The sequence below is a fragment of the Megascapheus bottae genome, chromosome 13 (assembly GCF_031878675.1).
Source record: "Megascapheus bottae isolate mThoBot1 chromosome 13, mThoBot2.hap1, whole genome shotgun sequence".
NCBI classification, from domain to species: Eukaryota; Metazoa; Chordata; class Mammalia; order Rodentia; family Geomyidae; genus Megascapheus; species Megascapheus bottae.
In genome coordinates this window covers 25453658-25525746 of record NC_143521.1, presented here as the reverse complement: position 1 = coordinate 25525746, position 72089 = coordinate 25453658, and positions in this window count along the sequence as shown.

The following is a 72089-nucleotide window of genomic DNA, read 5'->3' as shown; positions in this document are numbered from 1 at the left end:
CTCATATTTTATAAATATTTCTAAAAATAAGCATTTTGCTTCAATTCCCTTTTGTTTTCTCATCACCTGACTCTGTTGACACTCACAATACATTTTGTAGTTTTGTATCTTTAAGAGCTTTAGTTTTCATAACAAACCTTAAATTGATATTGTATTGGAAATAGTTACATTGTGCAAATAAAACCAAACAATATTCATGTTATAGGAAAACTCATGCCGTATATAAAAATATTGAGACAGCAATTAACTACATTGCTGAAAATATTACTGAAAATATTGTTGATTTCCCCTCTTCAACTGTTGTACTCAATGTACAAAATCCTACAGACAATTGTACACATGATGAGTTGTCAAAGCTTTCCATTACCTAAATGCAGCTTTAAATAGTCCTTATACGTTTTTCATTCTAGAATATTAAGGGAAGAGCTTGGGAAAGAAAGAAAAGGGTGCTTCCAAGGATCTAATTTGAACATCGTCACTCAGATTGTATAACTTTTAAAGGAGAATGTTATGCTCTTTGATCTAAGGTAAAAGTTACAAGAAATTTATTTAGCCCCCAAACCAGAGGAATTTACATTTAAATTAGCTAACTTTGTCTCAATTTCCCCAAGAGAGCAAAAATTCACATTGTAGTCCAGATGGAATATAGCCTTTTAACCATTCTACTGACTTTTCTGAAGGTTAAAATAGACAAAGTAATTCTAATTCCAAAATGAAATATTTTGACTTCAAACATGTGTGATAAATGGATGTATCATTAATCCTTTGAGAGTATGCAGTCTTTGGGGTTGGAACTCACAGTAGAGTGGCCAGGACAATCTCCAGTAGATTAATGTTATCCTGCCATTCCAGAGACTATTTTTCATTATTTGAATTTCAAGTTTTCATAATGGCCTATGTTTGGAATGACATTCTGAGTCAAAAATAGAGGTAATAACCATTTAAAGCTGATCCCAAGCCACATTTGAGAGCAGATTTTCTTTACCAGCTTGAGTAATTAATGGTATTTTGTGAAAAAGCTATCGATAATCAGTACATGTTCATTTATAAGACTCCATGTTTACATATCCTGACTATCACCTTTGCTTATGAAACTACAAAAGGAAGGTAGATTTTTATCCCTTCATTTGGCTTCTGTAAATGCATTTGAAATAGATGGGTATTCTGGAATTTTTTAAATCATATTTTACACCCCATTTTCCAGTATTAAATCTAATTCAAGATGTACCTTTTAGAAATATAGTCTTTTACTTATAAAACTAACAACTAATTGAGCTATTCCTCTCTTATAAGAAGAAACACTTTTAAAGTATAGTAATTGTAGCTTTTGTTTAGGATTCTAATATATTTACACCTGCTTTATTCTTACCATATAAACCTACCAGATTTTAAACTATTTGGTTTTTTCCCATTGTACAATCTTTTCATCCCTTTAAAAAATGCTCTGTACAATCACATGTAAAATCACGAGCTACAAATATCAATAAAAATATCAGTAAACAATAACTGATGTAGTTACGCTTATTACATGGGATTACCAAAACTTTGGTTTTGGGATAGTGTTGCACACTACAGGATAAAAACAAAACCTGAAATCCTGACACATTTTCTATGGCCAGTATCCTTAGCCTGCCACTCCTTCTTTCTTATGCTGACAATAAAATGTAAGGCTTTGATATTTTTTGTGGGTTTTTAGTATGTCTAGAGAACTGATGCCATCTGAAGTGTCTACAATCTATTTGAGCTTTATGAGAAGACAGAAAGCTAAATAGCGAATTTACTGCTCTGCCAGATGTTGTGGCTCACACCTGTAATCTTAGCTGCTCAGGAAGCAGAGATTTGGGAGTATCAAGTTTCAAGTTCAGATAAGGCGAAAATGTTAACAATACTACATTTTAACAAACAAATTAGGTATGGTGTTTTTTGCCTGTAAACTTGCTATGTAAATGTATAGGTAGAGGATTATGGTCCAAGATTGGCAAATTCCCAAGACCCTATCTGAAAGATAACCATTTATTAGAAGCCTTTACAGAGATTTATGTTGTTACATGCCATTGTTCTTTGAAACAGAACTTGCAATATATATTAGTGAATGTTTTAGATCACAGGATATATACTATATAATCACAATCCTGTGGTATCATGGATTTTGATTGTTTTTTAAATTGTGATATATCAACTAAATGATTAGCTGAAAAGAAATTAACTAACCTGTTTTCATTAAAAATGTATTTCAAGAAGAAACTGAATAAGGGTCACAATGATTATACAAAACACATATTACAGGGCAGTGAAACATATATACATATATATGTGTGTGTGTGTGTGTCATACACATACATGTATTCACATAGACAACTTTCATATACTCAAATATTCAAATATACACACATATTGTGTGTGTGTGTGTATATATATATATCGTAGTTCTGAAAACAATCTACAAATTTTGGAAGAAAGAAAGATTCAAAAAAGAGGAGAGGAGAGAAAGACAAACTTTATATCTGTCTATCTAAGTACCTACTTATGCATTGAGAAAGTCATCAGGCAAACCTGATTTTGTAATTCTGACTTCCTTACTTATCAGTTTGATACCTTTGAGTAGCTATCTGAACTTTCCTATTACTAAAGTTTTCATCTCTATATATCACAATACAGTTTTAGTGATATAAAATGTGCAGATAAAAACCTCATCCCCCAAATTATTTAAAAATGGACTCAGAATTAATTGTAGGTAGCCCCTGTCATGTTGATACTATTAGTTCTCCCACCAATAACACTTATTTGGGATTAGTAATATCCTTTTAGAAGGGATAGTGGTGCTTGAATCCAGAGATTTTGTTTCTTGCTACTTTTTGGGCCATGCTTCTAAACCCGTTTTTCTCCAGGTTATTTTTTTTGTATAAGGTCTTTTAAACCACTCTGACTAGTCTCTCACTCTACCCTGTATCTAGAATGGCAGGAATTAGCCACCAGAGCCTGACTGATTCTGACTCAAATTATTTAAGTTTTTGCTCTGGTGTATATTACTAGACCACTTCACCATCAAAATATGAACATAATGTATATTTCTTAGTATTTAGGTAAATAATTTTTCAGAACTCAATTTTATGCAACAGTGTTACCAACTGTATTTCCTTAACTTTATTTAGCAGTTATATGTAAGGGTAAGAAGAAAGTTTCTATGTTTAATTTTATTTGGAAGATGTGAAACTAAATAAGTTTTGTTTGCCAAAAAATTTTAGAGAAAGCACTGCAAAACCCTAAGAGTTCTGTGTATTGTGCAGTTTCCTAACATTTGGACCTTAACATGGGAACACAGCCTATGAGACTATCAGTTTGTGACATCCGCAAAAAAGAAGAAAAATAGTTTTGTAATCTCTGAGTATTTGTTTTCTTTAGTATTTTATAACAATGAAATGCTTGAGGTAGGATTCTACTGAGATGAATTGGCTCTTATAACTGAGGAAAACATGTGATAAAAGTATCTACACTTCAGATCTTTTCCTAATCTTTTAATGGAGAAAAACTTGACCAAATGCTTAGGTAAGAACTCTGTCCTTGCAATAGAACCTCTTTTCATAGTATAATTTTCTGTCTTCTAATTTCAAGTGTTCATTTGTTTGCAGCAACTAGAAATGAAAGCCATGTATAGAAGACATCTATATTTATCATTTGAAAAATGCAGAGGAGTTCCACGAGAATCTTGTTAAAATGCAGACTTTGATAGAGGTTAGTCTGTAAGCAGTTCTGGGGTTTTGCCTTGCAAGCCATAGGTGGCAGCTCCATAAGCAGAAAGGCACTTTGCTTCACCCTGTGTTTTTATCCAGCTTGTTTCTTCTTCACAAGTAGTTATTTTCTGTATTAGGCAACATGTTGCAGGGAAAGAGAAACAGACTTTTTGAATATTGTTCAAATACTGTTTATCAAAAGGTAGATCTGCTAATGTTTTTAGAAATACTAAGTTTGTTTGTAAAGTTGGTGATGATGATAAGCTAAAGACATTGCTCCAGAATGTTAGACTAAAAAGTCATATTGAGAAGTAGAAGACTATAAAAATACATATATACACATCTTATATGTACACATAAAACATGTGTGTATATATGTATGTAATTGTATTTATAGTTGCTCTTCTAATTTAAGATCCTTTATTTGTGGATCTAGCCAACAAAAGAGAAAGTATTTGACAAATAATAATCTGTACAGAACATGGCCAAACCTGTCGCTATTTCCTAAAAAATAAGTATAAAACTTGTGACTGTAGCTTAACATTGTACTAGGCACAAAAATACATCCTAGAAATGATGTAAATTGCATTGTAGGCTGTGCAGAGACTATATGCAAATATCTTATATAAAGGATTTAGACATCTGAGAAATTTTATATCTGTGGAAGGTCCCTGAAACAATTCCTCACATACACTTGGGAAAGATTGTTTATTATATTGCATCTATGTGTAAAACTCACATACTCATGTACACTATAATTGTTTTTAATGGCAAAAAGTTTAGTTAAGTGATATTTCCCTCATTAATATTCATCTAAGATCCCCTGGTGTTAGTAGAAATATTAAAGCCTCTTTGTGCAAAAGATCAATCTGACTTGCAATTGATCTGATAGTTTTCTACTTTGATGCAAAGTGGACAAACCCACATTTGTTTTTTTTTTTTGTAATTGTATTTATTTTAGGGGTGATGTAAAGTGGAATTAGAGTTACATTCATCAGGTAGTGGGTACATTACTTCTTGAACATTGATGACCCTTCCCATGTTTTTCTCCCAGTTTCCCTCCTCTCGCCTCATCTGACAATAGTTTTTCTTTAAGGGAATACAAAAATTTTAAAAAGTAATAGAATAAAGTGCTTGAGGCAGAAGCTAAATGGGAGTCAGCCTTTGCAATTCCTGTATTCAGTGAATGGAGAAAGAAGGCAGGTGATCTCTTCTCCTACCAGTAGGAGACAGAATTGAGAATGGCCCCTTGTTTTCTTTTCTTTTTTTTAGATTTTTTTTATTGTAATTAATAGAAGGGTTGCATTATATTCGCCAGATAGAGGTGCATTACTTAACAAACATTGATACTCTTTCTCATGACATGGTCCCCATTTCCCTCCCTCGTCCCACCCCCCCACCCCCCTCCCCCGCTCATCTTGATTTCCCCCTTCCCTATCCAATTTCAAATAACCATATAAAATATATCAGATAACAAGGTGAAATATTGTAACAATACGAGATACCAAGGAGATAACCAAAAGAGATGAGAGATAAATAGTGTATTAAGGACAAAAATCACTCATTATATGGCTTTTGTTTCCTTATCCTGGAGATCCTTACACTTAGTGTCATACTATTTGGCCTTATGTCTCTAGATTTTGTTGTATTGCAAATCTCTGCTAGAAGAGACAAATGAGGGAAACCATTGAGCCTAAGTACCTTTGAGTCTGGCTTACTTCACTTAATATGATTTTTTCTAAGGCTTTCCATTTCGTTACAAATGGGGCAATATCATTCTTTCTTACAGTAGCATAGAATTCTATTGTGTATAAATATCACATCTTGTTGATCCATTCATCAACTGAGGGACATCTGGGTTTGTTCCATATCTTTGCTAAGGTAAATAGTGCTGCAATGAACATTGCTGGGCTAGTAGATTTAGTCTGTCCATGTTTCTGGACGATTGGGTAAATTACAAGTAGTAGAATTGCTGGGTCATAGCGGGGTTCTATGTTTAGTCTTTTGAGGAACTGCCATACTGCTTTCCATAGTGGTTGAATGAGTTTGCCTTCCCACCAACAGTGTAGCAGTGATCGCTCCTGGCCACATCCCCTCCAGCATCTGTTGTTACTAAATTTCTTAATCATGGCCATTTTAACTGGAGTGAGGTGGAATCGTAGAGTTGTTTTGATTTGCATTTCTTTTATGACCAGAGATGTCGAGCATTCTTCATGTGTCTATAGACCATTCTTATTTCTTCTTCAGAGAAGACTTTCTTTAAGTCTTTGGCCCATCTTTTAATGGGATGGTTAAAACCCACATTTGTAACAAGAACAAAAAGTGAACAATCAAAGAAACCCAAGAAAATAGTGCCATTTGGTATTGTATAAATACATTTAAAATTTTAATTGTAATTATACATTTCATTGCAATATTATGTTGCTGAGATATTTGTTTCCAGAGTCTTCTCTGTGTAAAATGTCTGATAAGACACAAATCTTTTCCCTGTCTCTCCTCTGAGGGACTTCATTCAGAACTGATAATAACAGAAGAATTTAACAACAATGTTTATCTATTTTTTTCAGGCTTTATTAGAAATTAGGAAAATGGTGTACAAAAATGAAGTAAAAGCACTTCTCTATATTGATAATTAATACTTAGCTATATCAAAGCCAAAACACATTATGACTTTAAAATATTAAGAACAATGTAGTAGTGATCCCTCCTGGCCACATCCCCTCCAGCATCTGTTGTTATTAAATTTCTTGATCCTGGCCATTCTAACTGGAGTGACCTGGAATCTTACACTGTTGGTGGGAGGGCAAACTCACTCAACCACTATGGAAAGCAGTATGGCAGTTCCTCAAAAGACTACACATAGAGCTCCCCTATGACCAGCAATTCCACTACTAGGCATTTACCCAATTGTCCAGAAACAAGGACATACTAAATCCACTAGCACAACAATATTCATTTCAGCACTATTTACCATAGCAAAGATATGGAACCAACCCAGATGTCCCTCACTTGATGAGTGGATCAACAAATGTGGTATTTGTACACAATGGAATTCTATGCTGCTGTCAGAAAGAATGAGATCGCCCCATTTGTAAGGAAATGGGAAGACTTAGAAAAAAATCATATTAATTGAAGTAAGCCAGACTCAAAGGAACATAGGCTCAATGGTTTCCCTCGTTTGTCATAATCAGTAGAAACCTTAGGCTCTCCTAGCAGAGATTTGCAATAGACCAAAACCTAGATATATAGGGCCATATAGTATAATGCTAAATGAAAGGACCTCTAGGATATAGGAACAAAAGCCATATAATGAGTGATTGTTGTCCTTAATGTACTTACTATGTTATCTCTCATCTCTTTAGCTGTCCCTTGGTTATCTCATATTGTTGCAGTATCTCACTTTGTTATCTGATATATTGGATATATTTGTATTTGGTTATTAGAAATTGGATAGGGAAGGAGGGAAAACAAGATGAGAGGTGGGGGTGGGGGGAGGGAAATGGGGACCAAGACATGAGAAAGGGTATCAATGTATGTGAAGTAATGCACCTTCTATCTGGCAAATATAATATAACCCTTCTATTAATTACAATAAAAAATATATGGAAAAAATTAGGAACAATTAAATTTTAAATTCTTAGAAAAATATGCTATTCACTACAAAAAATACTTAAGTGAACCTCCATATATTAATTATAATTTTGGCTAGGAAATTTTTACTAAAACTATATTTTTATTTTACATACTGGCATTCCTGATATAATTTTATGCAATGTTTAATTGGACCATGTCAACATCAACATTTTCTATCATTTGTTCAATGATTTCCTTCTAAATGGTTCCCTGTGTAGCTTTCCAAGATATTGGTAGAACTTCTAGCTCAGTGCTCCGGTCCTCTATTCAATCATCCTACCCACTGAGTAATCAAACTCCTGGCCACTCTCTCTCACATGGCATCTGATATCTATCCAATTGCTTCACAGAACACAATTTCTCTTTATTTTCAATTTTATCTATCAGTTTCTCTCTTTCTTCATTTTGTGTTTAATCTTAGTCTTATTCCTTTCCCCCTTTTGTGTCTGTTCCACACAAATCATTTTTATGTTATGCCCCATTCCTTCGCTTCAGATACTCTTTTCATCGATCTCTTTTCTTTCTCTTGTACTGGAACCAACTTATCTTTAGCCCCCATTGTTTTTCCTAGACCATTTTCATCTGACTCCCTGGATTTCTCATTAGTCTAAGCTATTTGTCTGTTTTGTGGTGAGTGTAAATTCACAAAATTGCAACCTTAAAACAGTCTTGCAATCATCTCGGTAATGTCAATGAATTCTGTTTTGATCAGCATATTTTCTACTACATTGTTTTTCTTATTTCATTCTTGTTATGATTTGGGTATGAAGTGCTGTTTCAAATAGTCATGTGTTGAAGGCTTGCCTTCCCACCCCTAGAGCTGGTGAATGTAATCCATGAGGTAATTAGATCATGAAATCTCTAACTTAATCAATGGTTTCATCTACTGATTAATTTTATGGCATTAATGAAACATGATGGTATATTGGAAATAAGGCCTAGTAGGCAAAGGTTACTTATCTTGTCCCAAAATTCCTCCCTACTTCTGGCCACTTTGAGGAATCAGGACAGCTCCGGCCACATGATTTTCTGCCTTACCTCAAGCCTCAAGTAAGGGGATGCAGTTGTCACCTCTGAAATTGTAAGTTAAATAAACCTTTCTCTTAAACCATCTCTCCTAGGGACTTGTCATAGCAATGAAAAAAACTTAAATTAATGAGAAAAATTTAACTCACATTGCTGAGTCCTTTATTATGCTACCTTGTGAATCATTTTCTTCTTTCTACCACAGAGCACTTTTGGGAGATTTTGGTGCTTTTTCCCATATTTTGCCAATCCTGAGGCATGAACTCAAGGTGTGAGCATTTCTTTGGGCTAGTTCTCTACCACTTCAGTACAGCACCACTTCTGGATTTTCTATGTGATACTGAGGAATCGAACCTGGGTCTTCCTGCCATTCTAAACAAGCGCGCTACCACTAGGCCAAATTCCAAGTCCAAGGTTTTGGTTTTAAGACCTAAAACAATAACTCATCCTTATTAAGCTAAACAAAAATTTAAAAGTCCAAATAGTTTAATAGGATTAAAGCTAAGGGTTTATTCATTCACTTAATCCAGAAGAATATGGTGACCAGAAATAATTTGGAACAAGAAATTATGCCTAGCAATGATTTTATCCATGTTGTTTTTATGTTCTCACTAGGCTTTTCTATTATTCCTATGGAAAGTCATTGTTTTATAGTGCTTGAGTGTCAAAATTTCAAATGTAGTTTGTCTGGTATAAAAGATGGATTGTTATGCTTTACTGTTTACATGCGTTTAACAAAGTCTCTGGGAAATGGAGACAATAGTCATATCTACTGAGCTCGCTCGCAGGGGTAAAATAAGAGTTTAGAACATGAGTTTCCACAGTGTTAGAATAAACTTGGCCACATAGTACATGGTTGCCTAGGGTACTTTTATTTTATTTTATTTTATTATTTACTTTTGGCCAGTCCTGGGTTTAATCCCAGAGCCTAAGCACTGTCCTTGGTTTTTCTCAAGGCTAGAACTCTATCAATTGAGCCACAGTATCACTTCAGGCTTTTTTCTATGTATGTGGTACCCAGGAATCAAACCGGGTCTTCGTGCATGCTAGGCAAGCATTCTTCACTAGGACAAACTCCCATCCCCTTTTATTTTGTTTTTGATAAGGTTTAATTTGGAAGTAAATTTTGACTTATAATAAAATAGCTCTATAAAAATTTGAAAGAACATTTTTTTCAGTAGCATTTGTTTAGGTAACGTTTAAGGAAGAAGTTGGATTTTCTCTGATTATTTTACCTATTCTTGCACCAACTTTATTCAAAGGGATATTTTGTGCCATGACTGGGTCATTTCTCTCTCTAGTGTAGCAAAGTGTTAGATAAAAGGTGACCTGAGGGTGATATTAGACATGCACACCTACATTAATGACATAATACTATAATACTTGTAATGCTACAGCTTTCCAATCCACCCCAGGCTTAGGTTTTGCACCTTCATCTTTTAGTTTGTTCCACATCTGCTCAAGTTTAACTCAATTTTCTTCTAAACTCCATTTGTTTTACCAGTGTAGTGTTCAAACACAGTACACTCATTTTTCCATTGGTATTACAAAGTTTCACCTTTCTTTTTTTAATAGGTAAATTCTATCTCAACTCTCTTACAATAAACAGTAGAAAATCAAAACTTCAGTGTTTAGTTCTTTTATTCAGTACTCTAACATTTTCTAACTCTAACATTTTCCAATGAAGAAATGTTCTATGTAGATGTCCTTGAAAAGATAATTGAATTGGTTTTGAAGAAAAGTGGTGTTCAGGGAAAACAAGAAAAAAACATAGAAAGGAAAATGTGATTAGGTATAATCTAGGATTAGCAAAGACATCTGGGGAAGCTTTTATTTTCACCAAGCATGAAGACTTCAGTAGATAGATGTACAGCACCACATCTTAATAATTAAAAAAAAAAAAAGAAAAGAAAAAAGCTTAACAGAAAACGCCGTGAAAGGATCATTCTTCCAGTCAGAAAAAGATGGAACTTTGAGGAAGAACTTAGCATACTTTCTCCCAGGTATACTACACATTTTACCCAACATTTGTTTTAGATTTTTTTTTTCCAGTCCTGGCCTTGAGCTCTGAGCTAAGCACTATCCTTGGGCTTTCTCAAGGCTAGAGCTCTATCACTTGAGTCTCAGCACCACTTCTGGCTTTTTTTTTCCTATGTATGTGGTACCAAGGAATTGAACCTTGGTCTTCGAGCATGCTAGGCAAGCACACTACCAGTAGGCCAGATTCCCAGCCCCCAACATTTTATTTAAGTATAGATTACTGATTAGTGGTCTAATCCTCCAACATACACAACCACCCACACAACAAACCCCATCCCCACACTACATTTACTATAACCACTGCTGCTAATAATGACTGGAAGAGGAAAATGAAAAACAAACAAATATATGAAATTTGGCCAATAAAGATGAATCCTATAACTTACCCCAATGTCATTAAAACTTTGGAAGGAATAAGAATCGATTAAAAACCATGGCCCACCCTGGTTTTAAGTCAGAGACATTACTTTATACCTTTTATAATGTGGCAAGATTTCAAAGTACCAAAATCATCTCGAATGTGAGAAACATTTCTATTTCTGTCCTTTAATTTTATTTACTAGAATCTTCAATTTTATGTTAATTGAGAGTGTTTACATAAATTTTAGGAAAGGAAATGAGAGAGAGAGAGAAAGAGAGAGAGAGAGAGAGAGAGAGAAAGAGAGAGAGAGAGAGAAATACATTTTTATTTTTCTTTTGAAGCATTTCCAGAAGTACTGAAAGCTAAAGAAATATGACAAGTAATTGAGAGACTTTTAAAAAATATTTGAAATGTTCATTTATGAGACTCAGAGACTTGGACATACATTAGAAGAAATTGCTTATTACTTCCAGTAAATCTAATTTAAAATAAACTACAGGGGAGCCTATCATGAGGAAATCATACTAATCTTCAAAAAATTAAAGGCTAATTGTGATTTAATTATAGATAAGATTAAATTTTTCCAAGCTAAAAATTTTAGTTGAATGGAAGTTCTCGTTGAATATTTGCTATACATAAAGGTCTGGTTTGAATTGTAGAACTTGATAATAGAATGTAATTTTATCCATATAGGCTTTACATTAAATAAGTGGCATAATTTTGGTAGAAGAATATTTGATATGGTAGTGAAGATCAAGTATTTCTATTATCTGTCATCACAGATAAATGTCCACAATGTATAGACCAACATAAACTATAACTTTTTTTCAGAAGAATACCATCTTCCAGAACAATCCAAACTACTGAAGATTAAGTCACACTTGGGGCTTATATCTCTGCATGCCCAAGTATTTGAAAATACTTTAAAGGACTAAGAGTGTTTAACAGGATTATGACTCTCAGGACTGTTGTAAGAAAGCATATTAGGCTACAAATAAAATCTGATGTGGTTGTTATAGAAAATAAGTGCTAGAAAGACCATCCTTTAGAGGAAACACATACACTATACAATGGGATTTGTTTTGATTAAATAAATTGCATCTCTGATGTCTCTGGAGCATCAGAATGTTGTTCAGTAATTATGTCCCCGATGAGATATAATTGTCCCATTAGATATTTATTAACTACTACCTATTAAGTTGCAGTGAAATATTAGTTTGGGTTTCGAATAAATGCATAAATACTGCTAGGCAGAAATGGCTTACCATGTAAGTGTTCACACTTATTTTTACAAACATTTACTGCTATGCTAGAACCATACTTGCCTCACTATAGGCATGGAAAAAGCGTTTTTGTAATGAGAAGATGGATGACCTACCCTGAATTTTATTCAGCTACTATGATTTGATGTTCTTTGCAATAAGCCTTCCAGGAATCCACTTAGAATTTTTAACATGATCCTCAAGTTGAATTAAGTGAACTTGGAGAAGTAAGGAAACCTAGAGTAATGGAAGAATGTGGAAAGCTATTTATAAGACCCAGGGACTTTTGTTACATATCATGCCAAGATGATTTTCTCTCCAAAGGCTATGATGGCTTAGCAAAAGAAATGTTCTCTGTTAACAAAATAAAGTACAAATGACTTTGGATAACTCTCCTCAATTTCTAGTTTCTCAAAAGAAAAGTAGTCTACTGACTTCAAAATAAGCTTAATGGTTTCCCAGAAAATTGATCTTTATATTTTGTGCCCTTATACAAGGAGTTTAGAAAAAGTTAAGCTTTCAAAAAATAATCTCTATCAAAATGACATTCCTGTAGCAAAAAGGCATACATACACCGCATTAAGTCTGAACTCAATGTTTCTCAATATAGTTTAGATAAATCTCTATTCTTAGAGACTGTGTGTTTGTATGTATGTATGTACATGTGACTTTAATTTCTGTGGCAAAAAATAAATTTGAGATATTAGATTGAATAAACAATACATTTAACGTACTAACCTTTATTATGAATTTTCTCAAAAAATATATAGCTAAATAATTTTTACAGAAATAGATGGTATGTATCTTGATTACCTCTATTTTATATGGTCATATGTACCTAACTATTGAGATAGTGTGATCTTCTGCTAGCACTATCTTAGATATATAGTAATTATTACAAATGAGGGAAAGGTCTGACTTAATTCACCTACAATGCTTTATTCCCTATGTCTTTCCATTTCCTTATGAATGGCAGGATGCCATTCTTTCTAATGGAAGCATAGAATTCCATTGTGTATGTATACCACCTTTCTTTTAGTTTTCATTTTTTAATGTACTGTGTGAAATTATTTCTTCTTTTCCTTCATGTCTTACTCCTTTGGTTTATCCTCTGTTACCGTTTCTGATTTTGGTGACGTGTGTCTTGTATATATTTTTTTCTGATTTGATGAAGGGAAGAGGAAAAGGAAATAGTGAGATAGAAGACAAAGGGTGAACCAACACAACAGTGAAACTCACAGGATAACAACTTGGAAATCAGCTTCACTACTTGTTGGGGATCAGGGAAGGGAGTTATGGGGGAGGGAAACTGGAATAACAATGTTCAACAAAAAAATGTACTTGTTACCTTACTTATATAACTGTAATCACAGTGCATCACCCTTACAATAAAACAAAAAATGCATTATATCATATGAGGAAGCAAAATCAAATTAGAAAGAATATTAGAAACTCATTAACAAAGCCTTGATCCATTGATTTTTGAAAGCAGTCCTCTTCAACATATTCAGTATCATACCGTCTTCATCCTCAAGACATTGGAGAAGCATGACTGAGTAGACTCACTCTTCAGTGAATGAGCAACAACATGCTATACAAGCAGGCATCATTTTCCTTCTAGCAAGAGGATGCTATCTACGTCCAGAGGCTAACAAAGAAGAGCCACCAGGCCATAACTGAAAACAGCATCTTGTTCATTCATTGTTGTTGAATGCTGCTTTGAGTTACAAGAGTAAAATGGAAGAGAAATATAGACTTATGGTTTATAAATATAAATGTTTATCCTGCTTATGACTTCTACCTGCACATTTGATTCATTTTTCATGTTAGTTAAACAGACACCATTGACTTAATTTCTATCATTAAAGGTAAGATTGCAAATCTAGCATACATTTCTTTTCCTCCTCACAGTTTCATGGGTTAAAAGATGCATTCATGCTATACATCTTATCTTCATATATGACTATTATATTCTTTCTGCATTAAATCAGACCTTCAAATTTTTACTTTTAAGAAGATACCTTAAGTCTGACACATCTGAATTTCTAGCCCTATTACTCTAGTGCTGAGAACATTGTTACATATAATAAGTGTTACTTGAATGCACAGCTTTAATACTGTGAATGATCTGATCACCAAGTCATCTGCTAAGTGACTACTGGCTAGAGCATCTATGGAATATATACTCTGGGCAAAGTGATTATTTACTTCTGGGCTGAACAAAATGCTATGATATTTCTTAATGTTACTCAATTCAAAATTCACAAAACACTTCTGTGCTTTTCTTTTTAATGAGTTCTCTCTGCAGTTGGTTGCACATAACTGATGCTGCAGAAAGACACCTATATTTATTGCAGGTAGCTGGCCTCCTTACATGGACTTCCTCACAGCTTCCCTTCTTTGCCTTCTTCATCTTTTTTGATACAGTTAGGATGCTTGTAAGTCAGCAGTCACATTGGGCCACTAGATAACTTTAATAAGGAAAGGTATATACTAAAATTTTCAAGCAGAGGTTGAAGAAGCAGAGATCCCTGCTGACCCTCACAGTTTCTCTTCTACCCCAAATACCACCTCCAACCTCTTCAATCTGAGACAAAAACAAACTCAAGTAGATATGGCAAAGGATAGTTTTGAAATCTCTGCTCATAGAAAGGAGAGGCACCAGGAAGACCATAAATCTGAGATCTGTGCAAGCTGTATAGTAGGAATTTGTCTCAAAACAAAACAAAAATCTACATGTTTAAAATGTCTTGTTTTAATCACTATGACATATACTTCGCTGTCTTGTCCAAGTAAAAATAATCCTTAAAAACTAAAGCACATCAAAAAAAATAAGCACATCATTTTCTTGTTTGGGAAGATGTAATAATAATGACATTTCTTTAAACATAAAATGAGAAAGACAAGGCTTCAAATTTCAAAATTAAACTGCAAATATGCATTGAGGTCATTTTTGGACACTGTTTAAAACAGAATGGTTCTATTTAACTTCAACCTCTTTGTGGATTATGTTACATTATGTGGGAATCTCAGTTGTTTTCTTTTAGTTCCAGCACAGCATGGTTTCTCATCACCAGCCTGCAGTTATCAAAAGAGCTTCTTCTCTCATCTGTAATCATTAAGACTGTCGCAGTGAAGTATATAGTTAGAAGATAGGAAAGTATGCTTCAATTAAAAAGCTGGATAACAACAAAAAAATCTGTGTGGCCCCATTCTTGACTCATTTGAAACCAGTGCTATGGTTTGTGTGTGTACATAGATTCATATATACATGTACATGTATGCAAATGTGTACACATATATGTATACATATATATGCATACACATGCATACATGTATGTGTGTATGTATGTACATTTATAAAGTTAGAGCCTCAAGAATGACAGACAAGTGTTCTATTTCTGAATTACAGATCCAGTCCAGTATTCATCTATGTATCTGCCTATTGTTTTATATTTGTTTGCAATTAGGAATATATATATATATACAATTTATTAGTCAATAAAAATTAAAAGATTGGAGTAGGAGCTGTTTACCAAAAACCAAGCAGTAGAGAGAAAAGAATAGCCAAGGTGAGGGAGAGAAAGGAAGAAGGAAGGAAAGAAAGAAAGAACAGGAGAAGTAAAGGAAAGAAGGAGAAAGAGGGAGGGGAAGGTAAGGGGATGAAGAAGGAAAGGGAGGAGAGGAGAAAAGACGAGAAAAGAGAAGAGATGGAGAGAGGAATGAGAGGAAGAAAATCCCACATTAAATAAAAGTTATCTAGGGCTACAATGCAGCAGTCCTTTAACAATGCTGTGTGGTCTTATTACATAGAAGATGTACATAAGAATCTCTGCCCAGATATCACATAAATTATGATGATCATAATGCAATCACTTGTAGATTGAAAGTCATTGTTAAAATCACTTAGTAAAGTGTTGCTTATGTAAACATTTCTGAATGTGTCTACATTTTTTAATCCTTTACTTACCTACAGTTATCTTTGTTATATGGAATGGAAGAGTGGGCCAACAAAAAGCAGATAATCAGGTTTAGAGGCATGGGGAGAGAAGAGTTTTAGAAATATTTTCATATGATTCATAGCAGAAGGAGTTGGTTCACACCTATGGCCCCAACTACTTGGAATCCTCAAATGTCAAGTCAATAATTTTTATTAGTTATTCTTTATTTCTTTACTTATTTCATTTCTTTGTCATGATGAGGTTTAAACTCAAGGCCTCAGGAATGCTAACCAAATGCTTTAAGTCTAAACTACCTACCCAGTCCAATGTTCATCTATTTACCTGCCAATTGTTTTTATATTTATATGAATTAGGAATGAGATGCAGTGCTTCCTACATGCCTTATTTTCTCTTCTCACTATTTTATATATGTTGTTATTGCAGATACCATACTGTTTTGGCTTTGTAGAGTTTACCACACAGTGGCTATGGCCTGATCGTTGCCTGCTGTTTGATGTTGCTATTTCATTTCATGCTGGTTCCACTCTTGAGGACTGCATTCTGCAGTAAAATCCATTAGAGTTCAACCTCTCTCCTCATTTCTAGTCAATCAGATGCCTGATTATTTCATTTTGTCTCTACCATAATCATTTTTCTAACATAGTTTTACAGCTATTTCTGATCCCTCTTTGGTATATATATATATATATATATATATATATATATATATATATATCAATCTGTGGGAATACTTTTGAATCCATTTTTGTCAGTGTTGCCAATTGTGAGGCTTTTGCCTGGTTATACTCATTTCTCAGTACCTTCTGATGATGTGTTCAAAAGATCCAATGTGATGGCACTATAACCATCTTTTCGGGGAATAGAATTGTGCATTCTTAATTTTGGTAATGGCAAAGTTACCACAATTAAGATTTAAACATTGTACTTTCCATGAGTGTTTATAAGAGCTTCTGTTGCATCCTTGCAGAACAACTTAGTAACCAGTGGTTTGTCACTTTTATGATACCTCCATGAATGAAATATATGGAAGAGATATTTCCATAGTTATGTGGAGTAATCATAAATGCTTTCCTTTGAATTAATGCTGTTGTTAATTAAACCATGTTTCTCTGACTTTCTCATCTATTGGTTATCAATTTATGATCATATAATTAGAAATTGATCATATTATTGATAGAATACTGATAAGATAATCAGCATATATTCTATGTATATTTAAAACATCCTGCTATTTAAATGTTTTCTTATCAAGATATTTTGCTTTCTCAAATCAATTAAAATCTCACACTTATTATTTTAAAATGATATTTGGATTGACTAATAGAAATTAGATTCTTATGCAATAAGTCTTTCTGTATATTTTTTCTTAGGGTATATGTAAAATTGTTACCAGTATAATATTATAATAAATATAATGCCTCTTTCAGGATATTTTATCTTATTTTTTGTTCTACTTCTGAATGAAACATAGCTGTAATTTTCATTTTCTAAGGAAATAAGTGGCTTGGCTGATGTCACCATAGTTGATGGAAGATGGATTTCAAATACAAACTGACTGGCTCCAAAATATGTACCCTTTTAACACTCTTTTCAATAAATCCACTTGTTTTCATGCAGCAGGAAAAACAAAGCTGTGGTGTATAATACTTGCTGAATTCTGTACTAATTGCTAAGATTACAAAGATAAATTACTTCAGTTCTGGGCTTGAAGGCTTATTGCTTCATATCCTATTATTCTTTTCATTGCCTATTTCTCTCTTGAAAAACAATATATGTATCTTTATAAAGCCTTTAAACCCACAAAAGTGTTTATTTTAATACCATAACTACATCAATTGTGCAAAAATACTTTTTTAAAGTAATTATGGTTTGTAAGGTTATTTTTTGTTTTTTGATCTTTGTTTTGTTTCCTGCTTTTTGTCAAAGGGCTTGAATTCTGGGCACTGTCCCTGAGCTCTTCAGCTCAAGGCTACTGTCCTACCCTTGAATCACAGCCCCATGCCCAGTTTTCTAGTGATTAATTGGAGATAAGAGTCTTACAGCTTCGTAATGCCTGGGCTGGCTTTGAACCACGATTCTCAGATACCAGCCTCCTGAGCAGATAGGATTACCAGCATGAGTGACTGCGCCCAGCTTATAGTTTTGTGTTTGTTTGTTTAATCAAAGACACTTTTAAAGGAATAGAAACATAGATTACATTTAAAAATTCAAAATATAATATCTTGGCAAAGATAGCTGAATGTTAGAGTTCATAAATGTCATAAGAACTGGTGTTCCTAATTCATGTTTAAAGATTATTGGATGTTTAGGAAAGTGTGAACCAGGTATTAAGTCCTTGTTTCTCACATTCGCCATTCATTTTTGAATAACAAATCCCATCTAACTTAGTGCCTTGAAATGATGACCCTTTGTGTTTCTCATTTCAAAGGAGAGAGATGCAAGTAGGCCAGGCTGAGTAGTCTGGCTCAAGGTTGCAGATGTAATCTAGGATTGCAGCTATAGTACTTTTTGCTGGAGTTCTTTTCATCTTCACTCGTATATATTTTGACTAATTTTAGTAGCTTACAATTTTGTCACTGACTCACACTGACAGTTTCTCAGAGAACTTCAGTACTTCATTGGCTCATGCCCTCATTTCACACCACTTAGGCCTTTCTGTAGAACAATGCAGAATGCAACAGCTCACTGTCAGACCAGATAAGACAGAGGACAAACAAGAGCCATGCTAGCCTGATGACAGTCACATCAGTCTAAATTGGGCTCTACTATGACATCATATTTGCTGGTCATTAGAAGCATTCTAGCAGGCTCCTCTCCTGTGCAAGTGGGAGGCATGAAATAAAAATACACAAAGAAGGAGGTGAGAGCCTCTTAAGCCATTGTATAATTCAAAGTACAACATTCCCCGCTGTTCAAAATCTAAATGTATGGTCTACTTGTGAAATGGATTTTGTAAGAGAAAGGAAATAGCTGGACCCGAGTGATTTGCCCCTGTATTGCTAGCTACTCAGGAAGATAAGGTCTGAAGACCACAGTTCAATGCCAAAATGGACAGAAAAGTTTAAGCTGCATGTCTAGTGTGGAAACATGGCAGCCTTGAACAAAATCCTGAAGTATAGTGCCTGGCTCCTGAGTTCAAAGTTCAGTATTGGCGCGCGCACACACACACACACACACACACACACACACACACACACACACACACAAATATACACACCAAAAATAAGAAAGGGAGGATGAACAAGGAAGAGAGGAAGGAACGGAGGAAGGAAAGAAAAAGGAAGGACAAGAAACAATTGTATTTTTTATCAAAATATGTCATCCATGTGTCATTTCTCACATGCACACCATTTGAGACACGTGCTATTTGTAACATCTGCCATGTGAGAAATGTCACGTGAGTCACATGTGTCATTTATGATATCTGTATACTATGTGATTTGTTTGACAGGTGTCATTCAACTACTAAATATGTTATATGTGAGAGCCGTGTCATGCTTGACAAAAATAATGTCCATGACATGAATAGCACATGTGACATAAGACACATTTGACAATTATAAGATACATGACGTGCACAGTCTGCACTCCATATACAATGATGGTGCCATTTATGACATGTGTGTTACAGGTGATATGTAAGCCACTCATGGGATGCATTTCCTTTTTGACACATGTGTCATTCATGGCATGCATGCAGGCTCTGGGATGAGTGTCATTTATGGAGTAGAATTGAAGAGAGAACAATTTTAAAAGTTAGGTGATATCACTTTCTCTTGTTATAATTGAAGATGAAGAGGTGGGGACAATACAAATTGCCTTATGTATTATTAACTAGTAGGAACTGACCAGTCTACCTCTAACTCTATCACTAACATTACTACAATGTATATGAAAAAGTTTTGATAAAAACACACATGAACAAGTAAAAAATATATACCCTGTCTCTTGTCCAAACATTTTAAACCAATTATCCCCTGATTCATTGCATGTGACCCATTTTAAGACCCAAACCATCACTATGTAGTTCGTTATGTGTCTGAAAAGAGTTAACATCCATGTACACATCGCAGTTAGGCATTGCTGCACACATATTTTATAAGCCTATAGCAGTTATTACCATGAACTGTGGAAAAGCCTGCACAGATTTTTGCAGATAATTACAGTGGCATTCCTACTTCATTACTTTTAATAGAATTGAATTTGTGGCACTCATGCCAGGGTTCATGAGCTCTACCTTCAGCAGGAAGGTGTGTCATATGTCCTTCTATACAGTTGGACGGAAAGCTTTTGTCAAAAGATCATTTTGTAGCATAAAGGACATTTTCTTTCACTTAACTAAGGATCCAACTTTAATTAAAATAAGGCTATTTTGAAAATGATTTTGAATGGCACTCCCTATCTATCCCAGCTATAAGTAAAAATGATTTGATGATAAAATGTAACTATATAATTCAACTCTATGTGAAAAGGTGATATCCCAGTAAGTGTTAAGCACCAGATAATTGTCTTAAACCCAGGGGAAGAATAAAGCAAAAGAGCATAAAGAACCATAGATAAATATACAGATTGTGCAGAGATAGATGGGGAGGGAGAGACAGAGACCGAGACAGAGCAAAAGAGAGAAATGATAAAGATTAGCATTTCTTCTTAGCCCTCAAACTAGACATCTTTTGTGTCATGGCTCTCTAATCAATTTCTTCAATAACTTCTGTAAGTGAATATGTGTTGTCATTGATTGTGTATCACATATTCTTCCTCCTAAGAGACTTTTCCTATTTAATGCTTCCTCACAGATTAATTTTACATATTAAAAAATTATAGAATGCATTATAGTTTCTCAAACACGCCCCTAAATGTATATTTTAAGGAATAAATATAAAGCAGTTACATAATTAAACAATAGCTACATTATGTATAATAAATAAACTTGAAAGAACACATTACATAGATAGGGCGAGCCTTCTTCCTTTTGTACTTACTTTGCAATTCTATTCATTCTTTTTCTTTTTCTTTCTTTTTTTTTTTTTTTTTTTGCCAGTCCTGGGCTTGAGCTCAGGGCCTGAGCACTGTCCTTGGATTTTCTCGAGGCTAGAGCTCTACCACTCGAACCTCAGCACCACTTCCGACTTTTTTCTACATGTGGTACCGAGGAATTGAACCTGGGTCTTCATGCATGCTAGGCAAGCACTTTAACCACTAGGCCAAACTCCCGGCCCCTATTCAGTCTTTTTCAACGTTATTCTCAATCTGTGAATCCTTCACAAAGGCATTGTTTCCACATCAATTTTGAGTCATGTTAAATTTTTTGTGACTTTTCCCCCCAATTTCATGTTTGTATCATGCCATTGATTCAAATATCTATACATAATTTTAATTTCTGTATAGTGTTCTCTACAAATATACTATTGATTGACACTTAGATGATTTCCATTTGAGCCTATGTATCAATGTTGCTATGTGCGTTCTAGTCTTTTTGACTACATGTGTCAGATATTCAGACTCCTTCATTTTTACTTGTTTGCGAAATTAATAAATAATTTTCAAAAGTGAATGATCATGCAGTAGAATTTCAATTGGTACTTTCTCATATATATGTTCTCTGTGTTTTTTTTGTTGTTGTTGTTTTATTTTGCTTTGGTGGGTATCAAATGTGCTCTAGAATTCACAGATTAAAATAATTCTTCCTTAGCCTCACAAGTAGCTAGCACTACAATGTAAACCATAACAGCCAACTTCTTTTTCTTACTGATATACAATATTCTCAATTTTTACAAATAAAAGTATAGGCTTTTTAGAAAATTATATCGAATATATTTTAGTAGATACAGTGGCCCTTTGCTTAGCCATTTGTATGAATGCTTACTTCAGTGGTGGCACTGGTTTTATTTGGGGTTCACTTTCCTTTTCTAACTATTAATGCATACATTAAGGACTTGAATTCTCATTTGTATGTGTTCAGAATGTTTTCCTTTATCCTGTCACTTTGTTTTATTTAACTTGTAGTGACGTGATGGATAGACTTTGGAATATAATAAGCTCACCAGCAAGTCACGTTGGTGCAAGGATTCCTCCTGGGAGTCCTCTCACTACACCCTGGGCTGACGAGTTCCTCAGAACACAGAATTGTCCACCTGAGGCTGAAATTGCTGCATGAGCTCATCCTACAGAACATGAAAACACAGAGCAGTGGAAGATAAATGACTGTAGAAATCTATTTATTGTAAATATTTCTGAGTAATTAAAGTATTTGATTCTTCTTAATGCTTATTCAGAAAAGAGTTCTATCAAGTATGTTCTTAGTACATACATATATATGTATGTATATATATGCATACATACACAAAAGTTTATAGAAATAATTATGAATGCATTTATTGTTTTGTTAAAAGAATCTTGCATGATAAAATCTGTCAGAATGTGTGTTGTAGAAATAAACTGTGGACATTGTACAAATAGATATGTGAGTGTCTTCAAATATCATGTTGTTTGGATCTAAATTTATGGGAGTTCATTTGAGCACACCAGATATTTCTTTTATAAGTTACTGGTGTAGTAAGGCAGATATTATGTAATATTATAAATATATACATGTATATATTATATAATGTGTATTATATTATAATATAGCATGTTTTCTTATTATATGACCCCCAAATACTAACAATGATATGTTGGCAAATGAATAGAATACATGGCATAATGAAGTTATTAACAGCAATGTAGTTAGTGGGTTCATAATTTTATGTATGAGATTTATTAACATTTTTATGAATATATACTAATTACTCTAAGAGGTTTCATTGTGATGTTTTCACATATGCCTATAATGTACATTGATCAAATTTGCCCCATCTGTTACTTATTCTTATTCCTCTCTCAGCATTTTACAAATAATTTTAACAGGTTTTATTCTGGGTTTAAAATGTTCTTCATTATTTTTCCATGTGAAAAAGTTTAAATACATTAAAGTATGATAGCTAAAAAATGAAATAACCTGGAAATGGCATTATGGCTCACAGTTCGGCTTGAGCAAAAGAGCTCAAGGATGTAGTTCTCAGTCCCTGAGTTCAAGCCCTATGACCAAGAAATAAATATTCCAGGTTGCATAATACTACCCTTTCTGATGGTGAGGAAAATTCCAATACATAATTTCAATGATCCTTTTATCCATGAAGGATATGTGGGCTGTATACATAATTTGACTATGGTGAATAGCGCAATAATGAACCATGTGTGTGCAAATGTCATTAGTATATCTTGATTTGCATTGTTTTGATAAATGCCCAAGAGTGGTATTACTGAATCATAAGATAGCTTTATATTTACTTTGTTGAGGAATTTCCAAACTTCCTTCTACCATAGTTGAACCAATTTACATTCTCAGCAAGAGCTAAATAGAGTTTCTTTACTCCCACCTCTGCACCAATATCTGGTTTTTTATTTCATGATTTGGTGAGAAGGGGTCTCAATCATATTCTGGTTTGCCTTTAAGCCTGTTTTTATTTGTCTATAAACAAGTTTTACTTCTGAGAAATCCTCATTTACATTCCTTACTCATTTGTTAATTGGGGTATTGATTGTTATTTGGGTTTGGTTTCTTGAGTAACTTGTATATTCTAGATACTAGGTCTTGGTCAGGTAAACAGCTCCCAAATATCTTCTCCTTGTTTTTTTTTTTTTTGTTGTTGTTGTTTGTTTATTTTTTGGGGGTGTGCGTGTGTGTGTGTGTGTGTGTGTGTGTGTGTGTGTGTGGTCTCAACAACTCATGGGTCTGGGCCTGGGCTCTGTTCCTGAGCTCTTCAGCTCAAGTCTCAAGGCTAACACTCTACCACTTGAGTCACAGCACCACCTCTGGTTTTATAGTGGTTAATCAGAGATAAGAGTCTCATGGTCTTTCCTGCCTGGGCTGGCCTTCAGCCATGATCCTCAGATTTCTGCCTCTGCACTAGCTAGTATTACAGGAGTGAGCCACCAGCACCTGCCTCTTCTCCCATTTTTTAAACTAAATTTTAAATTCTCCTTTAAGACAATAATTTACCAATAATAGTTTACTTAGAAAAACTGGCTCTGGATTTGTTAGGAAGGCCTCTCTCGACACTAGGGTGCAGAATAGTTGAGTTGTACTGTTATGATATTTCATTTGTTACCTTTGCCTTGAGTTATTCTTCCAACCTAAATATAATATTAACCACCCTAAATATATATAAACTTCCAAATTATACATTTGTTGTCTCATTGCTAATAAATGTCTACATGTTCTGGAGAATCTTGCTTTCAGTGAATTGGAAAGTGTGCTGTTTTTATTTATTTATTTGTTTGTTTTATTTTATTTGCTTAGACTCAGAGCTTGAGAACTGTCCTTGGATACTTTTTGCTCAAGGCTAGTGCTCTGCCACTTGAGCCACCGTGTCACTTCTGGCTTCTTTTGTGTTGTGTTTGTGGTACTGAGGAATTGAACCCAGGACCACTAGGCCAAACTCCTGGCCCCTGTGCTGTTTCATTTAGAAAAATTCCATAAGAGATGCTATAAAACTGGATTGATTTCACACCAAGAGAACATATTTGTGTAGTCAATGTGTCTAGACATTTTTTTTGGACAACTAAAATTAAGATTTCTTTGTATAGTTGTACTTTGTTTTACCTTGTTTTTCTTTTCTCCTATTTTGTAAGTTGTCTTTTTAACTTAATAACAATGTCCTTGTCAATGCATCATTCCCATTCCCATTTGCCAATTCTCTCTTTGATTTGTTCAACCCCTGGATATTTATGCCCAAAGATACTGCTTATGCCAAGAAATTTAGTGTTTCTTTTTGCTGCAGTTATTTCAAAGTTTCATATCATACATTGTGGGCTGTGATTTTTAATTAACATTAGTAAAATGTGACACACAGGGATTTACTTTCAGGTGTTGATATGTGAATATCCAGTTTTCCCAACACTTTTTTTGTTATTGTTTTTTCCAACACATATTTTTGGCTCCAATTCCACGTATTTGATGGCTGCTGGTCTGTAGATCAAATTCTGGGGTCCCTAGTGTGTTTCTCTGATCTTCAAGTCCTTTCTTGTGAATCAAGCTATTAGTAATAGTGCAGACCTGAAATATTAATACCTAGAATGTTGTTCATTTTTGTTTTCTTAGTATTACTTTTGTAAATCAAGGTTTTTTTGTGATTTATGTAAATTGGTGGATTTTTTTGTCTTTTATAGTGAGGAAATAGGGATTTTATATGGTATTGCATTGGACTTGTCAATTCATATGCATATATATACACAAACATTAACATATGGCATATACAAGGAAGGAGTCATTTGAACTTCTAACCATTTGACAAAATAACTACCAGAAAGCTGGAAAATGTGTTGTCAGGAGTAGAGTGAGGTGAAGGGGAAGGTTATAGATGAACAGAGAGATAATAGGTAGACCACTGTGGTTGTAATATTTAATGAAGCAATGTTTAAAAAGATAAATAAAGTGAGGGAATAGGTAAGATTTGGAGAGATAGGGGGGAATGATGATGCCAATCAAGTTGCATTAAACTAACAGACTGAACAGACTGACATGTTGCATTGAAACCACTTTGTACAGCCTACATAAAGATAATAAAAATGTCAATGATCAAAATATTTCATTTTTATTTACTATACTACATAATAACAAATAATAAATGTGATACTCCTATATTGCAAATATTAAAAAGTAATTTTAATCATGCATTTCCTTTTCCATTTTTTTTTTCAAAAATACTCCCAAGTAATAGTTATAGGAAGCAATGCATAAACCAGGGTGATGGTACTCATCCCTGTCATTCTAGTTACAAAAAGGGACCCAGGGAAAGAATCCAGAGGATTTAGAGGATCTTTTCTGCTAGCGAGGCAGAAAAATTCATGGTGCTCTACCTCCAAAATTATCAGGAAAATTTTATGCATCAGGCATGGCTCAAGTGATAGAGCACATGCTGAACAAGCAAACAAGTACAAAGCCCTGAATTCAAACTCTGGTACTGATTTAAAAAAAAAAAAGAAGAAGAAAGAAAGGAAGAAAAAAAGAAAGAAGGAAGGAAGGAAGAAAGGAAGAAAGAAAGAAAGAAAGAAAGAAAGAAAGAAAGAAAGAAAGAAAGAAAGAAAGATACATCCAGCCAAAATACTTTCAGATGGGTTCAAAAACTACATTTTTACAGTGCTTTCTTTTCTTTCTTTTTTTTACAGATTAGGCAATTGTGGTATCTTCTGTTTATGAACATCTGTAATTTGTTCTGGTTTGCTTTCTCATTCTACATTTTGTTTTTGCCAGTCCTGGGCATGGGCTAGGGGCCTGAGTACTGTCCTTGGACTTTCTCAAGGCTAGAGCTCTACCACTTTAGCTTCAGCACCACTTCCGGCTTTTTTCTATTTATGTGGTAATGAGGAATCAAACCTGGGTCTTCGTGTATGCTAGGCAAGCACTCTACCATTAGGCCAAATTCCTAGCCCCTAAAAAAGAATTGTAACAATATGGTACTGGTTAGTTTATTTCTTTTGCTTTGAAAAAGATACTCAAATTAAATTATAAAACCTAAATTTGTGTCTATTTCCTTCCCTTGGCTTATTGATTTTAATTTGTTTGTGAAAATGTGCTACTATAAATGTAAATATTTGAGAAATGTTAAATCTAATATTGTCTTCAAAATTTTCTTTTATAGCTTTAGAACACCTGTGTTATGACATGATCTAATTGCTCAAAATGTATGCAGTGACTTTAAGTTTTAAAGTTAGATGTGGATTTATTAGCCATTTAATTATAGAAATCAGCTCTGAATATATACAAAAGGCATATTGGACTATAGAACAAAAGTTAGAGATGATTTTCTGGCATTGCTTATTTGTAAATATTGTGTTTAATCAACATAAGATTTTAAGTAGTTAAAAAATGCATGTTGTGAATAATAATTTAAGCATAAAAGTAGTCACCTCCCTCCCTCCCCCCTTCTTTCCTTCTTTCCCTCCTTCCTTCCTTCCTTCCTTCCTTCCTTCCTTCCTTCCTTCCTTCCTTCCTTCCTTCCTTCCTTCTTTCCTTCCTTCCTTCCTTCCTTCTTTCCTTCCTTTCTTTTTCTTCATTCCTTTTCTTTCCACTTGTTTTCTTTTTGGTGCTCAGTATTGAACCTAGGGTTTGTACATGATAGACAAAGGCTTTAAAATTGAGATACACCCCAGGTGAAGCCATTTTAAAGTTTTGTGTTTTTTTTTGGGGGGGGGGGCTTGAAATCGGCCTGGACGCTGTCCCTGAGCTCTTCAGCGCAAGGCTACCACCTTACCCTTGAGCCAAGCCTCACTTCCGGTTTTCTAGAGGTTAATTGGAGATAAGAGTCTCAGGTCCTTTTGTGCCTGGGCTGGCTTTGAACCTAGATCCTCAGAATTCAGCCTCCTGAGTAGCTAGGGTTACAGACTTGAGCCACTGTGCCCAGCTAATTTTAAGGTTCTTTACCTAAAACAAAACAAAACAACAACAGCAACAAAATACACCATCCCGGGGCTAGGAGTTTGGAGTATTGGTAGAGTGCTTGCCTAGCATGCATGAAAACCCGGATTTGATTCCTCGGTACCACACACATAGAACAAAGCCAGAAGTGGTGCTGAGGCTCAAGTGGTAGAGCTGTAGCCTACCACTGAGCCTGTCCAAGGACAGTGCTCAGGCCCTGAGCTCAAACCCTAGGATTGGCAAGAAAACAACAACAACAACAAAAATCGTGATGCCTTTACTATAATTAATATCTATTTGGATATAATTTTTTTCAGACTTATAGTTAACAATAAAGTTGCTAAAAATATTTTAATGTCGCTAATGAGTATCTGTATTGATTTTTTTTCTATTGAGTATCTGTAAATCTAATAATAGTTTGATGGTTGATTTCTGTGAAGATGGTGCTGCTACAGTGCTATTGTCTGTGGAGGAGGCACTGCAGAGGGTTTTGGGGTCTTTTTTTAAGAAAAATTTGAAAAATAAGATGATAGTGGATAGTGTACTCAGTGCACCTTCTACCCCTGGCTTTTCACAAGGTGGTGCATAGGCTCATGATGCTAGCGTTACCAGAAACCCTTTTTAGATATTAAGATTCTTATGATTTGTATTAACTGAGATTCTCAGATAAATTTTCTTTTTTCTTTTTCTTTTGCCTGTCATGGGGCTTGAACTGGGGGCCTGAGCATTGTATTTAGGCTTTCTTAAGACTAAAGCCCTACCACTTGAGCCACAGCACTACTTCCTGCTTTATCTATGTATGTGCTACGAAAAAACTGAACCTGGGATTTTGTGCATGCTAGGTGAACACTTTACCACTAGGCCAAACTCTTGGTCCATCTCACATAATTATTATACATGTTCAAACTTAAAAATATGATTCTAGTCTGTTAAAAAGGAAAATTATGGCCCTGTACAAAAAGAAAAGGTTCCATTTGTAAGTATGTTTTATTTGTAATTAATCATTTAATTTCCTGATATTATCCTCTATGTCCTAGCAGACTTTCTATCAATGAAATTAAAAATGTACTTTTGAAAATTACAACAGAAAAATAATATTGATAGTGATATTGGAAGGCATTGTAATTTAATTTACTCTAGTGGAAAAGGTTACACAACTTAATATGCAAGCTCTAATACTTTGTAACAATAAGTTTTCATTTTTATTCATCACTTACATTAATTATTTTAAAAAGAAAGAATGTTCACTAGAAAATTCAGATGAAATCAGAAAATCCAGGTAAACTTGATGACAATGTTTGAGTCAGTGAAAGTCTCAGCTCTTCAGTGTTACATGGTTCTAATTTTTATGTAAGTGTATATTAAGGAACAAAATATTAGTCAAGTGTTATAAACAATTGTTACATAACAGAAACTTTTCTAAATTGTCTTTAATCATTTTGTGATTTATTTTGTTGTATTTTATTGTCAGTATAAAGTATAGAGGGGTTATATTCATCATGTAGTAGGTACATGACTTCTCTAATCTTGATACCCTTTCTCATATTTTTGGCCCTGTTTCCCACCTTCCTTCCCTTTCCTTCCCTATTTCAAATAAATAATTAAGTGTATATACAGTAGACCAGGTAACAAAGTCAAATACCATAATCATATGAACTTAACCATAAGTGGGAAAAAAAGAGAAATACCTTCACATAGTATATTAAGAAGAGCAATCACAAAGATGAACCTCTTGTTTTATGCTTTGATTATGATCTCTCATAACTGAGCTTTTTGAAATTTAACTATTTTCACTGGGATTTTCTTTGCTAATTTTTCTATCATTATAATATTATGATTTTATACTTGGGTTTTTGCTGTCTGTTGCACAAACTTAGAGACCTTTTATCAATCACTTACGTCTAGATTTCCTGCATATCAAAATAAAACAGTAGTGATATTTCTTTTTTTCATATATTTTTATTGTAATTAATAGAAGGGTTACATGATATTTTCCAGATAGGAGGTGCATTAATTCACATACATTGATACTCTTTCACATGTCTTGATCCCCATTTCCCTCTCCTCCACCTACCCCCCATCTTGTTTTCCCCCCTTCCCTATCCAATTTCAAATAACCAAATACAAATATCCGATATATCAGGTAACAAAGTGGGATACTGTAACAATTTCTTATACAAAGGAATGAGATAAGTTAAAAAATGTATACCCCTGGGATATAAAAAAGCATAATTGAGGACTAGATTTTGCAGATTTTCACTTTTTTTTGGAGGTTCATCCTTAATTTCATTATAATACATTGGCTTATTTTCATTTGGAAACACCTAATAACCCGAGAAAAGAAGCTTTTCTTAGGAGTCCCATACTTCTAGCACAGCATGTGACAAGCTGATTTGGTTTAGATATTTATTGCTATTGCATCTCCTTTTAAAACATCAACTTGAAAATAGTATATATGCTTTCATTTGTTTACAAAATTCAGTTGGAACGTATCCTTCAATTCTTTGTTTGAGCTGACTTCTAATAATTAATTTTATACAATTGTATACACATATATATGCATTATTAGAAGTACAGAGACAAGGTAACATGGAAGACATTATGTTAAGATGCTTATATATTTTATTTTTCTGAGCTTCTATTTCAAATATATTAGGAATTTCTTGATCTTGTTATTCAGTATTACACTTTCCAAAGCTAATGCACATTTCAGAGGTCAGATATTCCAGGTTACAAGGTTTTATAATGAATTTCTTCCTTCCTATTACCATAGGAAGTGTATTTATTCTCATAAAAATTGATTTCAATGAACTTTGAAATTTTTTTTTGTGGGTCATGAGGCTTGAACTTGGCCTGGGTGCTGTCCCTAAGCTCTTTCATTCAAGGCTATGCCCTACCCTTGGGCACGGGCATTGTTCCTGAGCTCTTCAGCTCAAGGCTACCACTCTCCCCTTGTGCCAAGCCCCACTTCCCATTTTCTAGAGGTTAATTGGAGATAAGAATCTCAAGACCTTTTGTGTTTGGGCTGACTTTGAGCCTTGATCCTCATATCTCAGCCTCCTGAGTAGCTAGGATTATAGGCATGAGCCACTAGTGCCCAGCTTGCAAATATTCTTTTTTTCCATACATTTTTATTGTAACCAATAGAAGGGTTATATAATATTCACCAGACAGAAGGGCAACTATTCTTTTACAGCTCTATGTAGTACAAAGTTAGGCAGAATATATTCTGTGATGTTTTGTTTTTAATTATCCATCTCATGTAATTCCTAAGATTAAAATTTTTATTACACTCTCTCACATAGAAGCAAAATTCATTTTAGAGTTTTTAAGGTCATAAACAATTTTACACTTCTTTTGTCAAGTTTAGAACCAAACAAGTAGATTTTAAGGGCATAAAATATCCTTGATTTCTCCCATGACTAACAGGAAACTCTGAATTTAGATGAAAGGTTAGCTTAGTTGGTTAACAATATACTTCTATATGAGAATAGTGCTCCCTTTTCATTAGGTAAGTGAAGAGCCTGGCTCTTCCCAAGCCCTTTCCAGTGAGACATAGAACACTTCAAATATGTGCCTACTGTGTCAAGAATAGGACAGTAATATCTGAAACACTTCTGTGCACTTCTTTGCGTGAACATCATCATTAGGACAATTTTTCTTCCTGTTTCAAAGTAAATTGAGCTTTGTCCCAGTTTTCCCTGTCTCAAGATAATTCAGTGAAGTGTCCTGTAATTTCAATATTGTTATGGACTTGAAAGCATCATAAGAACAAGTAAACAATACTATTCTAATGATCAGTGGTATTTAGAAACTAAGAATGAAGAGTTCAACTGAAATGTGTTGAATAGAAAATTTATATTTTAAGCAGGGGTTTGTAAAACCATCAGAAAATGAGGAGTACCAGCTCCGGGAACAAAGGATTTGAGACTTTTATCTCCAACAGGAAGTGGGGCTTGGTTCAAGGGTAGGGTGGTAGCCTTGAGAGCTGAAGAGTCCAGGGACAATGCCCAGGCCTAGTTCAAGACCCATTACCTCCCAAAAAAGGAAAAAGAAAGAAAGAAAATACAACTTGGTGGGGGACAGACTTGGGAGGGGAAAATTTTGAAGAAAACAAGGGAAGTGGTGACACTGTTCAAAAAGAAATGTACTCATTGTCTAACCTAAGCAACTGTAACCTTTCTGTACATCACTTTCACAATAAAATAAATTTTAAAATGTTTCAAGTATCAAATTTAAAATATTTTTCATTTTTCATTTTCTTTGGATCAACTCGATTTATTTTGATTCCTTCAGTTTCATTCTCAATTAGAGTGATTACATCATCATAGGGAGCTAATCTTTTCCCATGAGATGGTGTATGTGGAATGTACAAGGCAACCAGAGAGACAAGATTTATTTTGTCGGAACTCTAGGCTCCGAGGCTTCATGAGAAGATACAGAAAGTTTGAGTTCTGCTTTACTTTTCCTCCTGTTCTTCAATTTTCTACTTTCCTATTTTTGTGTCCAATTTTCTTTAGAAATTCATAAATTATCATATATAATAAACCACAGCAACCAATGGGTTGTATGGTAACATATGACTGAGTTGTAAGATGACTTTAATTTAAATACTATTGATTTAGTTCTATTGTAAAGTACTCAAGAGATATGTTAGAAAACTTATATTTTAAACCCGATTATAAAAAGTTATCATTTTTCCAAATTTTACAATTTTTGCCACTTTAAGTAAGAAGTATTTGAGGAAGATTTGGGTATTCTAGGTGTCTTCAGAAGAGTTACTCATTGAAAAATGCACATGTTGTTCAGGTCCAGGAGTTTGGCCTGGTGGTAGAGTGCTTGTCACATGTACCACATACATAGACAAAAGCTGGAAGTGGTGCTGTGGCTCAAGTGACGGAACTTTAGCCTTGAGAAAGCCCAAGGACAGTGCCCAGGACCTCAGTTTAAGTCACTGGACTGGCAAAAAAGAAAGTAAAAAAAAATAGAATAGAAAAGAAAGGAAAAATGCACATGGGGGCTATTAGTGACATTCTTAAAGATGATGAAACTGTCCTCTCTGTACAGTTTAATAGACTTAGTGTATACATATTTGGCCATCTGGTTTACCTGAAGAGAGTTTAACAAGTGATATCATCAGGGTTCCTCATTGACATTAAAACACTGTGCTATTAGAAACACATGTTTGGCTTTAAATGCTTCCCATTTCATTCATTCTGAGCCAGATTCTATTAGTGGCAAGAATTTCTCAGGAAGTTAACTGGCATTTTAGAATATATTAAATTACTGCTAAAAGGCACAACTTCTTAAAAGTACTCTCATATATTGGTTTCATCAATCATAATACTTAATTTACTGTTAAGGAGAAAAGTCTTAAAATCTATTTAACACAGTTGGAAAGGAAAAACAAAATTGGAATTCTATCATTAAGACTTTCCATTTTTCCATATTTAAAGAAAGGAAGGTCAGCATTTAATTTCACAGAAATGTAAAGACTTATTTTCATAGAAATTAGAAATAATTTGAAAAAATGTTTTGAGTTAGAGAGGAATCACATAGGACATATATTTTTTTTTAAATCTGAACAAAATATTATTGGGGGAAATTTACCCAGCATTTCAACAATGAATTTTTAAAAGGAGGAAATATTTACAATAAATGATCCTTAAGGGGTCATAAGGGAAATGATATCAAGTCTGAGGCAATAAAACTAAAAATTAGATGGAAGATATAGCTAAGTGATAGACTTCTGTGTGCCTAGTATATGTGAAACTATGAATTAGAGCCCTCTCCACATAAAAACATAAAAATAATTTGAAATAGGAAAGGGAAAGGGGGAAAACAAGATGATTGGGAGGGACTGAGGGGAGAGAAATGGGGGCAAAAACATGAGAAGGGGTACCAATGTGTGAGAACTAATGCATCTATTACCTGATGAATGTAACTGTAACTTCTCTATACATTAGCCTGACAATTAAAAAATAAACATAAGAATAACCACAAACTTAAGTATTACATTAATTATTCATGTTACAATATAACAATATAGATTGTATCTATATAGTTAGGTTTAATATAGAAGTTTAATATATGTAGCTTAATATATATACATATATGTGCAGTATATATATACAATACACACATGTATGTATATACATATATATATATATACATATACTGTAATTCTTAGGGAATGGTACCAAAAAATGTTTACATGTATGCAAGCATTTCATGGACACCTAAGAGAAGAGTGAATCCGAAGATTCAGAATACATTTGGATTGGGAATAGACTGTGATTTCTTTTGTTTATTATTCAATAGTCAGATGACTTAAAAGCCCTAGCTTCCAAGGTCTCTGCTGATTCAGACAGTATTGCAAATACATAGAGTTGACAATTCTATGCATGTCCTCACGCAAGGCTTAAATCTAATAAGTAAGTCATTTTTTCAAATATTATTTTCTGCTGAAACAATAAAGAAACTTTACATTGTGAAAACTTACTTAATTATTTCAGAAATGGATTATCTGAGCATGGAAGAAGGAAGGTCAAGTGTTAAACCAAACTAGATTATTGTGAGTAATGATTTAGAATTGATTATACAGGACACCATCCACATCTGCCTCAGAGTGTTTATTTGAAATCAGCTTTGATGAATCCAAAGTACTCAATATGCTCACATGAAATGTTATTGCATTGGATCATCTTATTATTATACTGTTATGAAAGTTAAAACCTATCAAATTAAAAATATCGATATCTCAGTTACTAAATTTGACCAATAAGTTATCCTCAAAACTATAACTGTAACACAACCAACCATGCATCAGAATTCAGACAAGAGACTGTGGATGTTGGCTTCATCTGAAAAAATTCAAGATGGAGAGTAATTTCTCTAGAAAATATTAAATTGTGTACCTAGAGTTAGTTCCCACTATTAGGAGGTTGGAAGCTTAGATGCCATAATGGCTTTATTCTAACAATGGCCACTAAAACAAAGTGGAAAAGTTTAAGAATTATTTGGGAATTATATTCCACTGTGTTTGGTGGTTGTTTGAATGTGGGTGTTATAATAAAATGAGAGGAAAGTTTATTTTTGTGACAATATAACTAGATTATATCAGAGGTTCTGCTGTGTTATGTTGCATATGTGTATATGATACAATAATCATATTAAACCATAGTTATTGCTGGTGAAGGGATTCCTAGTTCCATGCATATACTCTTGGTTGATTCTGAGGTTACTGTCAGATTTTGGGATTCTTTTACAGTTCTTCTAAAATGATCCCATATTTTTGGTTTAAAAGTATTTACATGTGTTATTTGTTTTCTTGATAATGACCATTGTATTTGGGGTGAGGTGGAATCTTAATGAATTATTGGTTTGAATTCTTATTATAACCAAAGATGTTTAACATATCTTCATGAGTTTATCGGCCATTCTTATTTCTTCTTCAGACAAGTCTCTTTTTATTTCTTTAGCCCACTTATTAGTGGTGGCTTCTTTCAGGCTTTGTGTTTAGGGAGTTTAATTTTTTGAGCTCTAAATATATTTTTGATATGAGGCCCTTGTCTTTTGTATAGTTAGTGACAATCTTCTCCTGGTCTGAGGTTTTCCTATTTATCTTGCTAGATATATCCTTTGCCATGCAGAAGCTCTGCAGTTTAACAGATTCTCAGTGGGATGTAGGCAAGAGGAAATGCTACTAAACTGTTGGTGGAAATGTATGTTCAATCATTCTGGAAAGCAGTAAGGAAATTCCTCCAAAAACTATATATAAAGTTTCCCTATGGCATACCAATCCCACTCTATTTACTCAAATAACCACAAAGGAGGCCACGCTACAGCTACCAGCACCCCTATGTTCATTGCAGTGTTATGTACCATAGTTAAGATATAGAATCAGCCCAGGTGCCTCACAGTAAATAAATGTGGTATATAAACACAGTGGAATTATATGCTTCCAACAGAAAGAATGATACTAACCCATTCATAAGAAAATGGAAAGACTTAGAAAAATCATATTAATTGACGTAAGCCAAACTCAAAGAAACATGGCTCCATTATTTCCCTCATTTGTAATAATTACTATATGTCTAGCATAGTCCTAGCAGAGGATCACACTAGCGCAATAGCTATGTACATATGAGCATATGAAATGATGCTAATGGAGATGTTTTCTACAATATGTAAATAAGAGTGCTATTTTTATTGTTATTTTGTTTTGATTTTCTTTGTGTACCTTTTTCAGTATTTCTTTTGTCTTTTTTTAATTTTCCTCCTCTGGTTTATTCACTGTAGTTACTGTTTCTGATTTCAGTATTCTTTGTCTTTTAAATAAGTTTATTGATTTGGGGAAGGGAAGGAGAATCAGAAAGACAGTGGGACATAGGGTGAAACAATGCAATGGTGATACTGGACACTATGTAGGAAATGAAGTTTACAACTTGAAGGGAGGGGTTTGTGGGGAGAGATAGAAGGAGAAAATGACATGGTGTAACACTGTTCAAAAAGTAATGGTCCAAGAGTATGGCCTACTGGTAGAATGTTTGCCTACCATGCACAAAGCCCTGGGTTCAATTCTTTGGTACTACATACATACAGAACGCTGGAAGCAGTGCTATGTTTCAAGTGGTAGAGCACTAGCCTTGAGAAAGCTCAAGAACATTGCCTAGACCCTGAGTTCAGGCTTGGGAACTCGAAAAGAAAAAAGAAAAAAAAAAAAGAAAGGCATGAATTACCTTTCTTGTGTAACTGTAAGCCTTTTGTATGCCTATATAATAAAAGAATTAGAATAAAATAATAACAACCTTTAAATAAAATAACCACTTTATAATAAAATATTTTTAAAGTAGTAATAATTTAAATTTATAGTGTACTTGCAGAGTTGTCCCATCAATCAGGCATTTGAATATTTCTTATTTTTAGCAGATTTTACTTTTAAGTGTAGTATTTATCAATTTATCTACTATAGAATTAGATAGCATTGATTCTCAAATACTCCACAGATAATAAGAAAAACATAAAAACTTATAAACTATACAATATCATTTAGAGATTGAGGAATTTTGTTGGAGTCTTGTAATCTTTTAGTCAAGAAGTCTTTGCTTTCTTCTGCTAGTTAAGAAAAATAAGAGGCAATGGTCTATTGGAGAAAATTAGGTACACTTTTCCTACTCAGCTCCTCATCTTTGCCTGTTTTCAAGGTTGAACCCTGATGTGATACAAGAGTGTTGTAAGGTACTGAGTGGTGAATAAATCCAAGTAAGAAAAAGCTTTTATAACCAGAAGATGAAAGAAATCCCTTATCTGACAGACTGCCTCTTCTCTCTTCTGAGGAATGACCTTCAACTATCAAATCCTATCTAACAGGATCAGAACATACAGCACAGTCATTAAGCATGCGCCACCTGTTATTGAGAGAATTGGTGAAGTTGAAAAGCTTTGTGGATGGTTGGTTTTTGTGTTCTAGGAGAAGCATATTTCATAGGTTTCTAGAGTATGATAGAATTCTTTAATTTTGTTAAAGGACATAATAAAAACTTTCAGTAGAATAAAACCAAATAGGAAAAATCTGATAAGGTAGGGGGTGTATTTTAATATACTGCAATGTGTGGGATGTACAGAAATTAAATTACTAACCCAAAAAACTTTATAAAATTAAAAAAAAATAGATGAATGAAATGAAAAAATAAATGTGAACATTTTTAATTGTGTTACACAGAAGATTTATTTAAAGCAAAAAGCAATTACAAAAAAAGGACACCTTATCATCCTTTAGAAAAATATTTAAGCACAAAAGATATAGTTGGATATAGATAAAATGTGGCTAAAACACTTAAGATATTTATGAAGTTTAGCAAATGTTTTATAAATATAACATTGTTTTTAGAACAAATGTACATAGGTCCAGGTTTTGAAATGTAAAACATCTATAGACATATCAATTTTGGATCAGTATATTGTGATGATTTGGTTTTGCTTTATCTTTCCATAATCCCTAAAATTCATTTGGAGCCTTTCTTCCAGGTTCTAGAAATAAGGACTAACAACTATACTCAAAACAACTAAAAGAAAAATTAGTGGATACGGAGAGCTCAAGAAGGATGCACACTGCTTCTAAGAGCCTTCTGGAATCTATTAGTAAAAAAAAAATCATCCTGTAGACAATGAACATGGAGAATATTGTGCTAAGAGACATGAGCCATGCAGAGAAACAAAGACTGGTGATTCTTTCCTGTGTTCTCAGCTAATCTTCAGATGGATGAAAGAGGTTTGGGAGCTCAAGGCCAGTCCAGGCAAAAGGTAACAAGGTCTGTCTCATACATAAATGAATGGATAGATAGATTATAGATATGTAGATAGATAGATAGATAGATAGATAGACAGAAGAAGGAAGATGGTAGGAAGAGAACCAGGACCAACCTAATATTGCTATGACCAAGCAGAAATGTGAGGTGTCATGAGGCACTCCATGTCTGGAGAATCACACCAAATACACTAAAATTACACAGAGATATACACCGAAAAGAAATAAAAGCAAAACACAACATTATAAACTGCTTACATAAGAAGAGAGAAACCAGCAATGAAATGCCCAGTGAAGCACCCAGCAGCAGCAGCCAGCCTGAGGGCCTGACTCAGCAAAGGAATTTAGAAAGGCTGTATGGGAAAAATCAGGAACAGGGATCTACAACTTAGCCAGCCACAATCAGATGCAGTGGCAATTTGCTACATTGCTGGATAATCCTAAGCAATACTTAGAACCTTGAGTACCTCACCAAGGGCAACTTCCCACTTGGACAACAGCATATGTCCAGGAACCCCTCTCTTCACCTGAGAAGAAAGTCATTTTTGAAAGTGGCAAAGAATCCACCAGAGCATCTGACCCCAAACCCTTGCCAGAAAAGTGGTGCCGTTTTTTTTTTGTTGTTGTTTTGTTTTGTTGTTGTTGTTGTTGTTGTTTTAAGCAGAGTAATCTGACACATTAGCAGTGCACAGCTCTAGATGAATTCTGCATACCCACAATAGTACCTTTGGATCTTTTAGAAATTCATGTTTCCTGATTCTATTAAGTGCCATCAAATACCCTCTACTTCCTATGCTATGCTTTCCCTTCATGATTAGGTGTCACCAAGGCTGTGACCCATCCTCTGAATTTCCAAAATCCTCAGGAGTAGTGCCAGACTTACCTCAGATTTTTTTCCCATCCTTATAGCCTCAAGAGATATTCTGGAATTCAGTAACCACACCAAGCTGAAAGATTGATAGTGTTCCCTCAACTGAAAGCCCCTCACTCTATGTATGAGACTCCTGGGCACTATTCTTCACTTGTTGGTGGTGGTGGGAAAATAAAGCGATAAACTCTTGTGGGAGTAGAAAATGGAAAGGATACAGTATTCTCTACTCATATTTTCTTTCAACTAACTTTCCTCTAGTCATTTTTACCAGATGTTAGTAATCTGTAGCTGAAGAACCAATTTGATCATATTAGTAATTTGTGGCATATCTTAGCAGGTGTCTTTCAATGTAGGATTAATACATTACCTACTATCTCTGGCATTGGGAATATGGTCAAAAAGTTCAAGTTGATAGTAAATGCCCTGTTCAACATTCTGGAACATCTGGCATATATTAATATTTTCATTTCCTGCCTAGAAAATCACAAGCATATTAAACTAATGTTGACATAGGGAAAATATTACTTTTCATTCATAGAATTTAATTCAATCTATTCCAATGCTACTTAGAGAAGTGCTACTTCACAGAAGGATCCTAGGATTCTTAGCATATTAAATATTATAACATTTTTAATTGGTTGTCTGTAGGTTCCTGAGGACATGGTTGATTATGAGCAAATCACTTTATGGCATGCAGGCATCCTTGTTTCTAAGATAAAGCCTGAAGGCAGAGTGGATAACCCAGTTTGAGGAATACAACACAAGCTACTGCTTCAACACCAAGCCACAGGATAACCCCCAATAATCATCTTCCCAGATTGGTCCCAAGATTGCATCTTTCCTATACAAATAACCATAGACAAATAAACTCATTTCACTAAGCTCAAAGTGAAAGGCCAGGGAAGTTTGTGTTTGTTTTGTTTTTTCTTTTTCTTTTTGAATCCTACAGATTTATTGGTGGGTACATTTTTAAAGCTGAAAAAAGAACATATAATAATATGATAAAACTTGGTCAGTAAGTAATAATAGAAACAATTTTGGGGTCCAATATCTTGCAAAAGCCCAAATCCCTCAGGCTTTTTAGAAATAGGTAGGATAAACCGGGCATTTGTGGCTCAACTGTAATCTTAGCTTCTCAAGAGGCTAAGATCTGAGGAGTAAGGTTTGAAGCCAGCCTGCAAAATAAAGTTTGTGAAATTTATCTCTGCAACTGGAAATTTTGCTGTGGCTCAAAGTGATAAAATCCTAGCCTTGTGGAAAAGATCTCAGTGACAGTGTCCAGGCCTTGAGTTTGAGCTCCACAAGTAACCAAAAAAGAAAAAAAAAAAAAAAAAGCCGGGCTCGGTGGCTCAAGCCTGTAATCCTAGCTAATCAGGAGGCTGAGATGTGAGGATCAAGGTTCAAAGCCAGCCCGGGCACTAAAGGACCTGAGACTAATTGTCTCCAATTAACCTCTAGAAAAGCAGGAAGTGGGGCTTGGCTCACTGGTAGGGCGGTAGCTTTGAGCTGAAGAGTTCAGGGATAATGCTCAGGCCGAGTTCAAGCCCCATGACCCACCCCCCCCCCACACACACACACAAAGAATAAGAGGAAAAAGAAAAAAAAGGCAAGTATTAAATTGTCTATTATCAAAAAAAAGATGAAAAAAATTAGTATTGAATTAGTGGAGACCCTAATTAGTGGAAATTTAAGTTAATAGAGCCAGTAAGAAAAATTTGCTATACAAAAACTAAAGTACTATGTGATTCAACAAAACCCATTTCTGGGTGTGTATACAAACAGTTTACACACCAAACAGTATGAGGAAAAGATATCCATATCTCATGCTTACTAAAACATTGTCAATAGTGGTAACAATACTAATATCACTTCAGAATAATTCACAATGGACACTTAGTGAACAAATGACAAAGAAAATGAGGTATATGGGCCAGGCGTATGGCCTTGTGGTAGTGTGCTTGCCTTCCATATATGAAAACCAGGGCTCGATTCCTTGGTACCACAGACACGGGAAAGCTGGAAGTTGTGCTGTGGCTCAAGTGGTAGAGCTCCGGTCTTGAGAAAACCCAAGGACAGACCCTGAGTTTAACCCCAGGACAGTCAAAAAAGTAATTAAGTCATGTTACTCAGCAATGAGGGTCTGTATTTGCTTACAGCCTCTCCCTGCCCCACCTGCATCACCTTGGGATCTGTTACCTTTAAAAACCATCTTTTTTTTTTTTTTTTTAATCCTGGACCCTAAACTAACCTGATTTCATGCCCAGAAAGCCTGAGTTCTGGTAAATCCCAAAGGCTTCTCCATCAAGTTAGAGAAACACTAATTTACATGAATGGATGAAGACTTTACCATCACAAATTCCTGTTATAATTAGTTTCAGAAGAACAGATTCATGTTATGTCTATTTCTATTCCTTTCCTCATCTGTGACAGGGGAATGAGTCATTAGAATTTTAATGCCTGCATTAAATGCCAGCAGTGGCCTGTTGTTATGCTTTAACTGCTTCAATATTCAGAACTCTGAATGGCGAATCCATTCTACCTTTTATTGAAAGAGTACAGGAGCAGGCTGCTAATCAAACAAGAGAACCTGGAAAAAGGTCAGATAAGTGCAAAATCATCTGTCGATCATTAAATGGTGACAGAATTAGAAGGTCTGCTTTTGTTACTAAGATTGAAATTGGAACACAGAATGTCACCACATGAATCCTCTAGATTGACAATGAATGCAGTTGGAGCAGGGATGGCAAAGAACTATTTTTAAACAATTTTTTGCATATAAAATTTCTAGAAAGACATGTTCTTTAGCCACAGGAAACCGTTCCAATAATGGTTAGTTCAAATAATAATGGGGTAGGAACAAGGCATTATTATGAGCTCATCTGAATGCAAAAAGTTTTGACTAAGCAATTAAAAAGAAGCCAAACCCTGTTCTTAAAGCAATTCATGAATATCATTACTAAGAATATCCTTTCAATTCAAGCTTTGGTTTATATTTTAGAAATGTGAACATAATTATTTTGAGTATGTAAAAATAGTAAGGTGCTGCTCTGGGATGCAAATTTGTCTCTGTTTCATGTAGTGTTTGTCTTCAGGTTGATCTTTATAATCAGTTTCCTATACCCTAAAGTCTGCCAAATTATACTATTTTAGATTTCTAAATTCTCATGTATTTAAACACACTGTCAAATAAACCATCCCATAAAGTGCTATTTCATTTGCTTTTGGCTAAAAGCGCTTTGAATTTCTTTCTTTTTAAAATCAGAACAATAGGTTCATGCAATCATTTCAGGACAGAAAGAAACAGTATCACATAAGATTTTCCTTTGGAGAGACACTTCTTAATTGCAGATCATCTGGAGTCACTTATTTTCTTCTGCTGCTGCTGAGGATTCTCTTTGTCTACTACTACTCCATGGTTAAAAATAGAGAAAGAACAAAAGAACAGGGGAAAAGAGGTGGAACTGCAAGAGTGATGGTCAGACATTTGAAGTGTTTGTGGTATCGTTTCTGTGCTTCAGTCTCTTCTGCCTCTTTTGTCTAAGTGTGGTACTTTGACCATGAAAATTATTTATTTATTTAGAAGATGTTGATTTCCCAATGAGATCATTTGAAAGGTTCTTTTTGTTTTAAATGGGTGACAGCATTAAAGTATTTAGCCATTTATCAAAGGAGAAGCTATTTGGCCTAGCAGTTGCTTTGTTAGCTAGCAGGCTCAGAGAAAAGTTTTAGGAGTCACATGATATAGATGTGCAGTAGAAATGCAACAGCTGTAGAAATCTTGGATGTCGAGAAGCCCTATTATACAAAATAAATTATTGTTAGTCTTGACAAGTGAAAAAAGCTAAATTAGCTGATCCAGAAGAAAATCAGAACCATGCTTAATGGTGTAATTTTCTGTCTTAGGGAAGTCAAGAGGAAGACAACAATCCTATGCGCAAGGCAGCAGAAAAATAGAGCAGGTCCAGAAAATGGAAGCCACTATTAAAGTATGTGATTTATAGATTTGCCAAGTGGTAACTCTGAAAGTCCTGATTTCAGTGAAAATGTTTGAAATTTTTTTTCAGAGATGTGTGATTCAGAGGGCAAGAGAAGAGCAGAATAAAAATCGATGGAATCCTCTCCCTTCATGTGTTCAATACATGACTTAACTGTTTAGTTAAAGTAGAATGAGAAGTATATTTGGCCCATAATATAGAAGAAAGCTGTGCCATTTTCATGAATCCTCATTATAAAGGACTAAAATTCACAGTTGGAAAAGAGTATAGCTTGTTTATTCTTATGGATGTTAGTTCCAATATTTGTTTGTTATTGCAAGAGAACCAATCAAAATTAGAGAAGGCTTGTTGAATCAATTTCCTTCTAGCAAGTCTCTTACTTTAGATTAGGTCTTTGGAATAACGGGATTTATCATGTGTGTGGAAATTAAATCACATAGTTTGGACCGGAAGTGTTCTCCAAAGGTTCATGTGGTAAACACTTGCTACCCATGAAGGTGCTATTGAAAAGCCATGGATACTGTAGAATATGCCTTCCAGTCAAGGAAGACACAAATCTGAGGTGGGGAATTTGAAGCCTTGGTCTCTTCCTCTTCAGATTTCCAGTCACGAAGTGTGTGGTATTTTATCACCATACACTCTTCCTAACATGTGCTGCTTCACTATTCCAGAAATGTGGGGCCAAACAATCAGGCTCCCATACTCTCAAAACTAAAACAAACCTTTTCTCTTGACTATTTCAATTCTCTTGTATAGTGACAAGAAATCTCACCTAATCATCTTTGTCAATCACAGCCATTTAGTGACAAATTTATTAGTTTACTAAGGCTGATATAAAAATAACCAACCATAAAATACACTATGCCTATCATATTTGGAAAATATCTTGTGCAAGAATTAAGGTTTGAACTCAGGGATTTTTGTTCCCATTCTGCACGCATACTCATGGCTTTTGATCTGCCATTTAAGTCATACCTTCAGATGAATTTCTCTGACAAAATGGAAATGAAAAGCCTGGCGTGGTGGCTTATGCCCGTAATCCTAACTACTCTAGAGGCTGAGATTTGAGGATCATGGTTCAAAGCCAGTCAGGGCACTAAAGATAGTGAGACTCTTATCTCCAATTAACCAATAGAAAACTGGAAGTGACAATGAGGCTCAAAAGGATAGAGTAGTAGCCTTGGGCTGAAGAGCTCAGGATCAGTGACCAGCCCCAGAGACCAAGCTCCACAACCAACAAAAATAAATAAATAAATAAATAAATAAATAAATAAATAAATATTTTTAAAAATGGGAGATGAAGTCTCTTAGACTTTTCTGCTTAGGCTGATTTCAAACCAAGAACTTCAGATTTCAACCTCCGGAGAAGCTAGGACGATAGTCCAGAACTATCTGGTTCAGGCTTCATCTTTCAATGTTTAAGGGCTTATCCATCCAGGATTCCTGAAGAAAGAATATCTCTAAAAATTGAGCACCTGGGAAGGAGTGAGGGGAAGGAAATTGGGACAAAAACATGAGAAGGGATAGCAATGTATGAGAAGCAATGCAACTACTACCTGACCAATGTAACTGTAACCCCTCTGTGCATTACCTGACAGTAAAAAAGAAAAAAAATTGGGCCCCTAAGCATGTTAGTAGTAAAAGATCACCTTGACTGAGAGATAAAAATCTGAAACAATAAATAGGAAAATTCAACACTATGAGACCTAACCTAATGATGTTGAGAATATATTTGTTCATTGTCAAATTCTGAGTAGAATTTTTTTATTCATTTGTTTCTAGAAAGGGTGGAGACAGATTCATTAGTGCAGGCTTCCTTTCCTCAGACTCCATTAACCCCAGTGCTCTTTTGTAAACAGCAGAACATGAATGTAAGGAGAAGAAGAAGAGGTTTTATAACAAGGGTCAGCAAACATGACCTTTTAATCATTTTCCTTTAACACAGTTGAACTTGAATATATTATTGTATAATTATATAGAAAACAGAGAAAAGAAAAGTAAGAAATGAATGAATGACTGGAAGAGAATTTAGAGTGATAATGTGGACTGACATACAGGACCTGGCCTCACAAAGCAACTTCTCCACATGCTGGCTAATAACATTAGTCTAAATAATTGCCTGTTTTCTCTTATTTTAGTTATAGAAGCTAAGTGGAAATCAACAGTTTTTATTAATATTTAGCCTTGGAGGAGTGCATCAATACAATCAGAGAGCATTTCTCTTGTGCCAGACAAATGAGCTTCCTCATGGAATCCATATACTTTTATTTTCTAGGCATCTTCTTTCACAGGCAGCCTTCTAAGTGCAAAATGGTGAGCGTAGGTTTTGTAAAACTCAAAAAGTAGTTTAACATGACAAAATATGTAACTGTGTTTGATGCAGTCAGTTGTCCAATGTAACTCTTGACTTCCCATTGCTTGAAGTCCCTTAAACATTGGGTGGAATTGTTGAGGGCATTTGGGAGATGCAGGTGATATAAAGTAGAGGTAGGGATATATTTAGTTTAACTCTAGAGTAGTATGATTATGAGTCACATCACTGATTGGCTCAGCAATCACTACTCGAGAGAGGAAATGACTTATGAAGTCTTTCTCTAAGACGCTGCTTACTTCATTAGTTAAAATTACAAAACCTAAATTCAGGGTAAAACTTTGTACATATATACATGTTCTGTATCATAAACTGGTCTTCACTTGAAAACCATGGCTTTAAAAAAGGAAACAATTTTTTTTAAATCTTCAGCATTAGAAGTTAGTCTGTATTATCCACAGTAAACACTCCACATATATGTTGATAAGTCCATAGTTTTAAACCAAACTGTTACATGAAACTTGTCAGCCATGCATTGGTATCACACCTGTAATCTTAGCTACTCAGGTATCTGCGATCACACTTCGAAGCTAGCCCAGAAAGAAATGTCTGTTAGATTTCATCTCTAAAATAACTGCAAAAAGCTGAACTGAAGGTGACACCAACTGAGCATACAAGTGCAAAGTCCACATTTGAGTTTAAAACAGTAATATAAATGAAAGAGAGAGAGAAAGAGAGAGAGAGAAACAGTTGTTAATTAACTAAAAATGTCCCCATTACACATGTTTACTTGTGCAAAAATAGGAAAAAAAACAACTTTGTATTTTGGTGACAGAGATTGCATAGATTTCTAGTATGCAGTAGTAATAAAAAAGTAAGTGCATATACTATGAATTTGCATATTTATGCATATCACTCAATAAGATTAAATTGCAGCATTAATTGTTATATTTTGCTCTGAGGAAATACAGCAGTTCCTATAAAGATGTCCTGGAAAATTGCCACCAGTGTTGAAAATTGCTCAGAAGAAACATTTCCAGAATATTTTTAAACTCATGCTCATCACATATGCATAGGTAATATAAGAATTATTTCATTTATATCCATGTAGGTCAACATATTCTAAAAATGCAGAAATTAATTTAAATATTACCAATATCTCAATTTACCAGGATTTCATATTTTATTTAACTCTCATAAGTACCCAGTAATTTTTATTATTCAGTTGATAAAATGACAATGAAATTCTAGTTCTTTAATGAAGAATATATTTGATTGTAACTTTTGGAAGAGTTTTTTAAACTAATGATAATGAACCTGTTAAGTATTAGCTGATTATCAATGGCAAAATAGGTCACTGAAGATAGCAGCAAAGTTAATTTTCCAAGCCACTTGATAGATAGGAAAAATACATCATTAATGTTGTAGGAGCATCAGATGAGTAATAAGAATGTTCATAAAACTTGTCAGAGACTATGAAAAATTATAGTATAATAAAATAATTATACCTCTGAAGATATAATTATTTGATATGTTTTACACTTTATGTGATTTGAAAAATTGACTTTCATATTTTTCCTTTATAAAAGTTCATCAATATTCAAAGGTCAGGGCCTTTGAAAAAGCTCCAGAGATTTGTTAATGAAATCTTTCACACACTTCTAACAGTTTTCCAATAGAATATTTCAGAAATGAAAAATTCTGGGAGAATTGGTCAATAATTATTTTCCCTAGGTATAGCATGGAAGCTTTGTATATATTTCAATGTATTGGTTACCATGTCAAATTCTAAAGTGACACTAATAAAATGTCAATATATTCATCTTTATAATTTACACTTGAAATACTAAAATGCTTACTTTCCCTGAATTTTGGAACAAATTGCAGTATTATTTATTTTTAAAAACCCCTTCTAACTGACCTCTTTCTTAACACTCCCTCTGAAATCTTAGATTATTTATTGCTTTACAAAAGCTTTGCACCTCAGCCAGGAGTTTGGCCTAGAGCACTAACCTTGAGAAAACCCAAGGACAGTGCTCAGTCCCTGCATTCAAGCCCCAGGAATGACAAAAAAAATCTTTTCACCAATTATTCCACCCTGGTATGTAAACTTACTTTTGTTGTTGTTGTTGCTGCTAGTGGTGGTGATGGTGGTCATTATGGGGCTTGAACTCAAGGTCTGGCACTGTCCCTGAGCCCTTTTCCTCAAGACTAGTGCTCCACCACTTTGAGTCACAGCACCCATTCCCGCTGGTTTTCTGGTAGTTAATTGGAGATAAAGAATCTCAAATGAAATGGACTCTAGGATATGGGAACAAGAAGTTTATCTTTGTGATTGTTGTTCTTAATGTACTATGTTATTTCTCTTCTCTTTTTTTACCCTTATGGTTAACCTCATGTTGTTACTGTATCTGACTTTGTTACCTGGTATATTGTATATACATTTATTTGTTTATTTGAAATAGGGAAGTGGGGAAAACAAGATGATTGGGAGGGGTGGGAGAGGGAAATGGAGACAAAAACATGAGAAGGGGTATCAATGTGCAAGAAATAATATACCTACAACCTGATGAATGTAACTGTAACCCCTCTCTCTATACATTATCCCTACCAAATCGAGAGACAGACAGACAGACAGACAGACAGACAGACTCACTCACTCACACACTTTCCTGCTTGGCTGGCCTTGTAACACTCTTCCCAGATCTCAGGCTCTTGAGTAGCTAGGATTATGAAAAAGAGCCACTAGTGCCCAGATGTAAAGTAACTTTTTCAAGTCTGATTTCCACAGTTAACATTTGGTCTCCTTTAAGACAGAGTTTGTGTCTTCTGTCTTTTTGGTACTCCTCACAGTAATAGATAGGCAATCAATGTTTAATGAAATTGATGTTAATTTATTTTGATGTTAATTATAATTTTTCTTCACTTAGATATATAAGATTTTTAGGTTTTAAAATATGCAATGATAATGTCAGCTTTTTTCACTTACCCACGTAGTGATCTAGTTTGTTATATTTTACCATCTGAAGAAATATGTCATGTGCTCCTTGGCTCATCACTTTTTGTTTACATTTAAATTCTGGGTATAAAATATAATATGGAGATATCTCTGCTCAGATTTAATTTTAAAACCTTTGTTCTGTAATATATGGTGAATTGATAAATTTATGGATGAAGTTAAAGGTGAAAGAGACAAGATATATTCATAAAATGTTAGTCATGTCATTTAAGAAAGAGATTTCAATGCTAGCAGACCTCATAACAGTTAGAAGACATGTTACCTTTACCTAAAACTAAAGTTGTTATAATCTCAATTTTTGACATCACTTTCTTTATAATAAAATATATGTAGGGTAGTATACTTAAAACTAACATTTTCTAGTAAGTGTCACTCCCATATTTGATTAATTTCCAAAGCATTTTCATTCCTCTCCCTCTTGCACCTCTTCTCTCTCTTTTTGCCAGTCCCATTCTGAAATTATATAAATTATATATTCAGAGAGGCTACATGTCTATATAAATAGATATAAGGTTGATATATAATTACAGAATCTATATTATATATATGAAGATCATAACCTCTTTCTCTCTGCTTGTCTCTTATTTTGAAATTATATCATAATATATAGAGATAGATAGATGTGGATATAGATATATTATAGTCACAAACATACATATATATTATACTGATATATATTTATAGAATCCATATTGTATATATAATATAAGGGGCTGAGAACATGGTTTAGTGGTAGAATGCAGCCTAGCATCAGTGAAAACCTGGATTTGTTTGATTCCTTAGTACCAAGTACCACATAAACAGAAAAAGCCAGAAGTGGTGCTGTGGCTCAAATGGTAGAGTATGAGCCTTGAAGAAAAGAAACTCAAGGAGAGTGCTCAGGCCCTAAATTCAAACCCCAGGACTTACAAAACAAAAACAAACAAACCAAAAACAAAATAATATGCTCTGTTTATGTATACACTCTCTGCCTTTGTATTTATATATAATCTATCCTTCTATCTATATTGACACAATCTCACTGTATACCCCAAATTGGCCTCAAAGTTATAGTATTGTAAGTATATAAGTTATATATTATAGGTATTTGCCAACATGTCTGGTATGATATACTTTATCATCTTCATGTTACTCATAGAAAGTGGAGTTTTGTAGATACTAAACCTCTTTTGGTTTATGACGTCAAGTTATAAATTCCTGGCCTAGGCCTTGGACAAATCAATTGGAAATACTATCAATAGCAATAGTCTCTGCTTTATTGATTGGTGCTGTCATAAACCAAATATCACTGACAATAAACAAAAGGCATCCCTTTATATTTCTGAATTGGAGAACCAGAATTAGGATTCCAGCATTAGAAGATTCTGATAACAGTCTTCTTTCAAGTTGCATCCTGCAAACCTTTTGCTATTTCCTCATACGACAGAAATGTAAGCAAGCAAAGTCTTACCCTTCTTAATAAAAATTTGGATACATAATGAATACTTTCCACTCACAATTCACCTGTGTCCCTGGTGCTCCACCTCCATGCAGGAACATGTTTCAGATGAAATTTTAATACATGAATTTATAGGGTAGTAGACACAATTTATGTCACTAATTTCCAAGGTTTTGAGATTATCTCAAGAAATGATCTAAAACCTAGCACATTCACTCATGAACATTGTTTTCCAGACCTTTTCTGAGCTTCTTTTCTTTAACACACTTTTGCACTTTCAATTGTCCTTTATCATGTGAAGAAAATCTGACTCTGGAAGAATGTAACTGTCAATAATGGTTGTAAAGTGCAAGATGAAAAGTAAAACAATAAAGCCATAGGAGTCATAACAAGATGAAATACATGTAAGTCACAGGATCTTTGAAAACATTTCCTGTTATTATTGGAATGTGTAAGTATAACGTCCAAAGAATTCAATAGATCTATAATGGGTAAACCCAAGGCAAAAGGTCAATTACATTTCTCTCTGAGTCAGAGTAAACAGTAAGAACAAGGCAAAAATGGCTAAGGAAAGAAAATATAAGACATAGAGCTCCTATGATCCAGCAATCCCATTCCCAGGCATTTAACCAAATGCCCAGAAAAAAGGCCATACTGTATCTACCAGCACAATCATGTTAATTGCAACATTATTCACCATAGCTAAGATATGGAATCAACCCAGATTCCCCTCAAGAGATGAATGGATCAAAACATGTAACATACACACACACACACACACACACACACACACACACACACACACACACAAACACACACAGAATGGAATTCTATGCTGCCATCAGAAAAAAATGACATTGCTCCATTTGTAAGGAAATAGAAAGACTTGGAAAAAAATCTTATTAAGTGAAGTAAGCTAGACCCAGAGGAACACAGGTTCCATGATTCCCCTCATTTGTAATAATTAGTACCCATCTAGTATTCTCCTGGCAGAGGAACAGAATAGCTCAAAAGCTATGTGTACATGGCCATGTAGGAAGAGGCTAAGCAAAATGAACTTTAATATATGGAAGCAAAAGATTTATCCTCGTAGTTGCTGTCCCTGAGCTCTTCAGCTCAAGGCTAGTGCTTTATCACTGGAGACAACCCACTACCTCTAGTTTTCTGGTGGTAAATTGGAAATGAGTCTCATGAACTTTAATGCCAGAGCTGGCTTTGTGCTGCAATCATCAGATCTCAGACTCCTGAGTAGCTAGGAATATAGATTTGAGCCACTGTTTCCCAGCATCATTATTGTTTTTAATGATCTATGAGAAGATATTTCTTCACTCTTTTTTCCTCTTTTTCTTTTGTCTTTCCCTTATGGTTTATCCTCTGATGTTGCTAAATCTGACTTTAGTATATTGTATATACATATCTATGGGTTTATTTGAATCAGAGAAGGCTAGGGGACAAACAAGAAGATGAGTCGAAGGACAAAGATGAACCAGGGCAATAGTGATATTCACAAGGCAATATGTTGGAAATGAACTCTATAATTGGGAAGGATGGGGGGAGGGAAAGTGGGAGAAAAAACATGGGAAGGGGTAACAATGTTCAAGAAGTAAATGTAACTGTAACCCTTCTATAGATCATTATGATAAAAAAATAAGCCATAAGATGCCATAAACATTAATGCAAAAAATTGTCATTGTTAAAATTTTCTTCTCTAGTTTCTCATCTTATTTTCTGTGGCAAAGAGCTGGAGTCTCTTAAACAAATTAGAAAAGGTTAATGTCATAAGTTTTGAAAGATATGGCCAAGTTCAGTATTCTATGCATTTTTGCCAAGATTTGATTTTTAAAAAGTACGAATAAACTAGGGACTTCAGATTGAAGCTGTGTGTGTGTGTGTGTGTGTGTGTGTGTGTGTGTGTGTTCATGCACTCATGTCGCAATGTGTACCATACTATGCCTGAATCTGCGTGTATCCATGAGCATTTAATCCAGGATACTAACCTTAGTTTTATTCCCTATTACTTATATACAAGAGAGAGAATACAGTAAATGCCTGGTTATAGATGTGTTATATGTTGACTTGCAGCTTTTCTTCTCCAGTTGCTCATAAAATTAGCTTAATACTTTGAGACTAAGTATTTTCACCTTTGATTTCCATGAATTCCTGACTGTTTCTCACTCCCTTCTCTTTGGGGATATCATATCTTCTCATATATTTATCAGGTTTCTGACATCCTAGTTCTTCAACATATAATCTGACTCCATCTAAAATATATCCGTGTGTGTGTGTATGAGTGTGTGTAATAGATGCTTTGTGTAACCAGTGTGTTTATCTGTTAAATCCACTGAGGTTTTTATTAATTTTTTTTCTCATCACTGCTTGTCTTGGGCTATAATGGATGATGAGTCTGGATTTCTGGTCTCCTAAACAATAGGAGAAACTCCCTTAATATTATCCACTCTCTTATTAAGACTAGACCTGTCAGAATGTTGGATTTCTGAAGTACTTTATAATGCATGTTTAAAAATAAAGCAATAACCTGTCAAATTGGGAGGAGGAAGGAGAATGCTGGAAAATGTTAGACTTGAATTTGAGCAAGTATATTACAAGTATAAATGGAAATGTCACAATGAAATTCCTTTATGCAATTGAATCTCTCCAAATCAAACCTTCAAAGAAACAACCATCTCAATAAAGGGAGTCTAAAGTCTTAAAGAGAGACTTCTCTGAAGAGGAAATAAGAATGGCCTACAGACACATGAAGAAATGCTCAACATCTCTTGCCATACAAGAAATGCAAATCAAAATAACTTTGAGATTCCACTTCACTCCAGTTAGAATGGCCAATATCTATAAATCTAATAGCAACAGATGCTGGCAGGGATGTGGCCAGGAAGGATCACTACCACATTGTCGGTGGGATTGCAAACTCGTTCAACCACTATGGAAAGCAGTATGGTGATTCCTCAAAGAGCTAAACCTAGAGCTCCCCTATGACTCAGCAATCCCACTCCTTGGCAAATGTCCAGAAATTAGGCCATACTAAAGCTTCTAGCACATTATGAAGAAGGAAAATATTTGAAGCTAGAGATATTAGTATGCTGTACCTATTAACCAAGCAAAGCTGAGGAGCTTTGTTGCTGATGGCAGCAGAGTTACGTGGAGAGAAAAATGGAATGAGTTTTCCCTGAGAGCTTGTAAAAGGAAGCAAATATCCAAAAATATACTCTGTTAGGTTGCATATGTGCATTTTTTTGCCAGTCCTGGGCTTGAGCTTAGGGCCTGAGCATTGTCCTTGGACTTCTCAAGGCTTAGAGCTTGAGCCTCAGCACCACTTCAGGCTTTTTTTTCTACATATGTGGTACTGAGGAATCGAACTCTGGTCTTCGTGCATGCTAGAAAAGCACTCTAGCACGAGGCCAGACTCCCAGCTGCACATGTGCATTCTTAAGGGTATACTAGAGTATGTTCAAAATGCATTTTCCTGATCTAAAAGGTCAGTCTTAAACTTCCCTTTCTTCTTTCCTTATAACCCTGTATCAGACTGGCAAACCAAACTAATGTTGCTAATCTTGCTTGAGGTCAGGTCTCATATATGGGATTCTGACAAGAAAGTTTAGGCCTTCTATAGTCTGTAAATAATCTCTGAGAAACACACATTTTTTTTTAACCAGCCAAGCAAAGAAAACATATTCCTTTATTTATTTTTTTAAGTTTGTTCATGTCTCCATTTTCTAGCCCTGCTCTAGGTGGTCTACTGCCTAGAAAACAAGTAGCCAGAGGAATAGAAGGCCTAGTCCATTTCTAGGAATGTAATATTCTATTCATTTCTAGGAATGTAATATTCTTTTCTTTGTTGGGGGAGTTTAATTTTACTTTGTTTAGTAGCTTACAGGTCTTAAAAGAGTAATACTCTGATGTATCCATCTCTCATTCTACATCAACTCTCCATCTTAAAGAAAAGGTTGAATAGAGTCTGAGAGTAGAGTGAAAGACTTATTATCCAACCCCATAAAAGTAGGACTAGGGCCAAGAAATGCTTGTTTCTACTTGCTGGCCAGTTTTCTATAGGATAATGTAAGTCAAGTTTCCTTATCTTCCATTTGGGATCAAACTTAACTGGCTTTTGCCTAGTGGATGACATTTACCCATTATCTACACATGCTTAGGAGAAAGTCTGTACAAATTAAATGGAGTCTGTGGGCTTGAAACTTTAGTATAAAAAAATCAAAGATATGGAACCAACCCAGATGTCCCTCAGTTGATGAGTGGATCAACAAGATGTGGTATTTGTACACAATGGAATTCTATGCTGCTGTCAGAAAGAATGACATCGCCCCATTTGTTAGGAAATGGAAAGACTTAGAAAAAATTATATTAAGTGAGGTAAGCCAGACTCAAAAAAACATAGGCTCAGTGGTTTCCCTCATTTGTCATAATCAGTAGAAACCTTGGTCTCTTCTAGCAGAGATTTACTATAGAGCAAAACCTAGATACATAAGGCCATATAGTATCACACTAAATGAAAGGACCTCTAGGATATATAAACAAAAGCCATATAATGAGTGACTGTTGTCCTTAATGTACTATGTTATCTCTCATCTCTTTTGCTATCCCTTGATTATCTCATATTGTTATCTCATTCCTTTGTATAAGAAATTGTGACAGAATCCCACTTTGTTACCTGATATATCAGATATATTTGTATTTGGTTATTTGAAATTGGATAGGGAAGGGGGGAAAACAAGATGAGGGGTGGGAGTGGGGGGAGGGAAATGGGGACCAAGACATGAGAAAGGGTATCAATGTATGTGAATTAATGTACCTTCTATCTGGCAAATATAATGTAACCCATCTATTAATTACAATAAAAATATATGAAAAAAATCAAATAGCAAGATTTGGTTTTACGTTTAATTTGATATCCAACTCAACTATTTAGCTTAGTTGTAAAGTGTGAAAATTGAATTAAAGTCAGCTCAATCAAATGATTTCACCAAATTGTGGTGGAAAGCAGATGTAGGAAAGGGTCATTATGAATGACAATTATATTTTTCCATTATAATGAAAGACCAGAGGCAAGGTTCTTCTAAATAAGAGCATTTATTTAGCTTACAGTTTTTGGAGACTAAATCCAAGCAATGTAGGATGAGTTCCCATATCCCCCGATGATGCCATGCTATGGGCATGTATGATGTCACTCACCATAGGATCACTTGATGAGACAGAGAGTCAGAGAATGGAGAGGATGTCAGAAAGATGTCCCACTAAGTCCCACCTCTCAAAAGTCCAACCACCTCTCAACATCACCACATTGAAGAACAAACTTACTAATTATGAACACTTGTGGAAGAAGCTCAAATTACAATTTATATGGCAGGTTATGAACAGTTTAGAGTCTTAGTAGCTACCTACAGTGTTGATTACATTTATCAAGCTGATGTTAGCAGGCTTTCTAGAAAGTAGTTATTAAACTCTGGGATATGGCCTTTCCTATGTACTTCATGTTTAAATTCTCATGCTTCTATTAAATATGGCTATTAAGCAATACATGAAAATGTATTTTATTGATAGAATGTTTAGGAATGGATGCTACCATGACTTTTAGTACATAGAAAAGAGAAATTTAATTTTGTTTTGAGCTACATAATTTCCATTGATACATAAGATAATCACTCAAAAGCTCTCCATATTTATTTGAAAATAAACAATATTTTGAGTTATATAGATAAGATAGATAACAGATACACAGACAAATGGATAGACATATAGACAATAGATAGATAAATGATAGATAGATAGATAGATAGATAGATAGACAGACAGACAGACAGACAGACAAAATATAACCAGGCCAAATATGTGTGCTTAGTTTCTAGAAATAAAATTTATTGAGGAATTACTGCATTTTATTTTGCTTAGAGATTTGCCCAGTGTTATCAGGTATCATCCAACTCTTCACAACATTATTTCAGCAACAGTAAGCTGCTCATAAGATTTGTATCCCCACTTCTTCACACCTGAATCAAAAAGCATTTATAATATTGCATTCATGTGATTTTACACATATAGACTTGAACCTGCTTCTTCTTGTAATCTTCTCATGTGCTTGTGTCTTCTCACATGTTCAATGCATACTTGTGCTCAGATATTTTTCGTAACAAATTGCTTATTTATTATTAGTACTTAACTGTAAAGCTTTATCCTTAAGGAAAGCTATGTGTAGGTGGATCTTCTTATCCATTACCTTTGTTTCTCAAATGACTGCTTCCTGAGTAGCTAAGAAAATAGGCATGAATCTCTGCTCTCTTCTCTAAGGTCACAGCCAGCATTCTTCAGATTTCTAAAGTTATCCATGTCCCCAAATCTAGACATGTTTCCTTAAATAAATCAACACCTATCTTCTTGCTGTGTCATTCGATAGCATTTCCTTGTTTCCAGCTATGATTTTCTTTTCTGCATCACTTGAAGCATAAGTAATCTAGTCTTTTATGTAGCAAGCAAAACGTTTAATCTAAAACCATTTTCCATAAAATTTTCATTTAGTTTGAAAATAATACATATATGCACTTTAAATAGATATGCACATAAACACACATGCATACATATTCATGTCCATAATTTAAATACATACATACATGACATGTGTATTTATTTATGTACATATGTATATACTATACATGTATTTGTATATTTTTACTGATAGAGGTTTACCCAGAACATACATTTTATGTATCGAATATGTTTTTAAAAGTTTAATACATATATATAAACTTATTTGCTAATATATGTGGGAAATATTTAAATACCTTAAACATGTATTTAATATGTACATGTTCATGCATAAATATATGAACACATGCTTTTTGTCACGATTGAAATATATTTGAGACCGAGATTTTACATTTTAAACTGATAAATTGGATAAACTCTGTATACTGGCGAGCTAATTTCGACATTAGACAAAGGATGCATCATTAAACTCCAAATATTTTAACATTTTAATTGAATTTCTAATCAGTGAAAACTTTAATGAGGTATTCATAGATATTCTGTAGAGTGAGGTCAAATTCTATCATATATAAGGACAGATATGAACACACACATACACTCATATATGCTTGTGCATATACTACAGAGAAAATGCTCATTATGCAAGATAATTAAATGTCACTTGTCATAAAGACTTCCTAAAGAGGTTATAGGTGGCAGAAAATTGCAGGAAGCCAATTACCTGATCTTTTCCTTTCAGCTATTTTCTCCCTTTTGTGTATAGGATTTTCCTACTTGCTCATTTCTTTGATTCTCTTTAATTATACAAAGGCAGTAATTTATACTAAGTTTTTTCAAGCTCATTTTGTACCTGTGACAAGAAACATATTTTCACATGAGATTTTGTGAGGAATAGGAAATATAAGATATGATTTATATACACTGTTTTACTTGTTATTCTGCAATTGTAGATATACTTCATATTATCTTTGAAACATATATGTATGCTTCATTTGTAGCTATTTATTGTGTTGAGAAATACATAAGTGAGGCATTTCCAAACCCTCATTCTCTTTATTTTTCTGTTTGTTTGGGTTTTTTTTTTTTTTTTGCAAGTCATTGGGCTTAAACTCAGGGCCTGAGCACTGTCCTTGTATTTTTTTTTTCTCAAAGCTGATGCTCCACCACTTGAGCCACAGCACCACTTCCAGCTTTTTTCTATGTATGTGGTATAGAAGAATTGAACCCCGGTCTTCGTGCATGCTAGGCAATCACTCTACTATTAGGCCAAACTCACAGCCCTATTTTTCTGTTCATTTTATTCTGAATTATTTTTTAAAACTTTTATGAATCTGTCACACTGCATCTAAATTTCAGGATTAAAATAAACCGACTTAATATGAGGAGAGGTGTTATTTAGAATACATACCTGTATATATGTGTGTGTGTGTGTGTGTGTGTGTGTGTGTGTGTGTGTGTGTGTGTGTGTGTGTGTGTGGTGTGTGATGGGGCTTGAGTTAGAATTATTCCTGAGCTTCTTTGCTCAGGGCTAGTGTTCTATCATTTTGAGCCATAGATCCACTTCCAGTTTTCTGCTGGTTAATTGGAAGTAAGAGTCTCATAGTCTTAGGGAAGGGAAGGGGAAATCAAGAAGATGAGCCTAAGGACTAAGGATGAGCCAATATAACACTGATAGCCACAAACAATATGTTAGAAACTAACTTTACAACTTGGAAGGTGGTCGGGGGGTAAAGTGGGAGAAAAACATTGGAAGGGGTAACAATGTTCAAGAAATAATGCACTCACTACCTTAAGAACATAACTGTAACCCCTTTATACATCACCCTGAAAATAAAGTTGAAAAAAAAAAGAAAGAGTCACATGGATTTTCCTGCCTGGGCTGGGTTTCAACCAGGATTCTCAGCTTTCAGTCTCTTGTGTAGCTAGGATTATAGGCATTATCCACTAGTTCCTGGATTTTTATTATAACTAACATATCCAGTGTTTGTACAATAATAAAGATGTTTCAATAACAAATTTTGTCTTACAGATGAATCATTCATAGTACTATAAAGCATAATAATGCTGTCAAGATGACAGTGTAGTTTTATATGCCCTATTGCTGTCATGTTTCAGAAAGGGTTTTACCTGGAATTCATAACTTTAAGTATTTATGCAGTAACTTCTGAAAACTGTATATACACATTATACATACACACATACATGTATAATTTTTTGGGGGGAAATGATCTGTTATTATCAAATTCAACAAAATGATAGTAAATAACTACCAAAAGTTTAAGGATCTATGAAATCCCAGCCTTCTATCTGTATATACTTTTACAGGAAATAAACTTTGCTCCTCCTCTATTTCAAATATTTGAAGGAATAATAAATAATGCAAGCTAACTACACTAATCCCAGAGCACCATTGGCTTTCACAGGTTCTGCTCAAATATGGCTAGTTTTCATTTCATTTCCAATCTATTCAACTTCATCTAAGCGATGTTCCTGAATGAAGTACATTTAATTTTTTGCATTATAATGACTTAATTTACTAAACTTAATAAGCTTATCTCGTGTCAAAGATAACAAGACATTTATGACTCTAGGATAGGATTCTCTTTCTATGTCAACCTAGATTCTGTGTTGATGAAATCAGTAACAAAAGCAAAGGAGAGCAAATCTTCCCCTGAAGTTTTCAAAGCAAGGGGCTGAATTCTCTTTAATTCTTGCAATATAATATACTTAGAGATTACATAGGAAAATAGGCTTCAAAAAGGATTTTTATAGTGTTTTTTTTGTTTTTGTTTTTGTTTTTGTGTGTGTGAGCTGGTGAGGAAGGGAGCCACAGGGAGAGAGAGAGAGAGAGAGAGAGACAAAGAAGGAGAGAGTTGCTAAAAGCTGCCTTTTCTTCCTCCTGTCTTGGAGAAGCACTTCTTTTTTATTTATTTTTACTTTTGGTTGAAACACTTCTAGTAATGAGTTTAAATTTCCATCCCAATCTTGAAAATGGTGGATTTTTAGGCTCCCAGAAGAAAATCTAAAACTCAGAAAGTTAAAGAATCTTGAGGAGTAGAGCTTAAAATTGGCAAAACATGGGACATTCAAAGCACATTGGTTTCTGAGCCTTTTCCAGTTCAAGGAAAATCTAAAGAAATAAGGAAGTTTTAACTAACTGTTGTGATGCTGCCCTGCTGAGATGCATCTGCCCTCCTGAGATTATCAGTGGTAGAGATGTGTGATTGTTTCTGGTTAAGCAGATGTGTGTGTATCATGTGGTGAAGGATTGTCTTTGGGCATGTATGTCCATAAAGGATCGTAGGGAAGACGAAATCTGCAGGCACACTGTTGGATGCCCTCAGACTAGGGGTAGGTCATGGTACTTCACATGAATAGTAGAAGCTCATCTGCCCAGGGCAAGGGGGTTTCAAGTGAGCAGGTTAAGAAACTATTCCAAAGCTTAAATAATCAAGGTCATGGGAGAGATAATTTTAACCAACTCCCAGGTTAGGGGAGGATGTTTAGCTTCACATATCTGTTCATGCCCAGACTGCAGAAAGCAACCCAAACTGAACTGGGATGGAGCCAAGAAGAAGTAGCTCAGAAAAAGCAGGCAGCAGATAGGAAATGGCAGACGCACCAAGTACTCCCTTTTTCTTTGGGCCACTAACCTCTATTTGGCGAAAGGATGGAACTGACAGCTACATCTAGGATGAATATTTTGAAGGTGATTATGTTCTAATTACCACATAATGCTACTTGATGATTAACATAAACATAATACTATCTATCCCCTAAGAATGTGAAAAGTGTGTGGGGGGAGGTGCAGGAAACTTAAGATCTACCTGAGGACTATAGATATCTACTTTCCTTTGGAGAAGCAGAAAATAAGACTGTTTTATTTATGCCTCAAGTCCTGCTTTTTTGCACATCAGGGGTTGGCTTAATAGGATCCAGGAATTTAGCTAATCCTATTGATAACTGATCCATTTTTAAATACAATATCTTGCTGTGATTACAGTGCCATGTGAATAGATGGATTGAATCCAACAGCACTTAGTTTTCAACTGAAATATCTCACTTTGTATCATTTCTGTTACTGAGAGTGTTAGGTTATACCTGCTTAGTGCTTTAGATATGTACCATAGTATTTTTGAATTGTGAATCTTTAACTTCATCTTGAAACTTAGTGTTTTTAGAGGGGAACTTGGGTATTGCTTATATTACTGAAAGTTTGTTACCCAAGATCAATACTCATTGTTCCACACTGTCAGGTTTCTATTTCTTCGACTGGCATGAGAAAATTCAACCTTTAGAGACAAGGTATCTGGAAATCACAATGTGAAATTGCCTTATGTATTAATTTGGCTAAAATTACCCTTGATATCAGATTTTTAGTGATTTTTCCCCTGACTGTTCATGAGCCCTCTCTATTCTCAAATGACTCCTTAATTAATTTCCCTCCTTCAATGGCTCATTTTCTATCAAGTTCTCTTCCTTAGAATATTGTTTTATCCCTGTATGGTAGAAAGGCTGTCTAAGATTAGTGTGGTCTACTCTAACTTAAATACGTTACCTAGATGACAATGACGTCACTCAGGTAGTTGGCCTACAAGCAATTAGCACAACTTCAATTATTTCATTTTAATAGGTCCCTTTGGCTTTAAAGGCTATAAACTAAAATACCATTGTAGTCTCCTCCAGCAATCTCAAATTTAATTATTTCACTCCAGGAATCTGTCTGATGGCCCTGTAGAGGCTTGCTTTTGTACTAAAATGTAATTCTTTATTGTGTGACAAAATTACCTTTGTTTCACATTCTTAAAAGAAATCATTTTACAAACACCATGGAAAAGCATTTCTTAATAGCTGATTAACCAAAATCAGATAATAGGACACAGATTGGATATGTTAGATTTTTTCTTTTTTTTCTTTTTAAAATTCCTTCCTGTAATCATGATAACTTTTAAAATATTATACTAAGTACTTGGCATTGTGGGTAATATGGTACAAATTGTTAGGATAGCTGACTCAAATCTTTTTGCCTACTGAATTCTGATATGAGTTATTAAGTTTTAGCACTTGGATGACACATCTTATGATCATCTCTCCCAATTTCTTTCTTACTGCTTTGAACAAATTCAGTTTTCTCGGTTAAATTTTTTTCAGAGAGAAGAGGGAGACAAGAGAGGACAATTTAGCAGCTACTGCCATTTACACAGCAAAATTATCTATGAAAATCAAAATGATGAGTGTTTAGCTACTTTTTTTCCTTTTGGAAACCCAGACCATTTTCAAAATTAAATAATAACAGAAGAAATAGACAATCTAGTTTCTAGTCAAAAGGAAGTTATGAACTAAGATCAAGACGTCTGAAAGTTTTATAATATACCAAGGATATATCTGGGTTTTATTCACTTCAGTCTGTGTGTGTCGATAGGATGCCTCATTCTTTTTCTCTCACATTGTTTGAAGATGAAGGAACAGCTCATGACTGTGGCCTGTTCCTATTAATCATGTTTTCTTTCTATTCAAAGATTCTTAAGCTGTGAAAAAGTGGTAAAATGGGAGAAGAGAGCAAGGGACTGGAAGTATTATATTTCATATGTATGTACTTTTCAGACTGTTGGTATCATTTATGTGAGAGATTAAATGCATGGAAATTAATAAGCTTATGTCAATAGGTGAAGCAATAAAATATAACCAAAGAAAACATACCGCCATTGTGCATATGCTTTTTAGACATTTAATTCCCTGTATGAATAGGTGTTTACTTCTCTGGGCCAGAGCTTCCTACAAAACAAGAATTAGATTTTCCTCATTTGAGTTTGCCATCCTGTTTCATTTAACAACCATGGAATTGAGAAAGGAAAACAGATACAGGGACAGACAAAATTGGGAAAAGGACCAGAATGAAGCTCAGTTCTCCTTGTTTATTTTGGGCTTGGGAAAATGTGCAGAGAAAAAGAGATTGCATTTACACAGACAACCTCCACAAACCTTTATTCTGAAACTCATTTTAGGTTATCCTCCTTGAACAAACACCAAACAATATTTAGTGAAGCAATCTTAGTCCCAGCGACCACCTTAAAATTACTGGAAGAGTAGGAGAAGATTACTGAACATCTGGAAGATTGACAAGTCATTGCCCTTGGAGCCAGCACACATAAGCTCAATATTATCCTCTGTCTCAAAATGCAAGATTGCAATAAAACAATTCTTGAATTTTTGTAGAGCATAGTGGTGAACACATGGAATTTTTCCATTGATGTCACTTGATTTGTCTTTGAACTAAATGAAAACTAATATTAAGATCACATATCAGGTTCAATTTGAATATCTTTCCTAAAATTTGGCCTTAATGATTGTAGGATTACAAGCTAACATACCAAAAAGTAAAATCTATAGGCTATTATCACATGGCAAAAAGTATTATTAATTATACACAAAATATTAGTATGTTAAAAATAAATCTAGACCTGAATAAATTTTGAAAATAAATATAAATTATATAAAAACAGCCCGATGCCTCACACTTGTGAGGCTAGCTGCTCAAGAGGCTAAGTTCTGAGTATTGTGGTTAAAAAGCCACCCCTGATGGAAATATCCATGAGACTCTTATCTCCAATTAACCACGGAAAACTGAAAGTGGAACTGTGACTCCAACTGATAGAGTGCTAGCCTTGAATGGAAAAGGCCAGACTCTATGTCTGGCATGGCAATGTCTGTCAAGTAATGCACATCCTATCTGGTGAATGTAACCCTCCTATTAACCCTCAGCCTAATTTTAATTATGTTCTAAAATCTAAGTGCCAGTGATTGTATATAGAGATTCCCTTCTTGAATACTTGTTTGTTAAACACATCATTTGAAATATGATGTAACACTACAGAGAATTCTCAAAGATGTTCTATACATAGAAAACCAAAATAAATGCAATATAGGGAAAGAAATGGCACCTAAACAGCCTACTATCTAAGGACCACAAGAACTGTCAAGACACAGGCCCTAATAAAAGCTTTTAAAAATGGTAGGAACTAATAAGTATCTCTCAATCCTAACTCTCAATAACAATGGACTTAACTCTCCAATTAAACGGCATTGGCTGTCTAGTTGGATCAAAAAGCAAGAGCCATCGTTCTGCTGTCTTCAAGAGACACATCTTTCCCCCCCCCAAAAAATGACCTTTTGAAAGTGAGAGGTTGGAATAAACTCTATCAAGCTAACGGCCCCCATAAACAGGCTGGAGTTGCCATCCTCATATCAGATAAAATAGACTTCAAACTAAAATTAGTAAGAAAAGACAAAGAAGGTCACTACATACTACTAAAGGGATCTTTCCTCCAGGAAGACATAACGATCCTAAATATTTACACACCCAATCCCGGAGCTCCAAACTTCATCAAGCAAACTTTACTTACACTGAAACCATACATAGATCGAAATACAGTGATTGTCGGTGACTTTAACACACCACTCTCATCTATGGACAGATCAACAAGGCAAAAACTCAACAGAGAAACCTTACAACTGAACAACTGTATAGACCAACAACACAATATACGTTTTTCTCAGCAGCACATGGAACATTTTCCAAAATAGATCACATCTTAGGCCATAAAACAAACCTGGTAGGATTCAGAAACACTGAAATTATTCCCTGCATGCTCTCAGACCACAAAGGCATCAAATTGGAACTGAACACACATCTCCACCAACAAAAACCCTGTAACTCATGGAGACTGAACAACACATTGTTGAATCACAAATGGGTCATTGAAGAGATCAGAACAGAAATCCAACAGTTTATGAAATTTAACAGTAAGGAGCACACAAAATATCAACTCCTTTGGGACACAGCAAAGGCAGTACTCAGAGGAAAATTTATAGCGCTGAGTGCCTACAACAACAAGTTGGAAAAATTGCAAACCAACAAGTTAATGTCTCACCTTAAGCTCCTGGAAAAAGAGCAACAAACCAACCCTAATCCCAGTAGAAGAAAGCAAATTATTAAAATCAAAGCAGAATTAAGTGATTTGGAATCCAAAAAAAACTATAGAAAGAATCAACAAAACAACGAGTTGGTTCTTTGAAAGAATTAACAAAATTGACAAGCCGTTAGCAAATCTTACCAAAAAAAGAAGAGAGCATATCGAAATAAACAAAATCACAGAAGAAAATGGTAATATCACGACAGACATTACCAAGATCCAGAATATCATGAGGGAATACTTCTCAAACCTTTACGCCAACAAATTTGAGAATCTAGATGAAATGGATGAATTCCTAGCCAATATTTACATACCCACACTGAACCAAGAAGAACTAAGCCCACTCAACAGGCCTATTTCAAGCTCTGAAATAGAAATGGCAATTAGAGAACTTCCACCTAAGAAAAGCACAGGGCCAGATGGATTCACAGCTGAATTCTATAAGGTCTTCAAAGCAGAGCTCACACCAATACTCCTCAAGCTCTTCAACGAAATTGAAAGTGAAGGTTCTTTACCAAACTCATTCTATGAAGCCAGTATAACCCTCATCCCCAAACCAGACAAAGATTCATCAAAGAAAGAGAACTGTAGACCTATTTCTTTGATGAACATCGATGCAAAACTTCTCAACAAAATACTGGCCAACCGTCTACAACAACTCATCAAAAAAAAAATTATACACTATGATCAAACTGGATTCATCACGGGGAGGCACAGCTGGTTCAACATATGCAAATCAATTAATATAATTCAACACATCAATAGGAGCAAGGACAAAAATCACATGATTGTCTCAATAGATGCGGAAAAGGCATTTGACAAGATCCAACACCCCTTTATGTTAAAAGTTCTGGAGAAACTAGGAATCCATGGAACATTCCTCAATGTAATAAAGGCTGTGTATGAGAAACCCATTGCTAGTATTACACTTAATGGTGAAAAGGTAAAGCCATTCCCTCTAAAATCAGGAACGAGACAAGGATGCCCACTCTCTCCACTACTCTTTAACATAGTACTAGAATTCCTAGCCAGTGCAATAAGGCAAGAAGCAAGCATAAAGGGGATCCAAGTAGGGAAAGAGGAAATAAAACTATCCCTCTTTGCAGATGACATGATTCTGTATTTAAAGAATCCTATAGACTCTACTCCCAAGCTCCTTGAGCTGAGTCAAAACTTTGGAAGAGTAGCAGGCTATAAAATCAACCCTCAAAAATCAACTGCCTTCCTTTACGCCAACAGTGAGAGGAACGAGGCAATAATCAGGAAAGAAACTCCTTTCACAATAGCCTCAAAGAAAATAAAGTACCTAGGAATTAGCTTAACTAAGAATGTAAAGGAACTTTTTGACGAAAACTTTAAAACCCTAAAAAAGGAAATTAAAGCAGAACTAAGGAAATGGAAAAACCTCCCATGCTCCTGGATTGGAAGAATCAACATAGTGAAAATGACAATCTTGCCAAGAGCTATCTACAAATTCAATGCAATACGCATCATTATCCCAATGGCATTCTTTAAAGAAATAGAAGACGCAATTCAAAATTTCATATGGAATAATAAAAACATATGGAGTAGCAAAAACACTTCTTAGCAGAAAGAACAGTGCTGGAGGAATTTCAATTCCAAACTTTAGACTCTATTATAGAGCTATAATTATCAAAACAGCTTGGTACTGGCACAAGAACAGGCCTGAAGACCAATGGAATAGAACTGAGGACCCAGATACTAAACCACAGACCTATGGCCACCTAATCTTTGACAAGGGAGCCAAAAAAATAGAATGGAAGAAAGACAGCCTCTTCAACAAGTGGTGCTGGCAGAACTGGTTAAGCATCTGCAGAAAACTAAAGTTGGATCTTTCTTTGTCACCTTGCACTAGAATTAACTCCAAATGGATCAAAGACCTGGAGGTAAAAGCTGACACACTGAAAACTTTACAGGAAGGAATAGGAGATACACTAGGCCTCCTTGGCACAGGTCGAAATTTTCTTAATAAGGACCACGAATCACAACAAATCAGAGAAAGGCTGGATAAGTGGGACTGCATTAAACTGCAGAGCTTTTGTATGGCAAAGGACATAGCTAGTAAATTAATTAGGAAGCCTACAGAGTGGGAGAAGATCTTCACCAACCAAACAACGGACAAAGGCCTCATATCTAAAATATATCAACAACTCAAAAAATTGAATCACTCCCAAACTAATCTCCAAAGTAACAACCACCCCATTAAAAAATGGGCCAAAGACTTAAAGAGAATCTTCTCTGAAGAAGAAACAAAAATGGCGTATAGATACATGAAGAAATGCTCAACATCTCTGGTCATAAAAGAAATGCAAATCAAAACAACTCTAAGATTCCACCTCACTCCAGTTAGAATGGCCAAGATCAGGAAAACGAATAATAACAGATGCTGGAGGGGATGTGGCCAAGAGGAATCACTACCTCACTGTTGGTGGGAGTGCAATCTCGTTCAACCACTATGGAAAGCAGTGTGGCAGTGCCTCAAAAGGCTAAACATAGAACTCCCCTATGACCCAGCAATTCCACTACTTGGCATTTACCCAACCATCCAGAAACAAGGGCATACTAAATCCACTAGCACAACAATGTTTATTGCAGCACTATTCACTATAGCAAAGATATGGAACCAACCTAGATGTCCCTCAGTTGATGAGTGGATCAACAAGTTGTGGTATTTGTACACAATGGAATTCTATGCTGCTGTCAGAAAGAATGACATTGCCCCATTTGTTAGGAAATGGAAAGACTTAGAAAAAATCATATTAAGTGAAGTAAGCCAGACTCAAAGGAACTTAGGCTCAATGGTTTCCCTCATTCATCATAATCAGTAGAAACCTTGGGCTCTACTAGCAGAGATCTGCAATAGAGCAAAATCTTGATACATAAGGCCATATAGTATGAAGCTAATTGAAAGGACCTCCAGGATAGTGAAACAAAAGCCATATAATGAATGATTGTTGTCCTTAATGTACTATGTTGTCTCTCATCTCCTTTACTGTCCCTTGGTTATCTCATATTGTTATAGTATCTCACTTTGTTATCTGATATATTGAATTTATTTGTATTTGGTTATTTGAAATTTGATAGGGAAGGGGGGAAAACCAATACGGGTGGAGGGTGTGGGGTGGGAGGGAAATGGGTACCAAGACATGTGAAAGGGTATCAATTTACGTGAATGCACCTTCTATCTGGCAAATATCATGTAACCCTTTTACTAATTACAATAAAAAATCCAAAAAAAAGAAATACAATGTAAAAATTAATGTTAATAAATTCTTTAATAAAAAAAGAAAAAGCCCAGAGACTATGTCTCTGCCCTGAGTTCAAGCCCCACAACTGAAAAACCAAAACTAAAAACAGCAAAAAAAATAAAAATAAAACTATAGTAAAGTACTGTTTTTATGTTGATCATAATAAAATTTATCTCCTTCAAATCTTTCTAGAATCTTTTACATATCCACAGAGATTATGCTTAGATACATGATAGATTTCTTTTGTTTTCAGTACTGAAGTTCGAACTCAGGGCTTCTACCTATCCTAGGATGACAGCACCATTGAAATCACACCTCCACCCCAGTTTTATGTTTTTGTTTTGACAATGTTTGCAACATAGAGTACTCAAACTTTGCTATCTTTTTGTAAGTTTGTTTTTAGCTGCCTAAGTAGCCATTAGGACAGGTGTGAGCCACTTGCGCATGCCAAGGTTATATATTTCTTCAAATTGCTTTCCATTGTGAAAGTTGGTTTATGCAAAACACAGTAGGTGATGGTACTTATTGCTGCATCATTCTGTTTTTTTTTTCATTTCATGTCCTTAAAAACAGATTTTCATGCAGCATACATAGAGATTTTGTTGTTGAGCCTTATGAAACCTAAGGAGAGCTTCTTAAAAATAGGATAGAAAATTACAAATTGGGCCCCTCCAAACCTAGAAATTGGTGAAATTTAGTATATCCCTGAAGTTTAGCCTTCATTGGCTCCAAAGTTAATTGTATTTGTAATTACTATGCTCAAATCTACAATCATTCTTTCTAAGATTTTTGTAGTAAGTTCATATTTGATGTCTCTATTATTTACTTTTGACTGACTATAATGTAATCTCATCCTACAATCAACTCCAGAGCTTCTTGTAATGTGCCAAAAGATGTCAGGTACTTGCAAGCTCATCTCCAAAGTCCTTTCCAGGCCTACTGTTTTGAGTTCTTGGTATGTGAATGATATATATTTCCTCGGTATCAAAGTGGCTGGTTAATGTTCAGTGTGTGTGTGTGTGTGTGTGTGTGTGTGTGTGTGTGTGTGTGTGTTTCAGTCAGTTATGGGGCTTGAATTTAGGGCCAGTGCACAGTCTCTGAGATTTTCTGCTCAAAGCTAATGTTTACAACTTAGAGTGATAGCTGTACGTCAGGTTTTCTGGTGGTTAGTTGGTCATAAGATTCTCACTGACTTTCCTGCCAGAGGTGGCTTTGAACTACAGTACTCAGATCTCAGCTTACACAGTAGCTAGTGTTACAGGTGTGAGCTACCAGCTCCCCTTTGGAACAGCCCATTTATTCAAACGCAGAGCAAGCCACTATCTGTAAACCTTCATATATGCCACTTCTTTCTAATTAATTAAAGCGATTCTATTGCCCTTGTTCCTTCCACGCAACAAAATGGTGACTTCAAAAATTATTTTCTCTTAGCCACAATTTCTCGTGAGCAGAGATGCTGCAAAATTTTGAACCTTGAATTTGTGTTATTGTTTACTAAAAGGAACATGTCTCCTTACTTTATCAGTAAATGACATGCTTTTCGGAAAAGCACCCTGAGAGTTGGGCCTCCTATTAATCAGAATAAAAGCACTAGCTATTCTTGGCATTAATATAATTGGGGAAATAAATGTTCAAATTTTCTAGCCTTCATTTGGGTAAAATAGCAAGATAAAAAGAGGAATGATGGTTTGGGCCCTTAATCACAAGAAGGTTACCAATGACTTTCCTCCATACACTCCAGACAGTCCTGTAAAGGCCAGTATCGTGGCTTTATTTAATATGGGCTGTAGGTAAGTCTGTGTGTTTGTTGCACTGTAATCTCTACTTCTGAAACCACAGTGACCTTTCTAAAATTGCCAAATAGAAACCACAGAAGTGTCTTAAACTGGGCCACAACAGTCCAGGCTAAGTTTCAAACTTAAACAATTCATGCGAAAGTCTCATGTCACCAAGATGAAACTAAGGTATTTATCTGAAAATCTAATAAATTAGGATTAAGGAAATACAAATTTCCCAGCCTGTGTAATTGTCTTGATAATAAAGATTCTCCTGCCTTAATCCTTACACTCAAAGAGAAACTTTGATACAAGCTAATATAAATGAATTAGTTACTTTTCTTTTTTTCCTCATATCCCAGTTGCCTCTTTACTGGCAAATAATATTGAAATACTTATTGTTTCTGTTTCTCTGCTCATTAGTCTTTCTCTATGTAACCAACCTCAAGGATTTAGATTGTGATTTAATTGGTAGAGTGCCTGCTGAACAAGCTCAATACCTCAAGTCCAAACTCCAAAATGACAAGAACCAAAGCAAATCAAACCAAACCAAATCAACTCCTGCTGCTCATTCCATTGGAAATCTATAAATAAAGTGTCACCTGATTCTACAATCAAAACTAAATCAAGGAGGATTGTTAAAGTAAATTGTTACCATTTTTGGCCTCTGACATACTACAAATATCGAACCTGTTATTCTTCCACTGACAACTCCAATATTGTTCAATTTCAATTGAAACCTGTATTTTATATCCTGAATTACAAAGCCTCAGTCTATTCATTCACTTATATTAAGTCTTATTTTAACTTTCTTATTCTGCTTCATCCACTTGTGTGTTTCTTCATTTCTAAAGTTAATTCTAATGTATTTTGTCTGTAATAAGTTTCATTCTAATGGCCTCTTGTTTAGATCATTTTATGACTTAGCACTTACTTTTTTTTTTTTACTGGTCTTTTTTTTTTAATTGTGATTAGTACAAGGGTTACATTATATTCACCAGATAGAAGGTGCATAACTTCAGAAACATTGATACCCTTTCTTATGACATGGTCCCCATTTCCCTCCCACCCTCCCTCCCATTCATCTTGATTTCCCCCCTTCCCTATCCAATTTCAAATAAGCAATTAAGCACATATAAAATATATCAGATAACAAGGTGAAAAATTGTAACAATATGAGATAACCAAGGGATAGTAAAAGAGATGAGCGATAACATAGTACATTAATAACAACAATCACTCATTATATGACTTTTGTTTATATATCCTAGAGGTCCTTTCATTTTGTGTCATACTATATGGCCTTATGTCCTAGGTTTTGCTCTATTGCAAATCTCTGCTAGAAGAGACCAAGGTTTCTACTGATTATGACAAATGAGGGAAACCATTGAGCCTAAGTTCTTTTGAGTCTGGCTTACTTCACTTAATATGATTTTTTCTAAGTCTTTCCATTTCCTTACAAGTGTGGCAATGTCGTTCTTTCTGACAGCAGTATAGAATTCCATTGTGTATAAATACCACATTTGTTGATCCACTCATCAACTGAGGGACATCTGGGTTGGTTCCATATCTTTGCTATGGTAAATAGGACTTAGCACTTACTTTTATAAAAGATTTAGCATTTAGCATCAAAAGAACTTTCAGCCTTGAGCTGAGGAGCTCAGGGACAGCGGCCAGGCCCAGAGTTCAAGCCTCATGACTCACAAAAAACAAATAAATAAAAGAAGAAAAGAAAAAGAACTCTCACTGAGAATTCTTACATAGCCATCTTTCCATTGAGGCTTTTTTTCTCCCCATATCCCAGTTGCCTCTTTACTAGAAAATAACATTTGCATATATATGTATATATATATATATATATATATATATTCCTTTTTGGTTGGTCATGGACTTGAACTCTAGGCCTGGGCTCTTGAACTCATGGTTAGTGCTCCTCCACTTTGAACTGCAGTGCCACTTCCAATTCTCTGGTGGTTAATTGGAGATAAGAGTTTCATGGACTTTTGGGCCTTATGATCCTTGAACCATGATCCTTGTATCTCAGCCTCCTGAGTAGTTAGGGTTATCGATAAGAACCAACGGTGCCAAGCCCCAGTTATGCTTTCTTCAGTACAATACACATTCACTTCATCTGGAATTTGAGGCACTTGCCTGATTGTGTCTCAATATGGGTAGCATACTCTCCCTGATGATAATAGGCATCAATAAATACTTGTATAAAAAATAAATAATACATGTGCCAGGGTACTAAACAATTACTTTATATAGAGGCATTATTTTCTTCTTCATAAAAACCTTATGAAATATGTATTAGTATTTCTCTTTTCTAGATAATAAACTGGAAGCATTTAAGAGAAATTAAAATCGTACTGTATGATTTTCCAGAAGTTACAATGAGATAATTTGAATTAAGCCACATTTTCTCTTTTCTTGCACTGCCATCATCCCTGAGATTGAAACATTTTCTGTCACATTTTTATGTATTTCTGTATTCTATGCTTTTCCATTGATTTTTGTTTTTTCTGTCTTAATGACTATCCATGCTGTTTTGATTACTCTTACTTTTTGGTTAGCTTTGAAATCTAAATGCTATAAACTGTCTACTATATCTTCTTCTGGAAAAAATTAGCTTGTCTGTGGCATTTGGTTCTTTGTAGATGTTTGCTTGTTTTCTATTCTGGTTATTCTGAGTCCCTTGTCTATTATGTATATTTCAACTTTCCAGTTTTCAAACAACAAAAAGTCTGTCCTAACATCACACATGTCACCAACACAATTTTAAAGTTAAATTACAGTAAGAGTGGAAATCAGGGAAGCAGTAAACATCTTCTTTGCTGGTACTGGAAGAGCTTGGTTTCCTCATCTTCTCTGGAAGACAACTTGAGATGCCTTAAGAAAATAGAAATAAAAGAGTAGCTGTGCAGTCATTACTCTTCTATCCTATTTTGAATTTTGAAAGTCCAAATAAGCATCTAGCCATGGACAAAATGTCTTATACTAATAGTATAAGTAATAATATATATAACAGAATTGTGAGGGACAGAGACATTTCTGAATCAGAAAAGAACACAATGGGGACTGAGAGTGGGTCATTCTCCAAGTATGTGATATAATGATTCATCTCTCTTTTTTTTCTTTGCCAATCC